The following is a 52,610-nucleotide window of genomic DNA, read 5'->3' as shown; positions in this document are numbered from 1 at the left end:
AGACCTGGCCCCATTTGAGGCAGTTTAGCTGAATACTTACCCTTAAAAAAAAAAAATCCCCCTTCCTGTCTCCCTGTTGAATAAACCTATTAAGAATATTGCTCACAGGTATTCTTACTGCCGTTTTCCTTAGGGTTTTTTCACTCTTCCCTTTCCTCTCAGCCTTGTCATGGCCCATGACAAGCATGTCACCATTAATGATTAGGATATCTGATTTCCTGTCATCAGTTTTCCATCACTCCTATCTTTGGGGTGTCCTGGAGTGGCCCCCCACTGCCAAATTCATGAAGGCAGTGCAGGGGTTTATTGCTCATTTTGTGGTGTTTAATGGGATTTTTTTTTTTACAGCCATAACTCCTGGAGCTCAGTAACAACGTTGAGGGTCTCAGCTCTCACCCTGTTGGTCAAAAAAATGTCATTTTCTGCAGAGAAATGCTGGAAGCTGTGAGGCTTCAAGGCTCAAAATCCAAAAAGGGAATGAAACCAGTCTTAGGGTTTTTGGGGAGTCTGACTCACAGATTTTGAATGCCTGTGGTTGGCAGGGCTGCACAGCTGATGGCCCTCAGCACAATACTGCTCAACTTCCATGTCAGACTCATTCCATCCAAAGAAAAGTTTTGTACTTTTTTTTTCTTAAATCTTTGAATAGCTAAAAATTCAAACCGAGCCTGACTCGTCTGGAAGCTCCTCCAGGTTCTTGCAGGAATGCGTAACCTTTGGGGACAGGTAAAGTTGAAGTCTGCACAGAAAAAAGAGGCTCTTGAAACCATTGAAACTCTACAGCCACGACCATACCTGGGATCACTGCGGTTACTTGTGGCTTTCAAACTGCCCAGAGATATTTTTCACAGGAATCTGATGGTGAGAGGAGCTCGGTGGCTTCGGCTGGTTCAGTTTGACTGAACATTTTGCAAATCTCTTCGGATGAAACCCTCAGGCCAACATGACATAAATCAGCCCTGTCCCCAGAGCGTGGGGACACGCAGGGATGAGCTGCCTTGCCCAACACTGCGCCGCAGGTCACTCTGCAAGGGACCAGCTCTAAAGAACACTTCTGCCTGTAAAGAACACTCCTTTTGGTCTCCTCTTGCATGTTTTAGTTACCCAGTGGTGGGCCACAGCTGCAGATCTTGGCTGCCAGGGGCTTTTTGGGGGGCTTTGATCCCCTTGGCAAAGTTCTGGTCATGCAGGGACCTCACACACTCCGTGGATGGCTTTAATCTACCCATGCCACACTAGTCTGGCCTGGAAATAACTGCAGAAGTGTCAAACAACCGCATCACTTCAGCAGTCAGGATCAAAAAAGGAAGAAAACCAATCAGTTGTCTCATCCCCGAAGGAAGATGGAGCTGCTGGGGGGTCCTGGGCCAACAGACTCCTGACCATGCTCACACTCCTGGACCTGGGCAGGCATTTTGGGGGGCCTGGCTATAGCAGAGCCATCCCATCTGCTGTGCCAGTGCAAGGGCTGAGCCAGGAAAGGGCTGATTTGGCCGGGAAAGTGGTGCTGGAGCTCCATATCCACGGCTCTAGCTCACCACGAGCAGGTCCTGTGGTATGGAGCTCATGGAGGGCTTGTTCCAGGGATGTGCTTGGAGCTCAGGGGTTTCTGGGTGTCAGCTCCAGCAGGTCCAAGGGCTGGTGCTTGGGTCAGGATGGAAAAGTGTCGTGCCATGGGAAGCACAGGAAGGAGGTCAGTGTGTTCTGCCTGGATCAGAGCTGGCTGCCACTCTTTGCTCCTGGCCAAGGAGGGAGGTCTCTCTGCCACAGCAAAACTGCACCAGCAAAGGGATCCCCCAGCCCTCCCTCGGTCCTGATCCTGCAGAACCCTGAGTTTCTTCACTCAGATGAGCATCCCTGGCTCCTGCCAGCAGCACCAGTGCCCAGCCCAGCACTTTGTTGAACTCCTTTCAGCCAAGGAAACTCCTTTCCTCCCCAGGCACTTTTCCGGCCAAACCTGCAGCCAGTCGCCGGCAACGCTCCCCCGGCTGGAGAAGGTTATTTTGGAGTGTCTGTCGCTGGTTTTTTGGGGTTTTTTTTGCACTCTGAGTCCTGCACAGCACCGGTTTGGGATGGAAAAGCCTGGCAGCTGCCTGGGGCAGGGCTGCTCTGTGTCCCTCGGGGTGGCTGTCGGGGCAAGCATCCACCATGTCCTGGGGCACACGGATTGCTGGGCTGCCTCGCCCTAGTGCAGGATGCAGGGAGCAGAGCTGGATAAGAGATTCTCATCCAAATCCTAAATTTCCCTGGGAAAGTCCAACGCGAGCCCTCAGCGACTGTCCCGGGTGGGAAAGCCTCTCGCTGTCCATGCAGGTGCATCTTGTCTCAATTTACTGCGAGCCCCAAAGCAGTAAATAACATCTGCAAATAATTTCTAACGCTCCTGCCAAAACCTGGGAGATAAAACCCGCTGTTGCCTGAGCCTGGCCGGCCGTGATTAATGCTGTACCTGCGGCAGCGGCACCCCCGGCCCCGCGGCTTTGGGGACAATGCTGTCCCCGGAGATTTGGGGGTGACAGGATTTGAAGCTGCGGGGTGCAAAACTCGTGTTTTGGATCTGCTCTCCGCTGCAGTTTGTTCTCGGGGCTGGTTCCGCTCCCATGGAGGAGATGGCATCGCTCCTGCTGATTTCACGGGGCCGGGCCGGGGCTGCGTAAGCTGCGCTGCCGCGGCCAGGGATAACACTGTGATTTATGGGAGCAATCAGTTGCCACTAGGAGCTGGTTAGGAATTTTCCGATGAAACGGGGATTGCGTCAGAAACCGCTGAGTCATCTCAACTGTTTCATAAAAAAATAAAAGGAAAAAAAGTATATTAAAAAAAAAAATCCTTTGGCTTTGATGAACTTTTGGTGAAGCACAGACTGAATGTGTCTCGCCTGCTGCCGGCTCCCCCAGCCCTTGCCTCGGGATCAGCATTCCCACCCTCTGGCATTCCTCCTCCAGCCTAAGGCATCCCTGCAGCAGGACGGGGTGCGAGGTCACCCAGGGATGGGATCTCCTGGGGTGCCACCTCCTGCCCAACCCCAGGGCTGGGGGATGCTGTGGCTCGCAGGGACCCAGGCTGCTCTGGCATTTTCAATGTGAAATAATTCGATGCTTTTAAAACCTCTCGTATTCAGACTTTTCCCTCCTGGTGGTTCCAAAACGGAAAGGGTTTTCTCCTGCATGTCTCGGGCTGGGATATTTTGAAATGCAGGAGTTGGGTGAACTCAAGTGCTAAATTTTCCCAGTGTCCTGGTCACAGCCAACTGATGGAAAATTGAAAGTTGCAAATCAACCTGGCTGGGTAAATTAGAACAGGCTGGCAGACATTTAGCCAAACAGAAAAGGAGACTTCATTTCCCATGTAAATTTTTTGGGACGGATTCTCTGTCACACAGACATCCCTGGGAGGACTGGGTCCAAATTAACAACACTGGGATTTCTGCAGGAGCTGTGTGGATAATTGTGCCTCATGGTGGAGGGACAGTCACTGCAGGATCCTGCAGATGGGTGCTCCTGGCCCATGGCAAATGGTGACAGGGCTGAATGTTACCATCAAAGTCCAGGAGTAGTCAGTGGGACGGCCTGCAGTGATGGCCTTGAGTGCAGTGCCCTGCTGGGAGCACTGGTTTTGCCCTGGGCAGGGAGGGAAGGAGGAGAAGCTGGAGCTGAAGCATGTCTGGTGGGATGTAGGAATTGTTCAGGTGGGCTGCTCAGAGCTGCTGGGATGTGCTGAGGAATGCACAGGAATGAGTGTCACCACATTTGACATGTACAGACCTCAGAACACAGATACCTCATACATCAAATATAGGTTGCACACACTGTAGCTGTGCCCTTCTTCCCCCAGAGGCACGCAAACACAGATCAGACACAACCTGTGCATGGCTGTCACTGAGTCAGGGGGTTTTGTCCTCATCCAAAATGGCTCTTGATGTGCCCCAAACCAATTTCCTGACCCCATTTTCTGTGTGTGGCAGAAAACTGTTTCAAGCTGCAGGACTGGCACTGAGCTTTACCAAACGGCACCAAAGCACTGGACCTTGAGGATCTGGTTCATTTTTCAGCAGCAAGTGAAACTAAAAGCCTGGCAGACCGTACCCAGCCATTCTCCCGGCCATCCCAGAGTCAGGATGCGGCTGCACAATTCCCGAGGAGGTTTTTTGGTGACCTGCGATGATGGGGTAGGCGGAGGGATAGGGGCAGCAGGTACCGTTCTGCCGCCCGAGGAAGGGAGTGCAGCATCCTCGGGGTGGTGCCGGGGACAGGGAAGTGCAGCATCCTCCCGGGGAGTGCCCGGGGAGGGGGCAAAGCGGAGCATCCTCCCGGTTGGGGGGGGGGGGGGGGGGGTGTGGGGGAAGCAGAGCATCCTCCGGAGGGTCCCAGAGGAGGGGGGGAAAGCTCATCATCCTCCCGGGGGTTCCCGGGGGGGAACCCGGCGCTTCGTGAACCAGCGGGAACTCATGCGTGCGGTGCGGGCTCCCCCCGCCTGTGCCCCCCCGGTCTCGCCTCAGGAAACCGGCTGGCGGCCGCGGGCCGGCGCCGGGGGAGGCGAGGGGTTAACCGGGGTGGGGGCATCCCGGGCCGAGAGGTGTGAATTCCGCCCGCTCTCCCCCCTGCCTCCCCCCCGTCGCCGCTATAAGAGCGGCCGGCGCGGGCTGGGGGGAGCCACTGCGGCGGCTCCTCCTCGCTGGAAGCCCCGGCGCTTTTGGCTGCCCTTTGAAGTCGGAGAGGGAGAAGGAGGGAGGGAGGGAGGGAGGGAGCGTCTGGGGCCGCCGCCGCTTCTCCGCTCCGCTCTGCCGCCACCGCTCCCGCCCGGCCCCGCAGCATCGTCCTGCCCGGCCCCGCCACCACCAGGTACGGCCCGTCCTGTCCTGTCCCGTCCCGTCCCGTCCGTCCTGTCCCGGCCTCGCGGGGGTCACTCCCCGCTGGACCATTCTCCGCTGCCCGCTCCGCGGAGATGGAGCTCCCCATCCCGGCTCCGCATCCGCGCTCCCCATCCCGGCTCCGCATCCGCGCTCCGCATCCGCGCTCCCCATCCCGGCTCCGCATCCGCGCTCCCCATCCCGGCTCCGCATCCGCGCTCCCCATCCCGGCTCCGCATCCGCGCTCCCCATCCCGGCTCCGCATCCGCGCTCCCCATCCCGGCTCCGCATCCGCGCTCCCCATCCCGGCTCCCCATCCCCGCTCCCCATCCCCGCTCCCCATCCCCGCTCCCCATCCCGGCTCCCCATCCCCGCTCCCCATCCCCGCTCCCCATCCCCGCTCCCCATCCCCGCTCCCCATCCCGGCTCCCCATCCCGGCTCCCCATCCCGGCTCCCCATCCCCGCTCCCCATCCCCGCTCCCCATCCCCGCTCCCCATCCCGGCTCCCCATCCCCGCTCCCCATCCCGGCTCCCCATCCCCGCTCCCCATCCCGGCTCCCCATCCCCGCTCCCCATCCCGGCTCCCCATCCCGGCTCCGCATCCCGGCTCCGCATCCCGGCTCCGCATCCCGGCTCCTCATCGCCCTTGCGGGACTGCCCCGGTACCGGCTCCGCGATGCTGCTCAGCGACATCCCTCCCCCACTTTCTTAATTTTCCCTTCATTTAACCACGCAGCCCCGAGTGCCTGTAGGATAAACTCCGAGCGCGCTCTGGTATTGGCTTCGAGTCAGGAGTGTCTGGGAGCCTTAATGAGAACCAAGTGTAAGGCAAGGCTCAGCCACCTGTCCGCGGGATCCCAGGCCAAGCGCTCTGGGCTCCCATTAATCAATGGATCTGCCTCTTGGAGTCTCTTTAGCATGCTGGACCTCTCCCCCAGGGCGATTGCAGAGCGGATTTGGGGACCTGGAAGCCCTCTGGTAATTTTTCTAAGCCAGACAGCAAAGCAGGGCTGGTGTTGCCGGCAATTCTTGTGATTTCAAAACCGCTACAAAAATCTTTGCAAGGAGGGAAAAAAAAATAAAAAAACCAAAACAAACCCAACTAAGCAAAAATGAGTAGGAAAGAAGCTCTTTATATTGCAGGTCTGCAGTCCTGCCCTCTCTCCCCAGGAGCAGTACCTCTCTCACCCCCCCTGCTTCCCAAAGATACTGTCTAGCTGCTTTTCAAGGGAAATTAGCTTAGGGGAGGTTATTTTTTCTTTCTTTCTTTCTCCTTGCAGACATGAGCTGCTGTGATTGCCTGGAAGCATGATTTCCTGAAACCTGCTCCTTTCTGGCTCTTGCAGGGAGGTTCACAATAAAACGTATTGTGGTTTTGAGCTGGGTTTTATTTAAGAAAATGCCATTCTGGGTTATTCTCTTTCATGAGGCAGATGGAGAAGGAGATGAAAGGCTGACACTTGGGATACTTCATTTCTGCTCTTTAATTGTGGGTCGTGCCTTTTCTATAAGAGCAGGCGTCTTCCCTGGGAACCGAGGGGAGTTGGAGTGGAGTAAATGAAAGGAAGGAGGAATAATGGCTGTTAATTGCATTTTTGTTGTTGTTGTTTTTGAAGATTTTATTCTCATTCTTCCAGGAGCAATCCTGTAAATGGGGATATTTAAATGCACTGCTTTTATAGATCCAGGAACACTTCTGGCTACTCAGCGTGCAGCGCTTGCTACGCGTGTGAGCCAGGCTGTCTTCCAAGGCAGGCTTGGAGCAGTGTCAGGTGCAGCCACTGGAAACCAGTGCAAAGTTGTGGTTTGACAGATAAAAACTGAGCTGGGAAGAGAACCTGTACCACACTAATGCTTCTATTAATTAATTAAAGCTTCAGGCTCAAGTCCCTGCAGTCACTGGTGGCCGGTGTCGCTGAGCTGAGTGGGGATGCTGGACCAGAGCTGTGGAACCCAGGCAAAGCAGCCCCTGCTGCTGGCCATGGGGCTGGGGGGGAGTTGTACTCAGTGTAGTGTTTGGTTGCTCTCTAGGATGAAGATATCCAAGTGGAGGTGGAGCAGCATCTCTGTCAGTGCTCTGTTGCAGCTGAAAGGCACCCTGGCCCTTCTTCTTGTGGGCAATGCTGTCTTTGTCGTAGCTCAGGTAAGGGTATCACGTTTTTGGGGCTCTTTGGGTTTTGAGAATGCTCTGGTGTCTAGGATGGGACCCCCCTGGGCTTGCAGAGCTGCTCTGTGCATGCAGCAGGTCTCCAAGAATTGTGAGGACTTCTGACTTGCTTTCACTCTTCAGTCTGGGCTTAACCTGAGTTGTACCTTCCATGGCTAAGACCAGTCACAGAACATTTCAAGGACTCTGAAGGGCCATGCCCTGCTCTTGGGTGAGCATCACTCCTTGCTCCCTGCAGTGGCTGGAGCCTTCATTTACTTTGCATGCAATATTTGCAGTTCCTTTGCCCTCTGATGCATGGTCACAACAGGGGGTGGGAGGTGGGGGTGTCAGGGACCCTCCTGAAGTGACAAATCTGTGCTTGCAGAGAGAGCACACAGGCTCCTCCACCCTGCTGGCAGCCCCTGGCACCCACTGGCCTGCTCTCCTGCTGCAGAGGGGTTTTGCAAGGGTTTGTTGAAGCTTCCAGTGGAGCTTTCAGCTGCAGCTGGCTCTGAATTCAGCTCCCTGAATTCTCTGTGGAGCAAGAGTCAGGGAGCACCAAGAGTCTTAGAGAGCTTAGGGTTGTTTGGGAGCTCAGTTTTGCCAACTGAGTGAAACAATGAGAATTTCCTTTCCTGAGGAATCCCAAATATTGCCACTTCATTCCAATTTTATAATGAAAACACAATTGCAAGAATGCAGGGATGGAAATTTCAGGGTTGACCTCAGCTGGAGAAGGCAATGCCTGGGTCAAATGGGGCAGGCTGGGAGGGGAGGGGTGTCCTCAGTGTCCCCAAACAGGCTCAGAGGTTTGGATTTGACTCCTGCTCTTCCCTGCCCCGTGCTCCCAGCAGGACCTGACACAGACGTCCAACAGCCTGGAGGAGGGGTCAGATGTCACTGCTTACTGGTGGGGAGAGTGGACCAAGTGGACAGCGTGCACCAGGACCTGTGGGGGAGGTGTCAAATCCCAGGAGAGGCACTGCCTGAGACAGAGGTACAGCACCCACGGGCTGGGGAGGGGGTCTGCAGCTGGCTGACCCAAAAGGTCACCACTCAGAGAGAAGCACTGATGGAAATGTCTGGCAAACCCTACTTGAGCAGGAGGTGATTTCCTGAGCTTTGGGCATCCTTGCCAGGAGCAGCAGCTGAGTGATTCCTGTGCTGGCCCTGCAGTTTCTCCAGCAGGGATTGGTGCAGAGGGGCAGCAGGCACAGACTGAGCCTGTTCTCAAGGATTTGGGGCACAGCAGCAAGGACCCCCTGGTGCAGGACTGCTTGGGGTCCCTGATGCCGTCTGCTTTGTGCCTGGCTCTGCCCTCTCTGGGCAGCGTGGTTGCCAAAAGCCACTTTGTAAACCTTGTCCCCAGGCCCTCATCCCACGATACCTCCTGGAATGGTTGATGATGCAGGTGACAAAGCCACAGAAACCTTTGCCACCAGCTCCAGGGAGACTGACAGATCTCTGTGTGGCTCTGCTGTGTGGACACTGACCTTACAGAGGCAAAGAGTAAATAATTTAAACAAGGGAAAGTGATTTCTGCCGCTGTCTAACCACCATTTTTTTATTCAGAAGGAAGTCAGTGAGTGGGCTGGCTAATAAAACTTGCACTGGAACATCCAAAAGATACCAGCTCTGCAAAGTCCAAGTAAGGATATCCTTTGTCTTGTTGGGAAAGTCATGTATGGCATTTCTGGGTCCCTTGGAGAGGGAACACCATTTGTTCTGTAGGTGTCACCCTATAGATCCTGCAAGCAGCTGGAGGTTCCCTTCTTTGGTGCCCATCACCAGTGTCTGGGCTTTGGGCATTTTGTCATAAAAACCAAAGAGTGGTTCTGGCAAAAATTCCCAGGGGGTTCCTGCAGTGGGGGGAGGAAGAGGAGGAGGATGTGACCCTGGCTGGGGAAGGTGATGAAAACACTCCTTGCAGCTGGTGGTGATGTGCCAGAAATCTTTCCCGCACTTTGTTTCCGTCAGGATGTTAATGTATCCCATTCTAGGAGTGCCCTGTGAACGGAAGGAGCTTTCGAGAGGAGCAGTGTTCATCATTTAACTCCCATGTGTATAATGGCAGAACGTATCAATGGAAACCTTTATATCCTGGTAACAAGACATTCTTTGTGTGTTTCATAATGCTCAGCCAAATATTTTGATAGTTATGATGCTACAGCCCGCAGGAAGGCTCCTCCTCTGCTGTTTTAAAGTGTTTTTTCAGAGGCACAATCAGCTGTCTCCCGAGTTCAAAGGCTTGTTTGGCAGCTGCAGGGTAGCCTGAAAATTAAACAACATGATTTCATGTCTGTAGCCTGTGTTGGTCACAGCTCCCAGGGACCAGAGGTTGAAGGAGGATGTGAAAGCGAGGGGTGATGGGCTGTGCTGCCAGGGACAGTCAGGCTCACCCGGACAAGTGTCCTTTGAGCCAGGGCCATTGCTGGCTGTGCTGTTTTCGGGGATATTTGGTCTCTCCCATGCCCTCTGTGTGCTCTGTCAAGTGTCACTGAGATGCAGCTGGTCACTTTGGTCATCTGGGGTGAGCAAGAACTGCAGAAACAACTTGGGACTCAGAAAATGATTTTATTGAACTTTTAGGCACTGAACTCCCATAATAATCAAGTATTAAACACAAGCCATGAATGAGCTTTAGAGCTACTGGGAAGCCAGCACCCTTCTCCTGAGGAGGCTCCTGAGCTCATGTTCTGCAAATTTGCATTTGGGTCCTTAAAAATAGAGATGGGATCTACTGCAACTTTGTTTTAGGGGTCTCTGTACATACCCAAGAACAATTATCTTCATCAAATCAATTTCCCTGTGTGTCAAGCCCCTGGCTCTCCAACCTTTGCAGGTTCAGCAAGGTAGAACTTGGTCCATGAGCTATTTCTCCTTGGTGGCTTTTGTTCCTTGAAGGTGACAACTTTCTTACATATTTGCTGTTCAAGCTGACTCACCACTGATGCTGCAGGAATTGTTTTGTATTTAAGCAGGCGTTCCTGTGACTCCTGGGGGATTTGCAGCCAAATATTTTGACACTTATGCTGCCTTGTTTGGGTGTGCAGGCCAGTGGGTCCCTGATTGCTCAGGAGTTGGTGGAGACAAACACTTGGCATTGGGGTTCTGAAGCAAATACGAGTTTGTCATCTGCTTCCTGTGGATATTATACAATGTGGGATCGCTGTGCTGGTGGGTGCTGCCAGCCAGTTGTTATCTGCAGGAAGCAAAGGGTGAATTAAGTCCATCTTGGGGGAATGTTTATAGAAAAGTTAGAGATTATAAAATGCTCTGGGTTGCCATAGTTTTGAGTACTGTCTTACATGGGTATTTCCAACAGCCTATCTGTAAATTTAACTCATGTATCAAGTGTTGCTAAGTGAACAACCATGTTTTTGTGTAACGTACATGAGTCCTTACACAAAGCAGTGCTGCTGCCTCAGTGCCTGCCCTGGGCTGGTGCTGGTGATGCCCTGGGGCATCTCTTCCTGCCAGGCTGTGGCAAGGCTGTCACACTGTCCAAGTGCCATCTCCTGTCTATCCTGAAACACAAGGGATGGCAGCTTCTGAACTGTCACTGCTCTGCAATTGTTTAGCTTGGCAGAGATTCACTGGCTTGGGTAGGGTGAAAGTTGTGGTGTTTCTGCTGTTTTTGAATCCCTCTTTATATCCTTTCCCCTTAGATGACTATGTTCACATTTCTAGCAAGCCCTGTGACCTTCATTGCACCACTGTGGACGGTCAGAGACAGTTAATGGTTCAGGCCAGGGATGGAACATCCTGCAAATACACGGATTTCCGAGGGGTTTGCGTGTCTGGAAAATGTGAGGTTGTTAAACATTATAGCAAAAATATTGTTAGTAGCATTCAGAGGATTGCAATGGGTGCGACGTTCGCCTGACCCTCAGTGCTCTGTCTGTGCATTTTTTAGCCCATTGGCTGCGATGGCATTCTGTTTTCCACCCACACCTTGGATAAATGTGGAGTTTGCCAAGGAGATGGGAGCAGCTGCACCCACGTAACTGGCAGTTACCGGAAAGGAAATTCTCATCTTGGTAAGGCTTTGGGGACTGAGGGCTTAAATTGAGAGGGCTTGGTTTAGAATGGATTTATTTTTTTTTTTTGGTAAATTGCTTCCAGGTCTTATCAACTGCCCAGCTTCAGTTTTTCCCATGTGTTCTATGTGTGTTGGTGCCACTTGTGACTCTGGGTGGAGAAAACCTTCTTTGAAAAAAAAAAACAAAACAAAACAAAAAACAAAGCAGGAAATTTGTGTGGTGTTTGTCAGAAACCAGAGGTCTCTGATGAGTGGTGTGAAAGGGTTATGCAAGAGGCTGGTATCTATTTTAGTCTTTTTTAGTCATTTAGCCAAAAACAGGACACTCATGACCCAGTAAGACTAGAAATAAACGATTTGTAATAACAGGAAGTAACAGTATCTTGAAAGACCAGGATTTCAAGAGTCAGTGTGATGTAAAGCAGCCGAACCTACATGTCCTAAATATAACAATCTAATTCAGGAATTATGATTAATGTTCTCTGAGATGGAGCAAACTGCAGGAATTTCAGTGCTGTGGGAGGACTTGTCCTGTCCCATCTCTTGTCTGGCATTGAGTGGAGGGGAGTCAGAGGAGAAACCAACTCCTATTTCCTTTTGGGGATTTGGGAATGCTGGTTAACTCAGGGATCAATACTGAACCATACCAGTGCTTTTCTACTAATAAAACCATCTACAGATGTATTTTCTTACACCAATTTAAATAAACATGATATTTGTGCATGTAAGAATTGAATCCTTTCCCCCCCCTTGGGTGCATTTTTGCTCCATAAACCAGGACACACAATTCACACATTTTTCTTTTCTATTGTCGATAAACTCCTACTTGTAGCCTAAAACACGAAGGGTTGGGGCTTTTTAATCCATAGCTCATTAAAAACATGGGTCCAGGCCAGCGTGTTTGATAGATTGCAGCTCTGCCTGAGGAGGGTTTCTCTCAGATCACTGGTTACAAAGATCCTTTCATTAATCCGTAGTTTCCCGTAGGTTATTCCCTGGTAACGCACATTCCCGCCGGCGCGAGGGATATCCAGATAGTGGAACGGAAAAAGTCTGCAGATGTTCTGGGTGTGTATAACCTCTTGGTACTTCCCTAGGATGCATGCCTATGCTGGCTAATGCTTTTTCCAATGTGGAGCTGGATGTAGTTTTGTCATAGAATCAAAGAATATCCTGAGTTGGAAAGGACCCACAAGGATCAGTGAGTCTGTTGCAGACATGAGTTAAATCTGTAGGCAATGTAATCCAACCATGTTGTCCAAGCCAGAGTGTTGCTCCTCTCTGCAATCTGAGCACCTGGGCTGTGTTTGTCGACACTTTGATTGCTTTAAAGCAGAAACTGTTGGTGGATATTACTGGGATTTCAGCAGGGTGTGACAGATGCCCTGGTGCTGGATCACAGATGGCCAAGTGACTTCACCTCTCTCATGATCCCCTTAACATTCCCTTACTTGGGAATGTGCAATGACAACAGCACCAAGGGGATGGGACCTACAAGTGGCCTCGCTGAAGTGCTGGTGACTACACACCCATCTCATGGGGGAGGTGACAAAGCTGCTCAGGAGCAGTGTGGAAAAATCCAGACTTGCTAAAGAGAAGCATATTTGCTGTGTTAGAGGCTTGTGGCCTCTGGAAGGTGGCTGTCCCATCCCTGCAAGTGTTCAAGGCCAGGATGGATGGGATTTTGAGCAGCTTTGTCCAGTGGAAGGTATCCCTGCCTGTGGCAGGATGAGATGACCTCCAAGGTCCCTTCCAATGTAAACCATTCTTGGATGATTCTATTGATGAAAAAGGCTTTGTGTGGTTACCAGTTCCTGGGCTAGCTTGGGCCTCTCTTGGGCCACTGCTGGCTCAGGGGGCATCAGCTCCCAAGGAGGCATCTCCTGCCCTTGTTCACCTGCCAGTGCTCTCTGCAAAGCTGGGACTGTTCCATGTCCCTGCTGGGCTGGTGCCAAGGGGGTGACAGGAGCCAAGGGCGAGTGTGAGCCACGTACCCAGGGGTTTGCAATGTGGAGGGACACATGGCCCAGAACTCTGGGCACATCCTCACACGGTGTGTTGCAAACAGGTGACCAGTGCATTGTCATGTAGGAGAATCCCTTGTTTTATTGCTGTGACACTCTGATTTCACCCCCTGAATGAACTAGGGGCAGCATCCAGAGCTTTGCCCTTGCATGTGACAGCACGGTCTGTTCTCTCTCCTTTGAAGCTGTGGCTGATGAAGCCGGGTATTATTTCTTCAACGGGAACTATAAAGTGGACAGCCCAAAGAACTTCAATATTGCAGGCACTGTGTTCAAGTACCGCCGGCCCATGGATGTGTACGAGACTGGGATCGAGTACATTGTTGCCCAGGGACCCACAAATCAAGGGCTGAACATAATGGTGAGCTTGACTTCTCACGTTCTTGTGATGGAAAACAGAAAATGCACCTTGGGTTGAGAAAGGGGTGATCCTGGGAGCAGAGTCCTGCCATGGTTTCACATGAGGAGGGGAGTGGGAGAAGTGACTCTGCCCAGTTCTTTGCCCAACCCTATTTTACTTGTGTCAGTGCTCTTGGATTCAGACAGGGCTGTGTGTGGTGAATGTGGGCTTGGTAACCCCTCTCTGCAGGGAGAAGATGCCTCAGGCACTACAAGGGGATTTCTCCTCTGCTCCTTGGCATCTTTATCCAAGTTACCTGGCAGGAAAAGCAAAGAAAAGAAACCGGGCCAGGGAGCTGAGACGAGTGCATAAACCTTAAACCCCGATACTTTCTCGAAAGCAAACCATGTAAAACCAGATATTTGAAGAAAAGTCCCTTAATTTTCTTCTGGGCAGCCAGCCAGAGCCCAGCTCCTGACATCTTCCATGTAGCCCCAAGCTCCTCTGGAAGGGGACGAGATGGTTTCTTGGGTGCTTAAAAAGCATTAGATCACTGTGAGGTTGTCTCAACTGGGAGTCCCCAGCCCCAGTGGGGTGTAGTAGCTGTAGGGGAGGGTGTGCTCCACAAGAAGTGGTTTTGCAAATGATGGTCTTGTGAAGTGGCTGCCCCAAGTTCCTGGTCACTCAGTGGCTGAGGAGGAAGTGTGACCTGTGGCTCCTGAGCTGGGGTTAATCCCCACAGCAGTACTGCTAAATAACCCTTGGAAAATGGTGCTGGGCTCCAGCAGGTAGAAGTTGGCACTATGAAGGAAAACAGACTGGAAATAGTAGAAGTGATGCTCCCCAACTGTCAGGTCCAAGAATCCCATGCTTTGCATGCCACCAATTCCCTGCACCCTCTAATAATCTGATTTCTTTGCTAGGTCTGGAATCAAAATGGCAAGAACCCATCCATCACATTTGAATACACTCTCCTGAGGAAGCCACACTCAAAAAATCTGCAGCCCATCTACTACACCTTCTCTGAGTCGGAGAGCGAGGAGAGCCGAGAGTTCGATGGAGAAGTGCCATTGGGCTTTATCCAGCACAATGCAACCTACTTTGGGAAAATCTCCAGGGAAAGGATAGACTTGGAGAACCAGGTGTTTGGAAGGCAGGACACGGAGGAAGATTTAAACTTGAGCAAAGGTCAGGAAACCAATGAGGTCTATGAAAGAGCAGAAACAATTGACTGTGAGCCAAAACTGAAGGGCAAACAACCCCAAGGTAAGGAGGAGACTTGGGCCTCACTGTTCTGCTTCTCAGAGCTCTTGTTGAGAAATGCTCTGTTTCTACCTCTGGTGGTTCTGCTGGTTTGTGTTTTGGAAACCTTGGAAAGTTCTTTAAAACATCTCTGCTCACAAATCCTCTTTGCCCTTCAGATTCTGGTTTCTGGTGGGGGGTGTGGGGGGTGGACCCTGGGTGAGATCTCCCTGCTGGTGCCCTGCTGTGCTTTGCTTCATGCCAAGGACAGGAGGGAGCCCTGGGTGCACAAAGCTCCCCATCACCACATTTCCCATCACCTCCCACCCCTCCAAAGGCCCCAACAACTCCTTCCTATTTGAGTCCCTTGGGCATCCCACCCCTGAAGTGCCTGGAGTGCCTTCCCAGCATGGCTGCATGGGCTGTGGGGCCAGGAGGGCACCTTCCTTTCACCTCTGCTATTGCTTTGGGCAGTGCTGGCGGGTGCTGAGCTCCCCTCTGGCCACACCATACTGGGATAAGCCCCGCCAAAGCTGCACACCCTTGAGAACCCCATGAGATTCCCCCTCCCCAGAACCCCATCCCTGCCTCTCCCCACCCCGTGTGGCTGCTCAGGCTCTGGCGCATCCCCGCTGCTCCAGGCTGCTTTTCCCTCCCAGCCTTGATGCATTTTGTGGTTGTCACTGTGGTTTCCCCCCTGTTGGCTCCAATCTAGATTCAAACGTAACCAGGTCTACTTACCAGACAGACCATGACGACAGAGACCTCGAGCCCAGGCTCAGCTCCAGGGAGTTCCTTTTGGAGAACGCCATCACGGACAAGCTGCTGGGCAAGACCTCGGACTCCAAAGAGCTGCTGCTCAACATGACCATGAACAGCATCTTCGCCCAGGGAGACCCAATCAACTCGGTGGGGTCACCCATGGACAGCCTCTACGTGGACTACGAGGACAGCGATGGCCTTGTCACCTACTCGGTCAACAGCACCCACATGGAGCTGAGCAATGGCAAAGCCACCAACACCTCTGCAGAGATATCGTTCTCAAATGCCACCGTCACCATGAGCAGCCCTCAAGGGAACAGAACGCACAAAGCAAGGTAGGAGACGTGCCTTTAATTACAAATTAAATCCAATTTATTGCTGTTCTCATAATAGCCCTGTGCTCAATGCATGGCTTCCATCTCTTTGGAAGCAGGAGGTAAGTGAGGGTGGGACGGTGAAAATGTTCTGTTGGGAGTTAATTTGGAAGGAAGGGCCAGAGGTCTGAGAGCAGGAAGTCATGAGAGCATTTAAGCAAGAGGAGAACTTGATGTCCTCCTTGGTGGGCATGTTGGGAAGTCCATGCTGATGTTTGTCAGTGGGGCCTTGCTCTCTGATGTCACAGCTTCTTGTCATGAAGAAGCCTCTTCCTTTTGCCTTCCCTTGAAGTCCTGCTCCCATTCCCCAGCCCCTTCCTCTGAGTTCTGATGCAGCAGAAGTTGGTCCTGGCCCCTTTTCACCCACCCTGTTGAGTGCCACCCACGATCCTCCTCACTTGGGATGGCAGGAATATGCTTCCAGCGGCTCCCAGGTGTGGCCCTGCCACCAGGAGCTCCACTGTAGGTCCTGCAGGAACAGCCTGGATTTGTTGCCTCAGCAGCTGCAGAAGCAGCTCAAGGAGTCACAGCTTGGACAGGAATATCCAAAGCTCTGCAGTAGCAGCTCATTGATTGATACTGGGACCAGCACTTCAGGACTCCTTTAGATGGCTGGTTTGAGTGGAAGTGGGGAGGTAAAGAAAGAGTTTGTGTAGCTTTAGCAGCAGATTTTGCTCTGGGGAAGGGTGGAAGGAGGTCTTGGGTAGGTGCTGATCCCCACGATCAGTATCTATCAGCTTTTGAGGTGTCCCAGGGCTCTCTGGGGAGCAGCCTTGATTCCGAGCCCAGAACTCATTCCCAGTGTGGGCACATGGGGACCGAGAGGGGCCCAGTGCCTACAGCAGCAATTAGCTCTCCAATTAGCTCTCCTTCCTGGTCAGCCACACGAGAGCACTTCCTGGGCAGCTTGAGCTGAAACTGGAGCCTTGGGAGTATCCAGGTCCCAGAGGCAGGCTGTGGATTCAGGTCCCACTGTGCATCCTCACGGCACCCCAGCCTCCTCTCAGCCTCCTCCTGGATCTGTAAAACAAAGGATGAGGTGCTGAGCTTGAGGAGATGCAAAGTCCTGAGCAGATGCTCCCGCTGGTTAGAGGTAGCTGGATTTACCCACAACTTCCACTACCTTATGCTGAAGACACTCATGCTAAAGAAAATGGCCATGAAGCCAGATGGATCAGCAAACTTCTTAATGATAAGAACATGAAACGTTGCCAAGGGCTTGAATCTATCATTTCTCCTCGTGGCTTGGCTCAGGAGAGCTGCCTTCAGCTGCCAAAGCAAGCATTTCATCCATCCTCTGACAGAGAGGGCAGCACCCTCAGCTCCTCTTACCCTGTCCTGGGGCAAGGAAGGGACTGTCCTGCTCCCTGGGGCTCCCCTGAGCCTTATCACACTCCCTGTGTCCCCTCAGCTGCCACCCTGTACCCCAAAACTCCACCCCAGCAGCTGTGAAATGGTGGCAGTGCTTTCCTACCTCCTGGGAATACAGGGAGCTTTAGACCTCGGGGCAGCTTGGCTTTTACAGGACATCACAGAACACTGTGGCTCCAGTGCAGCTTTTTTGGGTTCTAAAAAGCTCCTTGCACTGTCCCTGGCTGCCCATCTCTTGATAAGGGATTTAAACCCCTTCAGGAATGTCACCCAGCACTGATATATTTTTCCACCTCTTCTTCCCTTGGTTTTATTCTACAGTGTTCCCTCTTGTCCCCCATCTCTTTCTCTGGAACAAAATTTAAAGTCATCAAATAAAAATATTGATATCCAGACCAGTTTTGCACCAGCCAAAATGCTGAGAGATGCTCAGGTCCTTTTTGGCCCCATCCTTTGCTGGTGGAGGGCTGCAAGACCAGTGCAGGCAGACTGGGGGCAGCTGGGGTGCCTCTGTTTGGAGACAAAAAGAAGAGGGAGGGAGGAAGAGAAGAAGGCAACAAAACAACTTGCACCTCACTTCCAGAGGGTGGGATGGGATGTGTCAGCACAGCCTGGTTGTTCTCAGGCCTTTATTGCTCCCCCCAACTTTTAATTTATTTCCTCAAGCCCAGTTGCTGTTGTAACACTGGTCACTAACCTGGATCTCCAGGGTGGGAGTGAGGGATGAGGAGCTCTAGCCTAGCTCAGCCCCTGAGGTCAGGATTAATGCTCCTGCTGGCACCAGATAAAATAGGGATACAGCCCCTAGTGACAGTGGGATGTGGGGTTTGGTGTGTTGTGGGCTGGAGTTGTCCCACAGGAGCGAGGGAGCTCGAGGGGACAGCCAGAACCGTGCAGGAGGAAACAGGGATGGGACACAAGGAAAATCTCTTGTCCTGGAGTGAGGCAGAGTGAGGGATTCCCATCCTTGGGCAAGGGCAAGGCCCTGTGAGCCCAGTCTGTTACTGGGGTCAGCCTAGTCCAGAGGGCAGGAGCTTGGACTTGAGACCTCCCAAATACTTCCCAAGATCAGTCTGGAATGGATTGTGGCTTTTTGTTCATTTTCATTCCCTGTCAGTGAACCAAGAAGGGAAGCTCAGCTCTCTGGAGCCGGTCTGTCCATGTGGGACAGTGCAGGTTAGAAGTGGAGGAGTTTATTTCTTCCTGAGCTGTTGTGGTGTGGATGGAGGTCCCCAGTTACAGGAGCACCTTGCACCAGTGTGGGCTGTCCAATTTCCTCTCTGGAAACAAAGCCAGCTGGGATGGATGGGTTGGTGGCTCTTGTGCTGCTTTTCCTCTCCTGGAGCAGCTAAAAACCTTTCTAGACTGTGCTGGGACAGATCCAAGCATCCTCTATCCCAGTGTGCAGCTAGGGCTGAGCCTGCAACAGGAGCCATGAGTTTGGCCTTTTGCTTAGAAATAAAAATCAAAATAAAACACAGAAATGGAAGCCAGGGACTGTGGATGTTGACCTGTGGTGTTTGTGTGCTTTTGTCAGTTATTCCTCTGCTGTGGGAGCTGCTTTGGGAAAAGGGGCAGCCCAGAACTCAGTTAAGGGAGAGGGACTGGTGCTATTTTTTTGTGCTGTATCTTGCTTGAAAAGCAGATTAAAAGCTCGGGAAGCAAATGCGTGACTTTATTATTTAGCTCATAATAAAGAGGAAAATTAAAATAAAAGATAAAATGCCCCCAGTTTTGTTGGACAATGGGCTGCTGTCTGCATTTAGAGGAGAACAAAGTGACAACTTTGTCTCTGCTGGAAATGAGCTGAAAATGTCTGATTCCTCTAGAAAGATCTTGTCCCTGGGACCTTGTCATGCATAGAAGCTCTTTATTTAAGATCACATACACTAAAGGGACACTGTTGAAAGATTTACTGTCCTCAGATGTGGGGTAAAGCTTATTTCGAAGATTTTTTTTTCCTTTTCAAGACAGAGGAGTTCTGGTCACAGGATAACTTGGTGTTTATTTTCATGCCTTGCAGGGTAGGATATAGACTGGAGGATCTGGGTAATATTTCCAGGCAAATTGAAGTATACAAAGCAGATGTTGACTATGTTTTTAATGACAAGTGTCATTTATGAGCCCTGTCCTGGCTGGGGAGCAGCTGGTGGCACAGGGCAGGGAATCAGGAGCTGGTGTGGGTTCCCAGGCAGAGCTGCTGTGGCACATAAAACACTATTTATAGTGAGCTGAGGTTGTTATTTTTCCACCAAAAAAAAGTCACATTAATTTCAGTTCCATTTCAAGCGCAGGAAGCAACCATTTGCCAAACTGACAGAGGCAAAATCAACAGGGAAAATGAGATTGTTGTTGTTTTTAATCCTTCTGGAGGCTCAGTGCTGGTGGTAGAAGGAGGGTGGGTCAGAGAGGAAATGGTTGGATTCTCAACAGTGTCCTTTTAAAGGTTGATTTGATAGGCTGGACCTCAACTTTTTCTTGCAAACAACTAAATAAGGCAATTTCAGAGCTTCTGCTGCCTAGAAATCATACAAGCTGCATATCCTGCCAGGCCAGAGACAACTGGATGTGAGGATACAACCTTGTACACTATTCCAGTGTAGCTGTTTCAAGGGTTTGGACAAAGGTATGAGAACATTTTGTTGTCAAGGTGCAGTATCCCTGAGGTGTTCCCCTCTCCCAGCACGGGGAGCAGCTGCAATTCTCACTTGGATAAATGCTGTTTCTCACACCAGGCTGACTCTGTTACTCCTCTCCCCGTGGCACTTTGTGTTTGAGCACAGCGTGGGTCTGAGAGATGCAAATTCCCAGCGAAATAAATCAGACCAAAACCAGAATGGCAAAATCAGTGGGCATTGAGGGGTGAGCTCAGAAACTCCTGTGCTGGCTTTTGGAGATTGGAGCAGCCAAAATTTCTGCTGCACTGAGCAGCATGAGTGGGTTTGCCCAGCCCTGGAGACACAGGGGAGGAGATACTGCACCTTTAGTCACTGCGTGCCGAGGGCCAGGTGTATTTGAGCAGAAAATGCAAACTTTGTTAAATTCTGAACTGTTTCTACTTGTGGGTATTTTTATCCCATTCTCTCTATTTCTAGACAGTGGAAGCTCTGCCTCTAACCGGGCTGGGGATTCTACTTGGGGCTCAGGACAGGTATGTTGTGAAACTAAAAAAAATTAAAAAATTGATTCAAACGAACGAACCTCCCAAAAAATCAGAACAACCAAACCCAACCAAAGCCAAACCAAGCACATCCCCTCCCAAACCCAAACCCAACCGAACTGCAGCCAGATGTGTGTGTCTGTCGTGGGCTGTCACTGCTCGCCTTGTAAATGCCTTTTTTGTTTTGTTTTGTTTCTTTCTTTCTTTTTTTTTCCCTTTTGTTTGCTTATTGCTAGAAACAGATTGAAGTTGTTAAGAAAGGGCCAAGGTGTGAGTGCTGCTGACATGTACAGGTGGAAGCTTTCCTCCCATGAACCCTGCAGCTCTACATGCACCACAGGTAGTTATAAGAAGCAGCCAAATTCTGCACAACCTGCTGAAATCACCTGGTGCGTGAGTCCATTTTATGTCTGTGAGGGATGGGAAGGAGCTGGTGATGTCCAGGGGATCTCGTGAGCTCACCTTTAGTATGACCTCAGCTCTGCTGTGCCTGGGTGCAGAGGTGGGGAGAGGAGCTGGGGGCTGAGCATGCAAAGCCCACTGACCTCTCAGGTGTGTTGAGGATGAGAATTTGGTGCCCAGAGTGTCCATCATCCCTCCAAACACCCTCCCTTTGGGAATCTCTGAGCACTGCCTTCGCTTCCCATCACTTTGTGTCCCCCATGGGGCTCAGCAGGATCCCCAAACCTGTGCTGAGCCTTTTATTTATTTTTTTCCCCCTCCTTTCCTCACCTTTTTGACAGCTCCAATGGGTTTGAAAAGCTCAGCTGCTTCCCTGCAAAGAGAAATTTTAAAGATTGTTCAGCTCTGGCAGGAAACACAATAGCATTTGGCTTTTTGATTATGTTTTGTTTCTCCCACTCCTTCTACCCTGAGCTCAGCTGCGAGGGTGTAAATCTGGAACAGGGACAGAGATGCCAAGGATATTGAAACTGAGCCTCTATTCTTCAGGCAGAAATTCTCTCTTTTTGCATAAATTCCTCCCTTTATGCCCCCTGAAAAGCTTCAAGGCACCTGATTTCCTCCCTCACCCCTTGGTTAGGGGGTCCTTTCACTCCCTTGGGATGAATTAGGCGTGTGGGTCATGCACTTATCTGTGCTGCCCCTGAAATTATCCAGAGCCTGCAGTGCTTCTGGAATTAAAAAGAGGGAAAGGAGTGGGAGAGAGGAGTTTACGATCTCAGGGACATCTCTCAAAAGATCAAATGCAAGGATTTTACATTTTAAACATTTACTCTTGTCCAGCAGCCCCGTGCCTGCAGCAGGAGCTTTGCAAGTCATCCGTTTCCCCAAGATCCCATCATCCACACATTCTGGGACATTTTTGACTTCTTTTATTCCCCTCTGAACAAATTTCTCCCTTGGCTGGGCCAGCCTGCTCTGCCCTGGTTTGCAGCAAGCCGAGAGAGGTTTAACTCAAATTTCTCCTTCCTCACTGCCTTTTCTCACTGACATATCGCAGAGAGGCAAGGCCATGTCAAGAGCTGTAGATCTTTTTTTAGTTTCATGTAAACCATATGTTCCCTAGAGCTGCAATTCTTGTTACCTGTAGCCAGAGCAGCCTCCTGGTCCCCAGCCAGGTCCCAGAAGGGACTTCCCAACATTTACTCTGGCACGGGAAGCTGTGGGGGAAAAGTCTCTGCTGCTTTGGAGGGGGAACAGGAGGGGCAGGGCCTTCCTTGCCAAACTTCCAGGATCCCTGCCTTGGCCTGGACGTCTGGATGCACCTGGGGAGCACCTGGTGCAATGCACAGGGAGAGTGGGGGCATGGAGTGGGTTGGGGGCTGTTTGCTGTTGCCTCCACCCACCAGCCTGGCAGAGCAGACTCGTGGCCCTGAGTATTTCCTATAAAAATATGTTAGTCATGTATTGGTTTTGGTGACAGGCCCTGGCAGGGGTGGCCATGCCCTCCTCTGAGCTGGCCAAACTCAACCACACTGCTCAGACTGGTGGGGTGGCCACTGTGATATTCCCACCCAGCAGCACCCATCCCACGGGACACAAAGTCCAGCTTGCTGCTTCCCACCGGGAGGAAGTTTTGAGAAATGCAGCTAAACCCAGAAAAACAACAACAACAACAACAACAACAAAGAGCTTGGATGTGCAGCTCACCAAGCACCCTGGTGTGTGTGTGTGTTCTCTCTGAGCCCAGGAGTGATGTCCACATATGCCATGTGTGTTCGCTATGATGGGATCGAGGTGGATGACACCTACTGTGATGCCATGACCCGGCCTGAGCCCATCCATGAGTTCTGTGCTGGGAGAGAGTGCCAGCCAAGGTACCACCTGCACAGGGCACTCCTGGAGTCCCTGTGCTTTCTCTGCCCTGGATGTCGTTGTGGGAGGGTCGGTGTGGATTTTGTGGGGGCAGCAGGGATGGCCCACAGCACCCCCATCCCTCCTCCCTTAATTCCATCCTCCTGAGTGCTTAAGCTCAAGCTGCCAGGTTAAAACTTCCATAAATCCTGGCAGAGTTGGCACCTGGGGCTCCCAGCAAGTCCAGCTTTGAGCAGGGCAGGATCATCCTGCCCTGCCTGGTATGTGGAAAACCTGTGAGTGAATTGAGTGGAGGGGCTGGGCTTGCAAACTGTGCCACAAACACAGCCCTGTGATCCCTTCAGCATCCCAAACATCACTGAGGTTTCCTTGTGTTGGGGCAGGAGCTGGTACAGAGAGGAACTTGTGCTGGAAGTCCTTTGGAAAGTTTTCCTTCTGATGTGGCTCTAAATCCAAACAGTCACCACAGTCTGGAGCCAGGCTGGCCAGAGCCACATTGTCGAGCTCTGGACAACTCCAGTGCTCGTGTGGAGGTTGGGAGGTTTGCAGGTCAGAGGGTTTGGGCAGGACAGACCCCTGCCTGGCAGAGGGAGGGGATTGTCCCACTCTGGTCTGTGCTGGAGCAGCCTCTCCTCGAGCTCTGTGTGGAGTTTCGGGTGCTACCACAAAATAAAGTGATAAAGGAAAGCTGTGTGAAGGTGGTGAAGGGTGTAGAGGGGCCAGACAAAGAGCAGTTGATGTCTCTTGGCTCATTCAGCTTGGAGGAGACTGAGGAGAGACTTCACTGCACCCTACAAGTTCCTCACAAGGGGTCACTGATCTCTTCTCTCCAGTGACCAATGTCAGGACCCAGGGAATGGCTGGAGCTGTGTCAGGAAGATTTAGGTTGGGCATCAGGGAAAGGTTTTTCCCCCAGAGGGTTCTGGGCACTGCCCAGGCTCCCCAGGGAATGGGCACAGCACTGAGGCTGCCAGAGCTCCGGGAGAGCTTGGACACCACTCCCAGGCACGGGGTGGGATTGTTGGGGTGTTGGTGCAGACCAGGAGCTGGACTCGATGAACCCTGTGGGCCCCTTCCAGCTCTGGGCATTCTATTCTGTGACTGTGAAGGTGTCAGACTACGGGAGGAGTAAAAGGAGGAGTAAATCCAAGGATCCACACCCTGGAATGGTGTGAACAGGGCAAGAGCCCAGTGACACCAGGGACCAGGAATGGCTCCTGGAGAGTCCTCAGGTGATTGTGGAGGGGGACAGGAGGGGACATGGAGTAGAAGATGTCCTGGAAACTCTCATGTTAGGACTGAGAACCAGGGCAGGCTGCAACTGAGGCAAGAGAAGTGTGGGGAGGTGAATGGTGCTGCTGCAGGGAATGCACCCACCCTGAGGGCACCATGGGGACTGGAATCTCTGTTTGCTGTTGTTTTTTAAAACAAGCATCAGGGTATTTTTGTGCTGAGTCTTTCACTAGTCTTTCCTAAAGCTGTCCCTCCTTAAGGCTTTGCTGTTCCAGCCTCAGGAGCTTGCACTACGAGGGAGAAGAGCTGCTCTGTGGTTTACCAGTGAATTCAACTGGGGAGCACTGGGAGATCACGGGTTAGCCACCAGCACTTGGGCAGACAGGAAGATGCTTGGGCTGGCAAGGCTTTTCAAAGAAAAAATGTTAATTTTTTGTGATCTGGATGGGGAAGACCTTTGTTTAATTTCTCTTCTGAAGTGAGGTGACACCTCTAAATGACATCTCCAAATGTGTGACATCTCCCTAAGGCTGTTTTGTTGTGCCTGGAGCCCCACATGGGGTGTGAGGGCTGGGAGCAGCCAGGGCTGGGGCTCTCCTGCTCAGGGAATGGCAGCAGTGAGGACCTAGGGGTTGCCCACATCCAGAGGAGCTGGGAATTCTGATCCATTCTGATTTTTAGCTCATTCTTTAATTGCTGTAGTACTCCCATACTGTAAAAAAACTTGACTTTTAATGTTTTTGTCCTTGGATTGCAAGCTGTTCCTCTCTTGTCAGGACAGAGATGGCAGGGGACAGTAAAGGAGAGGCAGTGCCTGGAGCAGATCCCAGCTCTTCCAGCCTGTCACATGTGCTTAGCAGAGTCAGACTGATGGTGGGACATGAGCATGTGTCCCACCAGGGCTCGGGCATCTCAGTGTGACATTATTGCTGGCATCTGCAGGGTGATGGATGGCATGTCCTCTCCGTGCTTCAGCTGAGCAGGCTAAAAGGAGAGGTCAAACACGGGCAAAAAGCCTGATGGGGAAACATGCTGGCAGATCCCACGGTGACAAATGCTCACTTGTCACCGAGGACACTGGGCCAGGCCCTGCCGTGCCACCCTTCCTCCTGACAAGCTGGTTTCAGCTTCAGGGTCTGCGGGGTGAGCTCAGCATATGTTGATGCTTCCCTTGGGAAAGCTCTCACGAGTTGGCAGCCTGGCTGCAGCTCACTCACTGCAGCATCTCCTGCAGCCAGGGCCAGGCAGGGCTTTCCCATGGGATGCTCCAGCTGGGTGATGGGCTCTGCTCCCTGCCCAGGTGTGGGAAGATGGTTTGTAGGGATAGTGCAGGAGGCAACTTTGCTCAGTGAATTATGGCTGTACTGATTACCAAGAACTGGACACAGCCTTGCCTGCCCACTGAGGGTGGGTGTTATAAAAGAGTGGGTCAGCTAGTCAAGAGGGGTGAATGGAGTTGGAGCTTGAGACCGGGGGGGTTGCTGCAACTTGGGCTGGAGCCTGCTGGCTGTGCTGTGAGGAGGAAGGGACATGAAGTGGTGCAAGGGACAGACAAGGTAAGAAGATGCTGTGTAACAAGCTTGGGGGTTATGCCAGCCATGCAGAAGGAAAAAGGAAACTTGCAGAGAAGAGAGAAGGAGTCAGTGCAGTATGGAGCTACCTCTAAGAAAAGGAGTCAAGAGTTGCTTGAGAGAAGCCCACTGAAAGAAGCCATGAAAAGTTTTTAATAAAGGACAGGTGATGAAGCCCGTGGTGTCTCTCTTGACGCAATCACTACACCCAGGTGGGAGACGAGCAGCTGGAGCGAGTGCTCTCGGACCTGCGGGGAGGGGTTCCAGTTCCGCATCGTGCGCTGCTGGAAGATGATCTCACCAGGCTTCGACAGCTCCGTGTACAGCGACCTGTGCGAGTCCGCCGACATCGCCCGGCCCGACGAGCGCAAGGTCTGCAAGAACCCCGCCTGCGGGCCCCAGTGGGAGATGTCTGAGTGGTCTGAGGTGAGTTATCCTCACCCCTCGTTAGCATCGCTTTATTAGCGGCTTGTTTCCTTGTTCTCTTTTTTTTTTTTTCTTTTTGCCTTTAGGATTGATGCGCGAACGAGATGGAATTTTGCATTCAGGCTCAGTTGTTTGTTCCTTTTTATCTGTAGGACAGAGAGTTCTTGGTCACTTCTAGCTAGCAAGCTAAAAGTGAGAAAATGGAGGTGTATCTAGGTAGTTATAAGGTCTTTTAAAGGCTAACTATTCAACAAAACTAACATTTATATTATTTATGCTTTTGACCCAATAACCAAGTATGTGTGACCCGCACTGCGGGACTTTCTATCTAATTAAAAAACTACTATCTAAAACTAAGAAGGAACAAGAAGGAAGAAGAGACAATGCCTAAGAACCTCTGTTTTGTCCCATACCTATTACTATATTCTGAAAACCCTAAATTCCAAACTCTTCACCACATTATATTACACACTTCTATTTAAATTACACACCTGTGATTTTAACTCCATCACTCCACCAACCTGGAAGCCTTCTCCAAGGCCTCAGGTCAAAAGCAGTGCTCTTCTGAGGGTCAGTGTCAGAAAGTTCAGAACTCCCAGGCTTCAGGGTTCCAGCAATTCGTAGCCATCCACAGCCTCTCAGGATGCACTGGTTGTAGTCACTGCATGTGGATCAATATTTTTCCCCCTAAATGAAGCCCTAGCTTCTGTTTAGGTTGAGAGGCCCCTGCCATTGGTCACTCACAGGTAGGGCAGGAGCCCACAGCTCAGATCCCCCCATCAGTATTTCCTTGGCAGTCTCTTCAAACCCAGCACGCCAGAAAGATGATCCCCACTCACATGGATTACCTCCCTATAAATGTCCCTTCCTCACTTCCAGCTCCTCTGGACCATGTGCAGAATGAAACCTTTCCCTAGCTGTGCCTTAAGCCAGTCCCCAAAGCCACTGGGAGATGGTTTGGACAGGCACAGTGCTGTCCCTGTTCCAGCTCATTGTCTTGCTTGGGAAAAACCTGTGCAGAGGGTTTGCACCCCTGAATCCCTCTCCAAGCATGGACAGTGCTCCAGCACATCCCTTCCAAACACAAACTCATGGAAACAACCAAACCAGTGCTGCTTCCTCGGGGTGCCTCTTCCCAAATCAAGCACAGACCTCATCTAAGCAAGAGCAGATGAGCTCTGAGCCGAGCTCTCCATGGGTGCCAACCTGCCCCATGGTTTGCATCATGAGGAATATGACTCTTCTTCCTGGGAAGCTCCCAAAAACTCTTCTTACTCATAATTTAAATGTCTCTATTCCCCTGCAAGCTGGTGTGCATCATTTCCCTGGAGCTGACAGAGGGGCTGGTGCATTCCCTGGTGGTGCAGGATGTTTTGACTTTCCCAGCTGGTAGAGAGGAGCTCCCTGAGCACGTGGTGGAGCATTAGTTTGTCCAGTGTAGCAAACTGGAGTGGTTTATTTTACAGAAATCTGTATTCTCCTCCAGCATTTGTCAGGGACAGATTGCTTGAGACAGTGCTGGAGTAGATTGTTCTTAGCCAGCAGCAAAGCTAATCTCCTTTGGATCCCATCTGAGGTGGGGTGCCAAGTTGGCTGGGGAAATAGGCATTAAAAAAAGCACATTTCAGGGCTCTGAGGATTAACATCTCGGCACGGTGTGTCTGGGCCCTGTGCTGTTGACACTTTTCCCTGCTTTACGTTATGCATGGAGCAAATGTAATGTGTATGTGAGACTGTAGTAACTCAAATCCAGTTCTAAATAATGTCACTGGGCTGCACGGTGCCAAATTTATCCACAGCATAAAAATCTCAGTTGTGCAGTCAGAGGGGGAAATGTTCTCCAAGAGGTGGAAAGGAGCTGGCTGTTCCTGGCAAGGAGGCGAGGGAGATCTCACCCTGTCTCCAAGTGACAGCTAAAACTGCTCAGCTCTGAGCAGGCATTCCTGGAGCCTTGAATTTCCCCCTTTTGGCATCACCTGTAGGACAGCACAGCACCTGGGCACAGGAGAGAGGAGACGAAGCCTCCTGCTGGAGCTGTTGAGGGGGTTTGGGGAAATCATTTGTGCATTTTCAGTGTGTGCTTTTAGAGTTTTGTGTTAAAACATGGGATGGGGGAAACCCAAGCGGGATGGCGGCAGCTGCGGTGGCTCCGGTTGACGCTGTGTCCCTGTCCCCTCTCCCGGCAGTGCTCGGCTCGCTGCGGGGAGCGCAGCGTGGTGACAAGGGACATCCGCTGCTCCGAGGAGGAGAAACTCTGCGATGCCAGCGCCCGACCCTTGGCTGAGAAGAACTGCACGGGACCACCGTGTGACCGGCAGTGGACAGTGTCCGACTGGGGACCGGTGAGACCCTGCCTGAGTGGCCAGCGTGCCCCTCCACAGCCTGGCTTTTGTCCCTGGTATTGGGGGTTTTGGGGTTGGGCTCATCATCCCTGCTCCAACAAACCTGCAGGAAGCCTGTGCTGGGAGTTGACCCCAAATAATTGTCAGCTCTGCCAGCGCTGTCACCCTGAGTCGCCCCGGCTCGGGCACTGGGGGTGATCCAGCAGCCCAGTGGATCCTGTTGCTACCCCCTGGGCTCTCCTCGAGGCTTCTGTGCTGTGGGGGATGTGGTACAGCAGGGGTTAAACCCTGAGAGACCTGGCCGAGGGCCTTAGTGGGTGTCAAAATCCTCTTGTCTGTCTGCTGCACAACATTCCTTGGCAATGCTGATGCTCCATGCCCAGAAACCGAACCTTTTAACTCTTTTCCCTTTATTTCCTCCCTTTACCTTTTCTCTTTCCTCCCTTTCCCTATTATTTCTTTCCTCCTTATTTTCTATTCTCTTTTGCTCTCTCTCTTTTTTTTTTTTCCTTCCCCCTGGCTTTTCCCCTTCCTGCACAATTCTGCTCCAGAGACCCCCTCCATCCCAAGCTATTTTTACCCAGGTTTTGATACGTTCACATCAGCTAAAAATAAGTAGTTTCCATGGCAGCAGCAGTGCTAGGAAACACCGAGATCTCTGCAAGAGCAACCACGGGAGCGCCGGGGAGCACCGGCTGCTCCGGGCACTGGGGGCTGAATATTTGCAGCCACTTTTTGGTCCCCTTTGCCATGGCCTCTTTGGGAACCACCCCGGGGTTCCCTGCTCACGGTGCTTCCCCTTTTCCCCTTTTGTTCTGAGAGGTGCTGGCTGTTTGGGCTGTGGCCCTGGCACAGGTTGACCAGAGAAATTTTGGATGTCCCATCCCTGGGAGTGCTCAAGGCCAGGTTGGACATGGTTTGGAAAAAGCTGGGATAGCGCAAGGTGTCCCTGCCCATGGCAGGAGGTTGGAACAAGATGATTTTCAAGGTCCCTCCCAACCCAATGTGGGATTCCGTGATGAGGAAATCTCTGTTGGCTGCAGGAAGGAACCCCTGAGCTTCCCTGCAGCTGTTTTAAGCTGAGCCCCAAAAATCCCTCTGAAATTTGGGGAAGGCGAGTGTGGGGAGGCAGCTGAGCCCTGCGGGGGCTCTGTCCCTGCTGTGGGATGGGTCAGGGATGGATCCCTGGTGCTGAGTGCCCGCTGTGGTTGCAGTGCAGCGGCGGCTGCGGCCAGGGCAGGATGATCCGGCACGTGTACTGCAAAACCAGCGACGGGCGCGTGGTGCCCGAGTCCCAGTGCAACCTGGACACCAAACCCCTGGCCATCCACCCCTGCGGGGACAAGAACTGCCCCTCTCACTGGCTGGCACAGGACTGGGAGCGGGTAAGTGCAGCTCCTGAGATTTGGGGTGCCCTAGAGAGATAGGGATAGTGTGTGCAGGACTGGGAGTGGGTAAATGCAGCTCCTGAGACTTGGGGTGTGCAGGACTGGGAGTGGGGAATGCAGCTCCTGAGACTTGGGGTGTGCAGGACTGGGAGTGGGTAAATGCAGCTCCTGAGATTTGGGGTGTGCAGGACTGGGAGTGGGTAAATGCAGCTCCTGAGATTTGGGGTGTGCAGGACTGGGAGTGGGTAAATGCAGCTCCTGAGATTTGGGATGTGCAGGACTGGGAGTGGGTAAATGCAGCTCCTGAGATTTGGGATGTGCAGGACTGGGAGTGGGGAAGTGCAGCTCCTGAGATTTGGGGTGCCCTAGAGGTGTAGGGATGGGGTGTGCAGGACTCAGCTGGCCCTGCTCATTACTCTGCAGTGCAACACAACGTGTGGCCGGGGCGTGAAGAAGAGGATCGTGCTCTGCCTGGAGATTGTCAATGGCAAGATCAAGACCCGCAGCCCCGCTGACTGTGATGTGGCCAAGAAGCCCGTGGAGGAGAGCACGTGCTTCGAGAGGCCCTGCTTCAAGTGGTACACGACCCCCTGGTCCGAGGTGAGCAGGGAAGGAGCCCCAAAGCTGTGCTGCCCCAAGGATCACGCTGCCTGCAGAACCCCCCCAGGAGATGGGGGAGTCTCTGCAGCTTCCTGAGGGAATGCCCTGGGTGTTTTTGCTGCAGAGAGCCTGACCTGCCATGGTGCAGCTGGGGCTGTCTGTGCTCAGGGAGAACAGCACTGAGAAGGGGTGTTTTGGGGCCAGCTGGAGCTTTATTCTTTTCTTTATCTTTTTTTCCTCTGGTGCCTAGGAGTGTGGCGGGGTTGTGCATGGAGCCTATAAGGTGCCTGACTCAGGGATGCAGAATTTTGGGGATGCTGTGATGGGATGCCCCATCACTCTGCAGAACCCAAAAGGCAGCCAGGGTTCAGTGGCCAAGGGTCCAAGCCAAGCGAGCATGGGATTCCTGCAAGCCCTCCTGGATGTAACCTCCCTGATCTGAGCTCCAGGAGCCTCATTTTCAGTCTTGCAAACCTTATAATTAGCCAAAGCAACCCTGCTGTAATCCCAGATCCATGAAGGATCAGCAGGCAGTGAGTGCTGGGCCCAGCAGTGGCTCCACAACCCCCCTATGAATGCACAGAGACCCCACAACCCCACTCCTGCTGCTCTGGGGGTTCCACAGCCACCCATGTCCTACACAGCATCACCTGGACTGGGCCAGCTTGTTTGTGGTCCCTTGTGAAGGGCAGCAGGAGGAGGGAGGATGTGCCAGGAGGGATGTCAGTGCCAGGGGATGGGACCACATCCACTTATCCCTGGGCAGAAGCTGATGGTGCTGTCCGCAAAGTCAGAGCAAGGGGACAGCGGTGTGGCATTGGGATGTGACATTCTCCTCCTGCCCTAATGAGCAGATCCTGGCTCAGAACAGTCCCCAGGGATGGTAGGGTGTTGCCTCACCCCCTCTCTCTGTCCCTCAGTGCACAAAAACCTGCGGGATCGGCGTGAGGATGAGGGATGTGAAGTGCTACCAAGGCAAGGACATCGTGCGGGGCTGTGACCCGCTGGTGAAGCCCGTGGGCAAACAGACCTGTGACCTGCAGCCCTGCCCCACAGAGCCCCCAGGTGAGCCCCAGTGCCCCCACGGCCTCGATTTTCCATGGATCCCTCCAAGCAGCACCACCAGCATCTTACCTTCCACTGCCCCCATTTGGATAATCATCCCAGGCAGGATGTATAGGGACAGCTCTCCCTCTGTGCCCAAGTAATGGGGGGCTGTACACCAGCTCTTTCTGCAGATAAATTAAGAGGAGAGCTAAAAGAATCATGCTCTGACCTGAAGATAAAAGGGACCTTTGGAGAGCTGATTTGGGTGCTGCTTCTGTAAGATTCCAGCTAGAGCTGAGGAAGTTCTGTCTGTGCCATTATTTTAATGATTTTTGGTCTTTGGGTGTCCTGTGGGATTTGTAACTATCTCGTTATCTGACTCGTCTGCTTGCTCAGAGTCCCTGTGATCTTTAGCAAACACGCAGTTCTAATCTTTTAATAGGATTTGGGAATAAGGACAGTGTGGGAGAAAAGCATGAAAATGGGAGACACATTTAGGGCCAGTTCCTGGCTCAGCTCTGGGTGCTCTGGGCTGCACATTCCCTTGGGAACTGGGATGGTGCATGGAGCTTGGGAGTTGCCTTGTGGCCACTTTGCCCTGGGAGCAGCCTGGTTTCATGTATCCTATGGATTTTAAGCAATATATATACACAAAAGTACAAATCCAATGGGTTTGAAGCAGAATATTGCACTGAAAGGAGCTGCGAGAGTGCTGAAGCAGCCTCTGGCCTCATCCCTTTCTCCAGCATCTTACTTGCCCCAAACTCTGGATGTGACACATCTGGATTCCTGTTCCCTTTCTCAAATAGCTTCTTTGGGACAGAAATTGTGAATCCTACCAGGGGAAGCCCTTGACTTGGGGACAGCTCAGTGCCTTGGTGACTCCAGCAGTCCCTGGGCAGTTCTGTTTTACAGCAAAGACATTGAACTTCAGGGTTGGGACCAAATGAGACTCCCCAAGCCCAGCCAGGTGTGAAGGAACAGATCAACCTGCTCATGCTTTTGTCCAGGTTGACAATATTTATGGAGAAGCTCCATGGTGTTTTCCAGGGGATGTCATGGAGGTGGCAGCCACAGCTGGGACGATGTTGTTGCTCACCCTGTGCTGTTTAGAGCTGCGTGGGGGGGGGGGGGGGAAACAACTGTTTATTTTCTTTTTCTTTTCCATGCCATGCCTTGTGTTTTCTCTCCTCCAGACGACAGCTGCCAGGACCAGGCAGGAACCAACTGTGCCTTGGCCATCAAGGTGAACCTGTGCAGCCACTGGTACTACAGCAAAGCCTGCTGCCGCTCCTGCCGTGCACCCCACTCCTAGGGCAGGGCTGCCCCAGCCAGGGCTCCACACATCCCACAGCTGCTGACAAGGATGCTTTTGGCCTGGTTTTTGTGTCCCCACCGAAGCAGAACTCCTCTCCTGGTCCTGAGCAGAGGGATGGCACCGCTGGATGTGGGGAGCCCCCCTGGGATCAGAGCTGTACATAAAGTCGTGTATATTTGATTGCCCTCCCTAAAATCCAGCTACACCCAAGGTCTTGTCCTTTGGTTTCTTCCCTCGGTGCAAGGTTGGGGTTGGTGTGAACTCTGGGAAGTGCAAGTTACCCTTCACAAAATGGGGTTGGTGCCTCTCTCCTGATTTATCCCGACACCTGCACGCTCTCGTTAGCTGAATTAACGTGGTGGGAAGCTGATCCTCGTTTGTTAAATGAACTCGAGCCCTTTTTTGTAATATGTAGGTGTATACTTTTTCTGAGAATTTTATCTTATAATCAAATGTTAGTTTCATAGTCCTTACAACACCCCCTCCCCCGATGCTGACATATTGTATATAATATGGAAACATAACTGCACTTTATATCACAAAAAAGACGTGCTCTTTTTTAATATATTTGTTTACAGACAGTGACCTTTATCCACATAATCATTAATTTGTACTCATATGTATATTTTAATAAAGTTGTCATATTTATGGTGGTATTTTGTTTTATTCTCCAGTTTGTAGTGGAGTGATGGGAACACTGGAATTGGGACTGGGGATATGCTGGTGCCCAGGGGAGGCACAGCAGCTTCAAATCAGGCAAATCACAGCTCCTTGGACAGTGATGCAAAGAAAAGTCCCAACATTGGGGGGATTTGGGGACTTTTGGGGGGCCCTTTGGGGTTCTGTGGCTTTAGAAGCTGCAGCCCTGAAGCTCCTCAGGGGTTTGGGAGCAAAGAGATTTCATATGGTGCCAGTTAGAAAATGGCCTTTCTGAGTTCCCAAGGGGTTATTGCTCTGTATTTTTACTGGTGTGACCCCCCCCTCCCCACCCCGGACACTGAGCCAAAGGCTCTTTAGCATCTCCCAAACTTCTGTGTGCACCCCAAGTGCTGTTGCAACCCTCCCACAGCAGCAGGGAGCTCCCGAGCACTTCGCAAACACCACCCTAAATTTGCAGATGCAGGGGCAAAAAATTAAAAACAAACCTCAAAACCCATGTCAAAGTAATTTATTTTTTTTTTCTTTTTTGACTTTCCCCCTCCCCCTTGTGAGATTCCCAAAGTTCTGTACAACAGATCACCAGGTGAGGGAAAGCCAACCGTTTGCTGAATTTCCAAGCTACAAGGGAAAGGAACAAGGAAAAAAAAGGAGGAAAGGAAGGTTGGTAGGAGAAATCACGAAAAACAGGAAAAGAAGGGCTCAAGGCATGGAAACAAACCCCAGTGAGAACTGTACATGGGAGCATGGTCTGTAGTGGCTGCATCCCTCAGGAGCAGAGGGATTGTGCTGGACCACAGGGACCGAGCCTGGAATATTAAACACGTATGAAACAAACCCCAGCCCTCCCCACCCCAAACAGAACCCCCCCCCAGAAAAATCAAGATACTCATTTGCAAAGACTGACTTGTACTTCAAAAGGTTTCCTGTGGAATTAAAAGCCCTCGTGGTTCTAAGTAAAATACCCAGCTGGGCTGCAAACAGTGTCCATGAGCCCAGGGGGCTGGAGCCACGGCTGCTTCTTCCCAGAACATCTTTTAAAAAGGGAAAATCCCCCTGGAGCACAGCACTGAGGCTGTCAGAGTCTCTGTGCAGCCAGTCCATCCTCACCAGCCATCCCCAGGTGATGCTTTTAACCTGAATAATGCCCAGTCCAGGAGAAACAGGATGTTCTGCCACATGGAGTGTGGTGAGGTGGGAATGGAGGAGTGGAGACAGCCAGGAGAAACCAGAGCAGGAGTCCCCTCAGTGCTGCAATTCCTCTCCTAAATCTCTGAGTAACCCCCAGGGCTCCTGTGCAGCACACCTGGTGCACAGGGACACGCTCAGGGACCAGCTCTGTGCCTGCTGCTCTGCAGGGATGTCCCTGCTGGATCAAGCATGGGACAGAGCTGGTGCCACAGCCAAGCTGCCCGGCCATGGGAAATGGCTCAATGGAAGATGCAAATTGGAAGTTTTGAGTAAATTTAAAAGCGTTTTGACACTATCCCAGATGGGGGGAAAGTGTCTTTTTTTTCTTAGATTTTTGTTTTAAAAAACCCCTCCCAAACAAATAAATGTATGTAAAACTGTGCATGCAAGTGGTGAGCACACACACAGTGCCACAGAGCCCTCAGTCACAAGTTGTGTATGGCATTACCTGGGGCAGGGATGCTGACTATCCACATTCCTCCATCCCAAAGTGTGCTGTGTGTTATTTCCATAGCTGAGTAATGCAGTGGTCTTGCACCCCCAGCCCAGCTCCTTCAGGGTATCCACGAGGCCACTCTGGGGGCTCCAGGGCCAGACCCAGCCACCATGCTAACCCTGAGGGGATTGTGCCTGGCTGTACCCGGGAATGAACGCCTGGCTGGAAGAATGGGATGGGCTGGGAATGGTGCAGGGCTGTGCTCACTCACCTCCACACCTACAGACACTCCCGTGGCTACAGAAGGGAGCAGCACAGCACAGGGTGCTAGAAGGGTGGGCAGTGACAGCCTTGCTTTGCTAGAGGACATTTTGGGGTGTGCGAGCACGTGAGTGCACCCTGGGGCCCCCAGGTTATGCCAGCAGCTGCTGCTGACCTGCAGCACAAGCCATTTTCTGCCACCCATGAGCCCCATCATTTGCTCATCATCCCCCGGCCGAATGCTGAGGAGGGGAAAATCCTCCGTAGAAAAGGATGCTCAGTATCAAAATCCTCTTTATAAAAGAAAAAAAAGCAAAGCAACACAGCACTGGGAAACCTCCCTTTCCAGCTGCACCCCGTGCTCCTCATTTGGTGTTGTTCTGCTCCCCCTTTTTACCGCCAGCCCATAGAAATACATTCACTTTTTTGTTTTGTTTTGTTTTGTTTTTTTTGCTTTTTTTCCCTTTTCAAAACTCCGCCACCAATTCCAACCAGCCCTTCCCGCTGTCCAAAACCCTGAGGGGATGCTGAGGGGTGGGTGGGCAGGCGGCACCTCACACCTCACACCTCACACCTCACACATCGGTGCTGATGCTGCGGCTGCGGGAGAACGCTTCCCGCATGGCCGAGAGCCGGTTGGGGTTGAGAGCCTGCAGGTTGGACACAGGCAGTGCCAAATCCTCCTGGCTCACCGTCTTGTAGCTCACCCTGTCACCCCCGTTGTGCAGATCCTCGGGGGGCTCTTGCAGGAAGAAGGTGGGGGGCTCCTGGAGGAAGGAGGTGGGAGGCTCTTGGAGGAAGGAGGTTGGGGGTTCTTGAAGGAAAGAGGTTGGGGGTTCTTGAAGGAAAGAGGTTGGGGGCTCTTGAAGGAAAGAGGTTGGGGGCTCATAGGGAGTGCAGCTGGGGCAGCTGGGCCGGCTCTGGGCTGCTTTTTTGGCGAAGGGGGATGAGGAGTAGATGGAGGGGCCGTTGGTCAGCACTACGTTGCGGTTGCAGTGCAGCGGAGGGATGTGGGAGTGCACGGCGAAGTCGGGCTCCTCCTCGTCCTCCTCGGATTCATCCTTCTTGCAGCAGTAGTACTGAAACAGGAGGGGCTCAGCTGGCACCCCCAAAAGCTCCCAGCCCATCAGCCCACCCCGCTGCAGCATCCCCCAGCCTTACCTGGAGCCTACAGTAGCAGAGGACGGCGATGATACAGAGTAGAATGACAGTCGCTAATATTCCACCTGTGATGACCACGGTCCCGGCTGTCATCCGCCCTCTTCTCCATTAACAGCCTGAAAAATTGAGTACATGGTGTGAGGGGCTGGGCTGGAGAACCCCAAACTCTCTTCTTACCCCTGCTTTGAAGTGGGCTAAAAATCAGGAGGGTTCTGAATGGCAGGATAAAGCCAGGCCCCTGCACAGGGCACCTGTGGAAAGTCACCAGGGAGTCCCCATCCCCAAAAAAATGCCACCTTGCAGGTGCAAGGGTTAAAAAAACTTCATTCAGTGGGTGAGAGATTGAGTGAGAAGCAGCTCTGGGGTCCCATCCCTCTGTTCTACCAGGCACCAAGGGCAGTCTCCCAGCTCCTGCCTGGTGGCAGAAATGTTCAGTGACAGGAGAAGGAGCCTTGCAATAAGGATTTCTGATCTGCACTCATTTTTCTCTGAGCCTGTAATCCATTTTCCCCATGAAAACAATGTGGTATTTTAATTTGGAATAATGTGGAGCTGCTAAGGGAGCCTTTAAGGACTGCAAGGAGCAGGGTGCTGCCCTCCCTGAGAGCAGGATGCATCCAAGGCACCAGGATCCTCCACTTCACCACGGCCAAGCCACAGTTTTGGGAGGGCTGTGGGGGGACCCCAGGATGATGTTCGACAGCCCCAGTTGACTTGTGGCTGGGAAAGAGGGCACTGGACATCACAGAGATGTTGTGGCTCAGCTTGGCCAATTTGCTTGTGTTTTGGGGTACCTCCTCTCTCTGGAATCCCCTTGGGAGCTGGCACAGTACTGGGAGCAGCAGAAGGTTCCTGTCCCTGTCCCTGTCCCTGTCCCTGTCCCTGTCCCTGTCCCTGTCCCTGTCCCTGTCCCAGTCTGGCTCACCCAAAGGGCAGATGTTGTGTACCATGCACAGCACAAACCCTGCATCAGCAGCACGGGACTTCCTCTCAGCATCCCTCCCTTGAATGTTCTTCCTCTCCCCCCCTCCCAGGATAAGACAGTTTTTTGTCCCAGGAAGGATGCTGGGGAGACATGGTACCTGCCTGCTCACACCTGCCAGCACCTACGAGACAGTGCCACTAAAACTGGCACAAATAAAGCTCCAGCAACCTTTTAGTTCAGGCTGGAAACAGTAGGAGCGACATAAATTAAAGGAGAAATCATACCCTGACCACCTACTCTACAAGTGCTTTAACAAAGCTGGCTCCCAGCTCCTGCTATCAGGTTAAACCAAAAACCAGCCACCCCAAGCCCCAAATTACTTCAGCACCCGAGGAAAAGCAACTGTATCTGTCAGGGATTTAACCTGCTTCCAAAGAAAACAAATCCGTGCCATATTTTCAGGCACTTAATGTCCTGCTAAAGTTGGGTGAGTGTTGAATGGATAAAGCAGCGTCACGTTTTATGTTGCTGCTGAGCAGCTCGGGAGAAGGGAAGGGAATTTATCCAGGGTTTCTCACACCAGCAAGAGCCGGGCCAAATCCTGCCCTCGTTCCTCGGGAAAAATGCTCTGAGGAGGCTCAGGGGGGGCAACACAGCCATGGGAAGGGTTTGCAAACGATGGGTCAGTGATTTAGAAACTTTGACTGCTGTTTAAAGAGGGATGAAGACGCCTGGCTGGCCCAGGTGCCTGCTGGAAATGCCCATCCCTGGGTCCTTTGCTGCTTCCAATTGCCATCCCCACGCTGCCTCAAAGCCAAGGGCAGGGGGTGCAGGGTTGGGACAGGAGCCTGGTTCTGGGGTGTCCACTCAACCCTGCAGGCTCTCGGGCACGGGCGCTGCACCCATCACAGAGCATCAGCATCTCCCCGCCGGCCCAAGATGGGAGTTGGCAGGCAGAGCTCTGCCAGGGAGGGCTCTCCCGATTTTCCACCCATTAATTAAAGCCCCGGGGCACAAGCCAGGGTTGCACTGAGCCAATTTCCATGGTTCCTGTCCAGCCGCGCCCAGCCAGACGTGGCATCGTAGCCACTGCTCCCTCCGGAGCTGCACCATTTGCATTTCTCCCTTTTCCCCTCCCCAAACATACTTCTCTGATTAAAGCTGCATACCTGGAAGCTTTAAACCCTCCAGCGTGCAAAGGGGGAGGAAAGCAGAGCATTCAGAGGCCCATAAGCTGAACAATTCCTGTCTAGACCTCCTTTTTACATTTGTTCCTAATTTCACGCTCCACAGGCTCCCAGATTCATATAGTTAGCAATAAATATCCTGGTAAAATGAAGTGCTTTGCAGCTCTGCTGTGGTCTTGGAGAATGTTTGTGGGAGCCCTGGTCTGAGGACTGTAGGCACAGGAGGTTCAGTCCTGGGAGACCCCAGCTCCTTCTTCCAGCATTAGGAGCCCTCCAGCTACCAAGGATGTCTGAAGCCATCCAAATTCATCCCCCAGTACATCTTCCATCCCTGCCAGACAGCAGGAAGGGGCTGCAGGGAGATATAACTCCACACAGCCCAGCAGCCCTTTGCTGTAGGATTGTGGTCCCCCCGTGCCATGGGGTGACAGGGGATGGTGGCCCTGGGGTTACTGGAGTACACAGGGCTTGATGCAAGACTTCTCCTTTCTCAGAGTGAAAAAAGGCTGTGCTGCTACGAACCAAAACCCTTTCACAATTCCCAGATGCAGGTCCTGCAGGAGCTGTTTGGTTTTAGACACAACCCTGTGGCACCTGCCTGCTTTTGCACGTCCCTGCCACGGCTGAGGATGTGGATTTTTTGAGGCTGAACTGTTCACTGAGGGCTGGGTCTTCCTCAGCTTCTGCTCCTGTCTTCCCTTGGGCACTGCCATGAGGAGCTGCCCTTCCTTCCCCAGGAGGAAATCTTCTCATGAACAACAGAGAATGGGAAGAGAAGGATTGGGATGAGAAATCATCCTATTTTCATCTCCCCAGCATCTTGAACACGGCCCCTGGACCACCGCGGGTGCCCGGGACAGGGAGAGGCTGCTCACAGCTGTGCCTGGCTCTGTGCAGCCTCTGCCTCTTGGGAGCCAGGCGTGGGAGGAAGGCTTCCGAGCAGCTGGGGGGGCTGAGCTCAGCCCAGCCCAAGGCTCCAGAAAATACCCAGCTCCCAAAACTGAGCTCCAGGTCCAGAGGCTGGAGGGCTCGTGTGCACTGGCCTGACCCTATCTGCTGAAGCTGGGGAGAGAAGGAGACCTGGGGATGGAAAAGGAGGCTGCTCCAAGGTTCCTCTAAGCACTCAGTTAAGCCAGCTTCTAGGGTTTGCAGGTATTAAGAATAATCTTCAAGACAATTAAATAAATGAGGCTTTCAGCTGTCCCATCCCACCCCAACTCCCATCTGCAAGGTGACAAAGTCACTCCAAAGAGTTTTGCACCAGCTGGAAAGTGCTGCCATGGCAAGTGGTTAAAAAAAATGGAATGCTGGTCCTACTGAAGCTGTGCCTGCACAAGAAGATCGTGTCTTACATGCAAAAAGCTGTATCCCAAACTTGTCTCTCTGTTCAGCAGCCCTGGGAGCAGCTTCCTCTGCAGCCAGAGGCAGCACAGCCCTCTATTCAATATGAAATGTGGGAATTACCCTTATTCACCTGTCTCCAGGAGCTGGAGATTGAGACAAAACATCCAGACTGGGTACAAAATTCCAGCTGGCAGCACAGACAGAGTGCTGGCAGGATTGATCCCGCCCGGAGCCCAGCACTGGAGCAGGCAGGAGCTGAGAGCCCACCCTAATGAACACCCAGGGATAAACACAGGCACAAACACCCCCTGCTCAAACCTCAGCATGAGACCCTGCCCCTCGTCCACAGTTTGGGCAGGGCTCAGCTCTGCCCCATGCTTCCAAACAGCCAAGATGGAGAAAGGAATGGAGAAAAAAAAGGAGAAACATCCATCCTACCCTTCCCAGGGAGCAGGGGAGGCCAGTGCTGTGTCCTGAAGTGACACCATCCTGCCTGTCTTGGCTCTGCTCTGCACATCCCTGGCCCTGCTCTGCGCTTGCACAAGTTGTTTCTGCGCCGAGTGCTGCTGTGTGTGGGTGTCCTCCAGCACCAGGGAAGGGCCCCCAAGAGGGGAGTGACCCTGGCACAGCCCCCAGGCTGCCCCTCACCTGGGCTGGGGGGGGGGGGGGGGGACCAACTCGTTGGTCACTCCAGGGCAAAGACCCAAGGGAGAGACCTCAGGGGGAGATGGTGAGGTTGGGGAGATTGAAGTTTTGTGTGGAAACTGGGTGTATTGGGGGGCAGCAAGAGCCTGACCCTGTGTGGTGCAGGGACAGGAGCACTGCAGGTCTTGCCCTGGGGGGACAATGCAGCCCCTTCCCAGCTCATCCGTGTGCCACGGATCCTGATGCTGACACTGCTGATCAGGCCCTGCCTCGGAAGGAAGAAAAAGAGCTCAGCATGATCCAGGGCATCAGGAGAGCAAGCGAGCAATGCTGGCTGTCCAAGGTGCCACTGCCCTAAGGCACTGTGCCTGGCTGCTTTCTGTCCTGGAGTTGGGTACAGACAGCATTCAGGACCTTGAATCAGAATAACAAGAAATCCCACTGTAATAAACTGTCCAGGCTAGAAAGTTCAGGCTAAGCCTGGCGTACCCTGCTCTGCTGCCACCCTGGAGCTCCCTAAGTGCCACAGCTGTGCCCAGAGGTAAACACCAGAGAGCACGGGTGTGAAGGAAAGCCACTGCCACCGGCCTGGGAGGTGGGAAAGCAGCAAAAAAAAAAAAAAAAAAACCAGGAGCCAACACCAGTTTGGTGGCAAATCCAGCCTTCCACGTGCATTTCCCCCAGTTCCTGTAATCCTACCCAGTCAATGAATAAGAGTTGGGCTCTGGGAATGGCTGGGCAAGGTGCCAGCAGAAGACTTTGCATCGCTGGAGCCAGCGGACAGGGCAGCTGCCAGAAGCACAGGCAAGAACGTGGCTTTCCATATGAAAAGCACTTTAACTAGAGGGCCTGCTTCAGCCCTGTGTGCTCCCTGTCCCCTCCTGATGCAGAATTCCTGGCCTGGGGGCTGATGTTCTGTGCCAGGCTGGGCTGTGGGTGGGCTGGGGAAAGGCAAGTGGGGGCTGGGTCACTGCAGACCCCTGGCTTTGACAAGGCCACCTGGGCACTCCTCAACATCTTATCGTTCCCTGCTTGCCCATCCCAGCCCCAGTGCTGTCCCTGTGGGAAATCCCATCTCCAGGCTCTCTGTTCTCCAACGGGGTTTTGAATATTTTATGAGCAGAGGGCACTTTACCCTCTGTTGTGCCCTTCTGGGAGAGTGCTACTCACAAACTCCCAGGCTCATCCACAGCAGATGGGTCCTCCTGGGTGCTGGAGATGGCTCAGGGATCCCAGCAGTCCCATATTCCCACCTGCATCCACCAGGACTGTGCTCATCCCATCTCTGCTCAGACAACGCCCTTGGCAGAGCAGCTCTGCACTCAGGAGGGGCTTTCCCTACCCTGAAAGGTACCACTGTTGGTGATCCCTGGAAAAAAAAGGTATTTTGTCAGCCTGTGGCACATCAGAAAGGGCTCCACCAGCTGGGAGATGCCTGTAATATTGTCATGGGTTTTGAACAGCAAACAGAGCAGAGAACAAAATATTCCACACCCACCCGTCCCCTTCTGGTGGCCTTAGAGCCTTTACCTGACTTCAAGCCAACTACAGAGGTCACTGTCCCTGGTACAGGGGTAACCCCCAGCTCAGACTCCTGTGAGAGACCCCCACAAACTCCACCCCAGCCCTCCTGCAGCTGGCAGAGCTCCTCATGCTTCAGCTCCCACTGATGTCCAGAGCAGAAAGCACAAATAGGAAAGGGAAACTATCCCCAGTGCCTGATCAATTATTTATCAGCCAGGACATAGCTGGAATAGTGCTCAGCTCTGCAGAACAGGATCCCAGCCACCCCCAGGCTTGGCCAGAGCTCAGGGGACACCTGGGAATGGCTGAGGGCAGGACAACACCGTGCTCAAGAAAGGTTTTAGTGCCCTGACAGGGAGAGCCAAGGCTGGAGGTACATCAGGATCACACAGATGAGCACTGGGCTGTTTTAGGGATGTATCCCCCGTGTCTGCATCAATCAGAACTCACAATTAACTCCCCCAGAGGGCTGGAGGGACCATGGACTGTTCCTCTGCTTTCTGCCCATTCTTAGCTCAGCCCTTTGCAGCCAGAAAATCTCCCCCAGTGCCCCCAGAGCAGTGCTGAAGTGGGAAATGGGTCACACTGAGCTGCTCCTTCTGTCTGCTCCTATTATAATTCAACATAACCACATATAAAAATGGTATTACAGAGAATTAACCCCTCAAATATTATAATGAAAAGTGTTTTGTTAAATATCACATGTCAGTCCAACAACTCCTTGTTGTATAAGCTTTTTCCAAATACCAAGGACACACTATATACACACCTTTGCAGGTGTCCCTGTCACAGAACTGTATTTTGGGTCAGGGACCTTTAAAGTTCATCAGGTGTGATCCCCACAACCTGCCAGAGCAGCCAGGCTGGATTCCTGTGTGACAGCAGCTCACTGACAACAAAACCCAGCAGAGGAGGCTCAGGCTATTCCAGATGCATCCTACAGCAAGAACCACTTCAAACGGTGGTGTTTCCTGAAGCTTAATAAAGAAGAGCAGAAGTTCGTGGCAGAATCAGGGATCCTCTCCCACCAGTTTTTAAAGCAGAGGTTAGCTCTTTGAATTTCCAGCACACTTCAGAAGGTTTCCTTGGATCCAGGGGTTGCCCATCCAGCAGGAGGAAATGTGTGTTCTGCAGTAATGAGGCACTAATGGCATTTAGCACAAGCAAATCACGCCTCACAGAAATAATATTTGCACAGCTCATCAAAGTGGCGTGAAGGCTTACTAAGCACAATGCCAGGCAGGAATTTTAATGACTGCAGATGCTCCATGGAGCGAGGCTGTGCTGCTGGGGAGGGATGAGGGGAATCGCTGAATCACCTGGATGCTGCCCTTGGGAATGCCCCCTTCAGGGGCCATCCTGAATGTGCTGCTGTCCTCATTCCAAAGAGGCTGGGGAAGGTGACTGTGGACACTTCAGCATTGATGAGGTGCCTGCTCTGCTCTGCCCCTCTGTGAAAATGAACGGCCACAGGAAAGCATCCTTTCAGGAAAGCATCCTTTCAGGAAAGCATCCTTTCAGGAAAGCATCCACAGGGGCGCTGGTAACACGGAGAGGAATGCTGGTGACACTGAGAGAGGTGCTGGTGGCAATGGCAGGGATTCTGGAGACATCCAGAGGGAGGCCAGCGAGCTGCCCACCAGTGCACCACCCCGGCACACCAACCCTACGCTGGCATCAGTCCAGGACAGGTAAATCCAAAAAGCCCAAGGGACTGGTGCAGCAGTGATACACTCGTCCCCAGGTCTGAGCTGCCACAGTGGGAGCTCACAACCAGCCAGGCTCTGTCTTCATTTCAGAACTGCTGTCAAACCACTCCAGAGGGTTTTATCAACCCCCAGTCCCACCTTTCACTGCCCAAATAATCCCACTCTGCTTAAGAACCAGGAATTATTTCCATCCATCAGCTGGGAAGCAGGCCATAATCTCAAACACATATATGCAGTCTAAACTCCTTAGGGGAAAAAAAAAAGAAAAAAGATAAAAAGAAAGATATGCTGTCTTTCCACCCTGCATCATTTAATCACCTCTTGAGTTATGGCTTAGGCATTTTAAGATATTAAGCATTAGAGAGAGCAGATTTAGGAATTAGCAGATTGAGACAAAGTGCTGCAATTGCTGCTGAGTGGGGAAAAGGTCAGGGAGTGGAGAGCACCCACTGCCCAGCCCAGGCTCTTCTCCCATCAAGGCAGTTTTGCAGGCTGGAAATGTTCCTTAGCCAACCTGAAAAGCTCTTTGAGAGCCAAATATAAACCTTACTCCTGATGAGGGCTTTTTCCTGCTGCATTCACCCAACAGGCAGTGCTCGCTCTCCACCATCTCACAGCAGAGCTCACTGCAGCCCCCCGGAAAGGCACAGCCAGAGAGATCAAAAAGCCTTAATTGTCAGAAAATGCTGCTGAACCAATGCACCAAAAGTGGAAAAAAAAAAAAGGAATTTGCTCTTCTGAAAGAGCGACTCTTTCCAGAATTGCTCCATTCACGTGGGTTTTGAAAGCTCCTCACGCTGAACACCAGAAGCTGCTGCTCCAAGAGCTCTGTGGGAGCTGGTGCCTGACACCAATGGCTCACACCAACATTCCTGCTGTCCCATCTCCCAGGAAATGCTTCAAGAATGGGGTTTCATGGCTCAGACAGGGCTGCTGGGCCATGAGGATGGAAAACACTCACACAGAGTCACCAGGAGAGCTCTCAGCTGATGACAGCCCTGGCTGGGAGCTGAAGCTGCCTCCTGCTCTCGGGGGCATCAGCACAGCAGCTGGGATGGGATCAGCACCCCTATCCACAAGGATCCTGGGAAGAAGGATTGACAGGCCAGGGACACTGCACAGAGGGACAGCAAGGTCCTGGTACCCTCTGATGGCCACACAGAGCAGCAGATGCAGCAGCTCTCCCTGTGACTCCTGCCAGTGACCCTGGACCTGTCACAGCCTCTGCATGGAGAACCACTGGAGAATCATCCTTATGGGAAATCATGGACTGAGCCACCTCTGCTGCCATCCAGGCCTGTGCTGAGAGAAGCCCTGCATGCTTCAGAGCTCGTGTTTGCACCTTTTGGCTTCTGCTTCAGGCACTCCCAAAGGCACAGAGAGCCCTGCCCGGGCACACTGTGCCAGCAGCCTGCCCCAGCTGCACCTTCAACCTCCCTGCACAGCTGGGATACAGCCCTGGCTCATCCCAGGACCTCTGGCTCATCCCAGGATCTCTGTTTTATCCCAGGATCCCTGTTTTATCCCAGGATCCCTGTTTTATCCCAGGATCCCTGGCTCATCCCATGACCTCTGACTCATCCCAGGATCTCTGGCTCATCCCAGGATCTCTGTTTTATCCCAAGATCTCTGGCTCATCCCAGGACCTCTGGCTCTCTGGCTTTGGCAGTGCCATGCCTGACAGGGAAAGTGTTGCCACTCCAACACTCATTTTTCCAACAGGGAAGTTGGTCAGGGCTCTGCTTTTGAAGCTGGATTGCCTGAAATCCATTAAATTCCAGCCCATTCCCAGATTAGGTGGCTTCCACCTGGCCAGGCACTGGGTGAGCAGGGAGCTGGGAGCAGCTCCAGGCTCCAGCCACCCCTCCAGCAGAGTGTGGGAAGGATGAACCCCACACTGACCCGCTGACCCCACAGATATCCCGGGAGGTGAAGGAGCCATCGATCCCGAGCTGCTGCTGAGCCATCAATCAGGCTGGGGAGGAAGGGCACGTTCACTGAACATTGCCAGTAAGCAGTAAATCCAACAGCTCTGCATTTCCAAGGGGTGTGAACAGCTCCCGTGGGATGGGAAGTGCCTCAGCAGATTAAATCTTTGAAAGCTGCACATCCTGCTTCCCTTTGCTCAAGAGACATGGATCCAGGCTGGGATCTAGGGAGCTCTTAAATAAAATAAAATAAAATAAAATAAAATAAAATAAAATAAAATACCCTGAGAGCATCAGGGACACCCTAAACTCAGCCAGCAACACATGCAGTAGCACCCATCTGTCCCTGCAGACCCCTGCCAGCTGTGGGTGGGTGTCTGGCAGCTGGTGACATCTCCATCAGCATCACACTGTTCCCCCCAACATCCCTGAGCTGTCCTGGGATCTGGCTTTCCATACAACCCACTTTTTCCTCCTCAGTCCCTCTCCTCTGCCCTGGGGACACAGATCTGGGTCTGTGTTTCCAGCTCCTGCTGCTGCTGTGTGACACCAGGGGACTCCCTGGGTGCTGCAGGCAGCCCTGCCTGGGATCTCCAAAGACACATACGTTGCTGTTCTCAAAAAAAAAGAAAAAAAAAAAAAAAAGAAAAAAAAAGGAAAAAAAAAGAAAGGGGAGTTTCCATAGCTACAGCTCCGGCTCGGCTCAAGCCCTGTAATGAGGCACAAGCTCACAAGCCGAGTGTTTTTGGAGTGTTTTTTCCCACTCCAGCCCAGCAATGCAGCTTGGTGCATGAATAAAGAAGAGCAGAAGAGAGGGGGAGCTCAGGGTTCTCGGAAATAGCACATCAATGTTAAGGACTGGAGTTTGGCACACGTTCCCTGCCCTGCTGCTGGGGCAGGGCATGAGCTGCACTTGGGGTGGGGAGGGAAGGAGCCCCTCACTCGTCACAGGGTGACACAGGTGAATCCTCAGGCTCCTTGGCATGGGCAGAGGCCAAAAACTGCTGCATTTAAATTCCTGTCTGCCTGGTGCTCCCAGGGCTGGACCTGAGGGAGCTGCAGCAAGCAGGGAAGTGCAGAGGTTTAGGGCAGCTGCCAGGGCAGAGACACTGCCCACAGCACCTGGGACTCACCTGGCTGCCCCTCCATGCCCTTTGTTCAATGTAATGTCACCCCTTTAGGGCTGCTGTCAGTGCTGTCACACCTGCATTTCCAAAGTGATCACGGAATCACAGAATTCCAGATGGGTTTGGGTTGGAGGGATGTTAAATTTTGCCTCATTCCACCCCCTCTCATTAGGGGAACACCTTTCACTATCCCAGGATGCTCTGAGCCCTGTCCAACCTCCCCTTGGACACTTCCAGGGATCATGAACAAGTGGGAGATGGGCTTCCTCACTGTTTGCACCCTGGAGTTTCTCTACAGCATAAAAATCTCCTTATGTTATCCTCTTTAATAAGGATTTATCATTGCTGCATCAGGGAATTCATACAAACCGTCTGAGAGGGTAATTTTCAGATTCTTGGCATCTCACCATGAACCAGTTCCAGTAAATTTTCCTTTTTTTTTTCCCCACCTTAATTTTTTTTACAGCTTTTCCTGAGAGATGAGAGAGGGAAAGATTTAACTCAAAGGAAAAAAACCAAACAAACAAAACAACCACCCCACAAGAACAAAATCATAAGTGAAAGAGCAGAAAAGATAAAAGAACACACACAACTCAGCTGAAAACCCTCATTAGGAGAATAAAGCAACAGAGAAAAACCTTCACACAAATTGCTCTGCTCAAGCCCATGTGGAACTGCAGGGATCAAATGTTTGAAATATCGACTGTTCCCAGGGACAGCATCTTTCCAAAACCAGAACACGTGTGAGGGATCTTCTTGCCTCTCGTCAGCACGGGGACGACACCAGCCCTGCCTTTGAAATGACTCCTTGATGTTGGAGAGGCCCTTGAGAGAGAGGCAGTGGCTCCTGATCCTCATCTGCCACCCCCTTGCCCTGCCCAGCAGCCAGAGAAATGCTGCCACAGGCACCAAAATGTGGGAAACTGAAGCAGGTGAGGTGAGGTGAGAAGGAGAGGTGTGATCAGCTCAGTGCTGGTGCTTCCTGAGCAGCCTGCAGCTCTTCCCTTCCTTGTGTCAGGAAAATTAATCCACAAACACCAGAGGTTTGTGTCCAAAAAGGAGACAGAGGAGCCCTTTTTGCTTTATTCGAATAAAGGGAGAGCCCATGGGGCATTCCCCTAGGATATCTCGATTTTTTTGGAGTATGCAGCCTCCTTTCAATCCCACATTTCCCTCTCTCTTTCCCCATGGGCTGAGGTACCTGAGAGGCACAGACTTCCCAGAACACCTGATACCTGAGATTCCTCTCTAATGTATAACCCCCACTTTTAATTTTTAATTCTTATAGAATTCATAGTTTTTCCCTATTGCTCTTTCATCTTTTATTATCCAATTTCACTCATCACCAAACCCTACAGTTTGTTTGTAAAGTCAAATATCTTTTCTTCCATTCATCAATCAGTGGAATCATTCCCATTGTTTCTTTTATCTCTCAGTGGTAGTTTTATCTACCAGCAGATCCACAGCTTGTTTCTAAAGACAAATCCCTAATTCCTCTCACTTACTTAAATGGTGCCTGACTGGCAGCACCTCCAAGGACCAGAAAATGCCAGGGGTCTTCTCTTAGAAAGCCAAGCCTCAAAATTCAGACCAGTGCTCTGAATGCCCCCCTGAGGCTGTCTGAAGGCACCCACAGCAGCCCCAGGAGGAGTCAGGGCTCTGAACCCCCCAGGGATGAGCCCACAGAAATGCTTCCATCCATCCTGGAAAGCAGGAGGAGGCTCACACCCCAATCCCAGCTGGATTTCAGCTTTCTCCCCTTGCTCCGTGAGTTCACTTCGTCTGAACACGGTTGTTGGAACTCTTTGGGAAGCAGGAATAAATTTTGCTGTTAAATAACAGAGTTCATGTGCTGGACTGGGAACTCAGAACCAAATCAGTGAAACTGCTGATTTTCTGAGCTGAACTGGGATGGACGGGGAGCCCAGAACCAAATTAGCAAAACCTTCACTGAACCGATGCTGATTTTTCTGAGCTCTCCAGGCACCACCTCCCCTATGGAGCTCTTCGTTACCATCTTGCCTCAATGTAAACCAGAGAGCTGAAGTTTGAGTCTTACAAAACCCAGAGCTCTGAAAATGTGAGCATCTTCCCTGCCCAGTGCCTAGGAGTGCCCCTTGGCACAAAAGAGCCCCTCAAAATGTGCCATGGACTGTTCCTGTAGGAGATGCCCCTTTGGAAAGTTCACCAGCCCAGAAATCTCCTCTGGGAATCAGGAATACAAACCACAGGCTTGGTTAAAAAAACACCTTCCAACCTGGCTGCCACTGCTCCTGGGCCTGACAGAAGAGAGGATGGAGTGTGTGGAAATTTCTGCTGGGAGCCCAGGATGCTTCAGCGCTGCTTCTGGTCAGTTTAATTGGGATTATCATGGAATTGCACAAGCCTGTGATATTTGGGTTACAAGGCGCTGTTAACAGCCCAGTCAAACAAAACCCTTTTCATTTCAGGTCCTGGCAAACCTGTATTAATTTTGGGGACTCTTTTCTTTTCGAGCAAAACTCCAGCAGCAGTGTGTGCCAGTTTTATGCATCCCTGGGGCTGAGCAACTCTAATCCTCTGCAGTCAACAGTTCTGCCACAGCCCAGCAATCTTCACACTTTATATTTACTATCAATCAATCAGACAGTGTTTTAAAGACTAACCCTTTGCCTGCCAATTTGAACATTCGAGAATAGATAGTACTTATAAAAGTACCTAGAAACCAGGTCAGATCAGTGCTTGATTTCTCAGAAATTGGTATCACTGTTTTGTGTTTTCTGTAACCTGCATTGTTTTCTTTGAAAATACAACATAAACAAAGATGTGGTGCCAGAAACACAAGGGAAAATAGGTGCAACTAAGAAAACTCCACTTTCTGTGGGCTGAATCTGCTCCCACGAGCTTCTGTGAGAATCAGGAATAACTCTCGAGAAAACAGCAAAGCTGAAGTGTTGCAAACCAGAAAAAAATCATCTGGAACTGTCTAATATTCATTGTGATTGTCTTTGTCTCAGGGGGCTGGGTCTGCCCATGGGGTATCACATCCAGTGCTGGTCACAGGGGATCACAGAATCACAGACTGGAATGGGTTGGGAAGGACCTTAAAGCCCCTCTCATTCCACCCCTGCCATGGGCAGGGACACCTTCCACCATCCCAGGCTGCTCCAAGCCCTGTCCAACCTGGTCTAGGGCACTTCCAGAGATCCAGGGACAGCCACAACTGCTCTGGGCAACCTGGTGCCCACCAGGTCTCTCCTGCAAAGAGGAGAGACCAGAGAGCTCCTGCCTGAGCTCAGTGATGCCAGTGATGGAATCACAGGCCGATTTGGGTGGGAAGGGACCTCTAAAGGTCACCAAGACCAGCCCCCCAGCCAGGAGCACATTCCCTGCTCTGGGTGGACCTTAACTCTGGCAGAGTCACTCAGAAAATGGCTTTGGTGACAGCTGGATAGGAGACATCACCTGGAAGGCTTTGAGAAACACCTTTCAAGCATTTTACTGCATTTTGGATGTGGAAGTGGGGCTGGCTCTGCTCTCCTGGCAGAGCTGCGCTCACGGGCAGTGGCAGCTTCGTGCCTGTCGCTGTTTGCACAAGGAGAAAGTCACACAAGAAGCCCACGGGACAGCCATAAGTTTGAATTATTGCCCCAGCTGCTCCTTTGTGTAACATAACAATAAACCCACTAAATTTTCCTAACAACAAACGCAAATCAGCGCTCCTTATCCTTCCCCTCCCAACTCCACTCCCACTCTCTCAGCAGAGCTATTTTTCCCCAGATCCCACTGCTAATCTTTCCAGGGCTTAGCTTCCCAGCAGGAAACACCAATCAGGCCGAGACACCTCCTTCTCGTTCCACAGGAGAGCCTGCATCCCTGCAAATCCCTGCTGGCACTTGTGGAGAAGATGGGGAGAGATCCCCAACAGCGAGTCCGTGCATCTCCCCAGCCACCCTCCCACAACTGGAAACCTCCACACTGTAATTCCACCCCAGGAAACAGCTTGGATCGCCACAAAATGCTTCCTGTTTTCCTCTGTAACTCCGTTTTCCTCTGTGCGTTGTGTTAAGGGAAGAGCGGCACGGTTGTAATGGGTGGAAAAGGGGGAGGCAGGAGGAGCATCGCTGCCTGCAGGGATGCAGGGATGATGCTGGAGCTCTCCTGCACACGCTATCACCTCGCCGAGAAGGCAGGCAGCAGGTAAAGGAGAGAGTTCATGGTTTGCCAGAGCTCAGGCAGGAAGATCCACGATGGATCTAAACCCAAATGCACACAGGGAGCGCAGGGAATCCAGATGAAAATCGCACGGCAAAGCCCAGAGCTATACCCTCTGCCTAAATCGGGAAGAAAAGCGGCTTTCCAACCAGGAGCTCTGTGCCGGGATCGCACTGTCCCTGCCGGTCACCTCGGAAAATACCACAGCATCTCCCAGGCAGAAAAACCCAAACACCCCAGAGAAGCGAAGGTGGAATATTTGGAAGAGAAATGAGTAAAGCTATCTCTAGGTAAGTTATTTTTCTCGCAGGAAGCCGTGCCTGAGAGTGATGCTTCAGCAGAGCTGTGATTTTTGAAGCTGCTCCGGGGACTCGTCTGGCGCTTCCCTGTGAAATTCCCCTCGTTCCCGGGCTGCCTCAACAGAGCCTCTGGATCATCTTTTACAACAAAGTCCACGACATCTCTCTGCTGTGATCTGTGCCAATCTGTGAATCTTTGAACCTCAAGGCATTTTGATCCCGTTCAGCTGAAGTGACCCGAGATGGGGAGAAGCTGGGGAGATCAGAAATCCAAGGAATCCAACAAAGGCTGAGGTGATGCCCTGAGGGTTTTTAAAGCAGCCAGTCACCCATAAATCTGGGGGTTTCCCTCGCCCTGGCAGCCACTTTACTGGCTTTTATACTGATGGATTTCCACCTTTAATCCCAAACACCCTGCGAGTAAAGAGAGGAGCTGGCTTTGCCTGGTGCCAGCTCTGTGGGGACAGAGCTACAAGAGGCCACTCAGGTCTATCATGGTCCAGCCCTTTCAGGCAGCCCAGGAACAAGAGACAGCTTTTCACAGGAAAAAAACAATGCAACCACACAGGACTTTTCCTCCTGCTAAGATGGGAAGGAAGGGGAGGAAATCCCAGCTGTGTGGCCTGTTCACCACTTACAACTCCCCCAGTGTAATGAGCTTATGAGCTTGTGCAGCTCAGAGCCTGTGATGAACTCATACCTAGGGCAAAGCCAGACCCAAAGCTGGTGGTGCCCAGGGCTCCATCCCCCACTGAGCAAGATCATCTCCTTTATCCCCTTCCCAGGAGAAGCCAACCAGCTCAGCCTTGAACGAGCCTAAGCTGGACTTCAGTAGCAATTCAAAGGGGTAAAAAACCCGCTTTTTCACCAAAGCCGTTTTTCAGGCATTTTCCCATGGTTATCTCACCACCTAAGGACTTTGTGATTGTTATCTCAGAAAGGGAGGGGGGGAGGAAGCAGAGAATGGGGCTGTGGAGCAGGAGGGCAGGGCTGGAGCACCAGTGGGTGAACAGAATGGAAAGGGGAGGGATGGGCAGCAGGCTGAGTGTGTGGGATCTGAGCAGCTCCGAATGGATCCCAGCAGCACTGAGACCTTGCAGCACTGACACAGCCTCACAGCAGCACCAGGTGAGGCAGAGGAGAGCTGGAGCCAGGGGGACAGGGTGGTCCTGCTGCAGGCAGAGCCCTCTGCTTGGCTCCAGGGCTGCATTGAGCAGAATTCACTCACCCCCACTGCCCCTCAGAGAAAAACACTGGTGAAACAGGAAGATATGTGAGCTCATGACATGATTTCCTCTCTGAGGGGCAGGAAATCATCAGTGAGCATTAATTCTGCCTGCCCTGGGGTTGAGGAGAGCAGCCAGCAGTGTCTCCTGCCAGGAGCAAATACAGATGTGGGAGCGACAGCAGAACCACATCTCATCCCTTCCTCCACGTGAGCAGCATCCCTGGCACCTGGGCCAGGGCATGTCTGGCCCTTGGCTCCTGCCAGGAACTCACTTCTCC

At 52.1% G+C, this 52,610-nt stretch overlaps 2 protein-coding genes across 2 annotated transcripts; one reads left to right on the top strand and one right to left on the bottom strand.

The window, feature by feature from the left end:
* The first annotated feature begins 4,447 nt into the window (after positions 1 to 4,447).
* ADAMTSL2 (ADAMTS like 2) lies at positions 4,448 to 32,513 on the top strand. The gene is given in 20 exon segments (XM_062505716.1): positions 4,448 to 4,767; positions 4,769 to 4,841; positions 6,859 to 6,993; positions 7,854 to 7,996; positions 8,572 to 8,647; positions 9,000 to 9,102; positions 10,668 to 10,813; positions 10,916 to 11,039; positions 12,029 to 12,109; positions 13,251 to 13,426; positions 14,329 to 14,671; positions 15,363 to 15,744; positions 20,551 to 20,654; positions 22,467 to 22,593; positions 25,608 to 25,821; positions 28,008 to 28,163; positions 29,378 to 29,548; positions 29,975 to 30,151; positions 31,072 to 31,216; positions 32,395 to 32,513. Coding segments are annotated over 20 exon segments (3,315 nt in total).
* Positions 32,514 to 35,636: 3,123 nt separating this feature from the next.
* FAM163B (family with sequence similarity 163 member B) lies at positions 35,637 to 36,315 on the bottom strand. Its single transcript, XM_062505878.1, has 3 exons — positions 36,223 to 36,315; positions 35,917 to 36,140; positions 35,637 to 35,805 (listed from the first exon to the last, which is right to left on the bottom strand). The coding sequence occupies exons 1-3, from the start codon at positions 36,313 to 36,315 to the stop codon at positions 35,637 to 35,639; spliced, it is 486 nt and encodes a 161-aa protein (XP_062361862.1).
* Between the last annotated feature and the right edge of the window lie 16,295 nt (positions 36,316 to 52,610).

This window comes from Cinclus cinclus, chromosome 19 (genome assembly GCF_963662255.1).
Source record: "Cinclus cinclus chromosome 19, bCinCin1.1, whole genome shotgun sequence".
NCBI classification, from domain to species: Eukaryota; Metazoa; Chordata; class Aves; order Passeriformes; family Cinclidae; genus Cinclus; species Cinclus cinclus.
Note: the sequence above shows the minus strand (reverse complement) of the source record. Positions and strands in the feature narration are given on the sequence as shown.

Coding starts and splice junctions, on each gene's coding strand:
- FAM163B (XM_062505878.1), bottom strand. CDS start 36,315: ATGACAGCCGGGACCGTGGTCATCACAGGTGGAATATTAGCGACTGTC. Junction 36,141..36,222: donor TCTGCTACTGTAGGCTCCAG/GTAAGGCTGGGG, acceptor CTCCTGTTTCAG/TACTACTGCTGCAAGAAGGA. Junction 35,806..35,916: donor TCTTTCCTTCAAGAGCCCCC/AACCTCTTTCCT, acceptor CTTCTTCCTGCA/AGAGCCCCCCGAGGATCTGC.